The sequence below is a fragment of the Prunus mume genome, linkage group LG6, assembly GCF_029339155.1.
Source record: "Prunus mume cultivar Tortuosa linkage group LG6, ASM2933915v1, whole genome shotgun sequence".
Taxonomy (NCBI): domain Eukaryota; kingdom Viridiplantae; phylum Streptophyta; class Magnoliopsida; order Rosales; family Rosaceae; genus Prunus; species Prunus mume.
In genome coordinates this window covers 10319448-10387977 of record NC_142703.1, presented here as the reverse complement: position 1 = coordinate 10387977, position 68530 = coordinate 10319448, and the positions used below count along the sequence as shown (strand labels likewise).

Below are 68530 nucleotides of genomic sequence, written 5' to 3'. Positions count from 1 at the left end.
TTCGTCTTCCACCACAAACTCGTGAATCACTCCATCAAGCTCAATCGAACTGCCTCCCGGGTCTTTCCTAATGTCCATATCCTTCATCTGCAATCTAACCTTTGCAACCGCCTCCCAATTTCCCGAAGAGGCATACATGTTTGAGAGAGCAACGTATGATCCACTGTCATGAGGAGCCAAGTCCATCAAAACCTCTGCCACGCGTTTGCCCATGTCGATGTTCCCTTGCTTCTTGCAAGCTCCGAGCAAAGCCTTCCATGTAACATCATCCGGCTGAATTGGCATGTTTAGTATAAGCTCTTCACCTTCTTCTAACAGTCCAGCACGACCTAACAGATCAACCATACACCCATAATGCTCAATTCTAGGTTCTAAGCTAATTACATTAACCATGTGGTTGAAGAATTATCTGCCCTGCTCCACCAAACCTGCATGGCTACAAGCACTCAAGATACCAATATATGTTACATCACTAGGCACCACACCAGTCGGTTCCATCTTTTTAAAATAATCTAGAGCATCTTCCACTCGACCATGCATAGCAAGTCCACTAATTATGGCATTCCAAGTAATCACATTCTTTTTAGGCAGTTTCTCAAAAACTAGAAGTGCCTTCTCAATGCTCCCACACTTAGAATACATATCAACCAATGCAGAACCAAGCACATCATCAATCTCGATTCTGTTCTTACCGGCATACAAATGTATCCATTTCCCTAGTTCAAGTGCACCTAGCCGTGATATTGCAGGTAAGACACTAACCAAAGTCACATAATTTGGATATACATTCTCAATCTGCATATCACGGAACAAATCTATGGCCTCCTTAAAAAACCCAGTTTGCGCATAACCAGATATCATCACATTCCATGACACTACACTTCTCTGAGGCATTTTATCAAACAGCGCCCTAGCAGCTCTAATATCCCCAACTCTCACATACCCATCAATTATCACATTCCACAAAACCACATTACCCTCTTGCTTCCTCTCATTCAAATGACCACAAACAACAACACTCCTAGAAAACAATAAATGTGCATCCTCCATAACCTTACACATAACATACATCCTCACAAGATTGCTAAAAACAAACTCATCGGTATCCATTCCAAACTTCACAACCATCCCATGAACACACTTGCCCACTCCAAGATTCCCCATTTTAGCACAGGCTTTCAACACAGAAGGGAAGGTGAACCTATTGGGGCCCACAAAACCATAAGAAACCATTTGAGAAAACAAAAGCAGAGCCTCAAGTGGGTGCTCATCAACAGAGCTCTCAGCAAGAGCTCTGATGATGGTGTTCCAAGAAAAACAATTGGGTGTTTGCATATGGTTGAAAACAGAGCGAGCCCATTTGATATTGCGGTGAGCTGAAAGCGCATAGAACCGGAGGATTTCGGCGGGGGCAAGAGGGTCGTGGATTTGGCGGGTTTTGATGAAGAGGGCGTGGACTAGATGCAAGTCTCTGATGGTTTTGCATGCTGTGATTTGTGGGAAGAGTGAAGATGGGTGGGACGGTGGTGGAGTTGTGGGCTTGAAGATGGTGGAGTTCATGGGATTTTGGTCAATGAGAAAATTTGAGCTCAACTCTCTGGCTAGATTGCAATTTTCATGAAGCTCATATCATCCAGTTGAGCTTTATTAGTTTTCAGATAATTCATATGAACGATCTTAAAATTTTGGAATATTTTAAGGTTTCTAAGAGAAAGGCTCGAGCTTTTTAAAGTTGGTAAAATTCTATTCATAATTTCATATCCAATTCTTATCATATACACAAAAATACGAGTATTTCATTTTCAAAATATCTTCTAAGGCTACAGAAGTAATAAGCTTTGATGGGTAAGATTTTTCCATTGGACTCTTCTGTTTTTCTGTCTTAAGAGAAACGGACAAATGAGTTGTCCTGTGTACTGATTACAAGTATATAGAGAACCACACCAGACTGAGAACTTTACCTTGTATACAGTGCGTTCGTTTCTAAACCAAACTGGGAAACTTTTGCTTCGTTAACCCCCGTATTATACAAAATGTCGTCTACTGCTGGCCTTGTGATCCACTGCAAAGGTACCAACAAAAAAGTTTCTTAATTTTTAAGCCATTTCAGTTTATTGATCATCTTTTTGGTTCGCATCTTGAATTGGGTAGGTAGCAAAATTGGTTCTTTTTCTTACTATCGTTTTTGCTTCCTTTGGGTTTCTCAATTTCATAGCAATTTATGATTTTGTTAAAAGATGGGAGGCTTTTTGTCCTTTGCTTTTGTAGCTGCGGTTGCATGGGAAGCAGGGAAGCCATTGGTGATAGAGATGGTGGAGGTTGCTCCACCCCAGGCCATGGAAGTTAGGGTCAAGATAAAGTATACCTCACTTTGTCACACTGATCTCTACTTCTGGGAAGCCAAGGTCAGTAATTCAACCAAGCATGTATATATGATTCTATGGATTAATATTTTCATTTACTTTATTATAATTAGAAAACAATTGCTAGGTTTTGAAAACTTCATATGATTTCATTTTAGTGTTGGAGTGAGGTGCTCGTGGTTTAGTCATTTTTCGTGGTGAAATGTCATGAAATCGAAAATGGAATTGGGATGCCGTTCTAGAACAGTTACAGGATAATTTTTTCTTAGCCCCTGTGAACTTTGCCAACAAAATCGAAAGCATATGTGAACTCTGACAACAAAATGCACTTTTCTTCTTTCCTTCTCTGGCATGTGGCTGATCATCTTCCTCCTTTATAAGTTTAAATTTATTTATTTGTTTCATCTTTCTCTTCTGGTATTTCAGGGTCAGACGCCACTGTTCCCGCGAATCTTCGGCCATGAAGCATCTGGGTATGTTGTTTAATGTTAAGTTTACCTTATGCTCTAACTTAGGGACTTCATGTTTTTAACCGAATATTATGATCCAAAACAGTTTGAGAGGTGTTTAATTGCTTTCTAGTCTTGATTCTCTTTGTTTCTTTGTTTTTCCTTGCTTGCAAGTCTGACTTAGTCCAAATTAAGAATCCAAATGCTTATTTTTTAAACAGAATTGTTGAGAGTGTTGGGGAAGAAGTTGAACACCTCCAGGTTGGTGATCATGTGCTACCAGTTTTCACGGGAGAATGCGGGGACTGTGCGCATTGCAAGTCTGAGGAAAGCAATATGTGTAACCTGTTAAGAATTAATACAGACAGAGGGGTCATGCTTAGTGATGGGAAACCAAGGTTTTCTATCAAAGGGACTCCCATTAATCACTTTCTTGGCACATCCACCTTCAGTGAATATACTGTTGTTCATTCAGGCTGTCTTGCCAAGATCAATCGCCTGGCACCTTTGGATAAAGTTTGCATCCTTAGTTGTGGCATCTCAACAGGTTTGGTGTCATTCTCAAAGCATTATGGTCATGATTTATGTATCCAAACATCCCATAATTAATCGTTTGTGTGATACGGATTTTTCTTTATAAATCTCAGGCTTGGGTGCCACCCTGAATGTAGCAAAACCGAAGAAGGGATCTTCAGTTGCTGTCTTTGGACTTGGGGCTGTTGGCCTGGCTGTAAGTTTTGGGAAAATTTTGTTCATCAAATCCTTAATTCCAATAGTTGCATTTATTTCCTTTTCCGTATTTTTACTGATATATTTTTGTCTAGGCTGCTGAAGGTGCAAGAATATCTGGGGCATCACGGATAATTGGGATCGACCGAAATCCCAAGAGATTTGAGGAAGGTATTTACAATGTTGTCCATTGTCATTTACCATGGTTTTAACAGGTAGTTTCATGGAAAAACGTAGAAACAAATTCTTGCTTAAAACCTTTTCTTTTTCCTGGTTTAGCCAAGAAATTTGGAGTAAATGAGTTTGTGAATCCAAAGGACCATGACAAACCAGTGCAAGAGGTGAAAATCAATTCTTTATTTGTATCAGATGTTGCTACATCAATCCACATAGATAGTTAAGTTACATCCAACCTTCAAATTGATCTTTGAAATCAACAGGTTATTGCTGAGATGACAAACGGTGGAGTTGATAGGAGCTTAGAGTGCACAGGCAATATTAACGCCATGATATCGGCTTTTGAATGTGTTCATGATGTATGTTTTCTGGATTACAGCACCTACTTTTTGATTGCTGATATTGGAGATACAATTTGGCCTAGTTGTGTTGGTTCCATGATGAAAATTTGAATCATTGTGTTTTGGGTTAGGCTTCAGACTTTGGTGGCTCCAATTCAGAATTCATGAAACTCTAGGTTGAATTGATTGTACCAATCATTGATGACCTGTGTGTGCTAGTTCATCTTTAACACTTGTCTATCTACATTCTACCCTCAGCTGCATCTGCAGTCATGAGCTTATATGTTTTGATTGGTATCACAGGGATGGGGTGTGGCTGTGCTTGTTGGAGTTCCGAACAAGGATGCAGTCTTCATGACTAAGCCGATTAATGTGCTGAATGAAAGGACGCTTAAAGGAACATTTTTTGGGAACTATAAACCTAGGACAGACCTTCCCTCTGTTGTGGACATGTACATGAACAAGGTAACATCATTTTCTTCTAAGATTTTCGTTTACTTTATCATGCGTTCAATTTGTCTGTCATGGATTCTAATGAACAAAGCATTTTTCCTTTTCACTTTCCAACAGGAACTGGAGGTAGAGAAGTTCATAACTCATCGAGTTCCTTTCTCCGAGATCAACAAAGCCTTTGATTACATGGTGAAGGGGGAGGGATTGCGATGCATCATTAGCATGGAAGAGTAGCTGCTATCAGTTCATAATTAAACTTCAATTAGTTTCGTTGATGAACAGCTTTAAGTATTCAACGAAGTACGCAGTTTCACACTGCTTAAGCAATATTTTGTGTAACCTGACATGGAAACTATCAGCCTCCATTCAAAGTCAAATTGGGTTCAATAAGTAAATTGTAGAATGCATTTTGAATAAGACGAGTTCAAGTACAATCTCCAATTTTCCATATTTGATAAAACAAACATATAAACCAACAGACTTTTGGAAAAAACAAAACAGGGTCTCTCTCTCTCTCTCTCTCTCTCTCTCTCTCTCTCTCTCCAAAGTTTAAGTTATATCTTAGCTAAAAATTTGAAGATGTTACTAGAAAGTTTAAAATTTCCTAATCAAAATCAAAACAAACTCATCAAATTTGTGCCGAGTGCAATCCATCACATTTCGGAGTGTTAGTAGAGAGCCTCATTTTCTCTCCCGTCCTAGCCACATGTGGGTGTGGCCAGTCCATCTTTGCCTTCCTTGCTCCACCCCGGGCTAATGAAGTGAGGGTCAAAATCAAATATACCGCACTTTATCACACTGATGTCTACTTTTGGGAAGCCAAGGTCGGTTCTATTTTTATCAGAATGCTTTCCATTTCTTTGGGGTCTTATTTTTTTTCTTTCCCATTTAGCATAAGTTTGAATCTTTTTTTTTTTTTTTTTGATTAAGATAAGTTTGAATCTTTTACTTATTTGTTATATGTTTCTTTATGAAACTTCAGGGCCAGACACCACTCTTCCCCCGAATATTCGGTCATGAAGCGGCTAAGTACGTTGTTGCTTTTACGTGAATCTTACTTCCTCTGGCTTCAGAATGGACTATTTTTCCCAGTATTGGTTCCTTTTCTTTCTTCCTTTCCCGCCCCCTTGGCTTCCATAACCTGGTTTAGTTCACATTATGAATGTCAATGCTGATTTTCATAACAGAGTTGTTGAGAGTGTTGGGGACGGCGTTAAAAACCTCAAGCCCGGGGATCATGTGCTTCCAGTTTTCACGGGTGAGTGTGGGGATTGCATGCATTGCAAGTATGAGGGAAGCAATATGTGTGACCTGCTGAGAATCAATACAGATAGAGGAGTTATGATTGGTGATGGGAAACAAAGGTTTTCCAAGAATGGGACTCCTATTAATCACTTTCTTGGCACATCCACCTTCAGTGAATATACAGTCATCCATGAAGGCTGCCTTGCCAAGATCGATCCGTCAACACCTTTAGACAAAGTCTGCATCCTCAGTTGTGGTGTCTCAACAGGTTTAGTGTTACACTCTCAGAGCATAATGTTAGTGCACATTTCATGATATGTGTAATGGTAAATGTTTTCTCACCAAAAAATGGAAATAAAAATTCAGGATTAGGTGCTACTCTGAATGTGGTAAAACCAAAGAAGGGATCTTCAGTTGCTGTCTTTGGACTTGGGGCGGTTGGCCTGGCAGTAAGTTTTGGATAAATTTTGTTGACATGTCCTGAATTGTAGTAGTTTGCCATTTATTTCCCATGTGGTATTCATAATTATTTATATGTTTCTTTAGGCTGCTGAAGGTGCAAGAATTTCTGGGGCATCAAGGATTATTGGGGTTGACTTGAATCCCAAGAGGTTTGAGGAAGGTACTTGTAATTTTGTACATCTTCATTAGTTTGTCATGGTTTAACATTTACTTGGAAAACATAAGAAACAAATTCTTGCTTGATACTTTTATTTCCCATGGTTTTAAGCCACGAACTTCGGAGTAAATGAGTTCATGAACCCAAGGGACCATATCAAGCCAGTGCAAGAGGTGAAAAATTGTTCTTTATAGAAAAATCCCTTAAAGATAGCAATTATAACCACTAGTAAATCACATTTGTCACCAACAGATTATTGCTGAGATGACGAATGGTGGAGTCGACAGAAGCGTAGAGTGCTCCGGCAACATTAATTCAATTATCTCCGCTTTCGAATGTGTTCATGATGTATGTTTTTCAGATTACAGCAGTTACATTTTCATATTTGGTAATAACTTAAGGCTCAAGTTACAGGGCAGGGCTGGTTCTGTTTTGAATAACTCTTTTCTGGGTTTTGGATTGAGACAGGGTTGGGGTGTGGCCGTGCTTGTGGGAGTGCCAAGCCCAGATGCAATCTTCAAGACTACCCCCTTCAATTTTCTTGATGAAAGAACCCTTAAGGGAACCTCTTTCGGGAACTACAAACCTCAGACTGACCTTCCCTCTGTTGTGGACATGTACATGAACAAAGTAACCGAATTTTCTTCTAAATATTCAGATACATTTTCAGGTATTCAAATCTTCTGTAGGCCTTTTGATCACTTTCCGACAGAAACTTGAAGTAGAGAAGTTTATAACTCATCGAGTTTCTTTCTCAGAGATCAACAAAGCCTTTGACTACATGCTGAAGGGGGGAAGGCTTGCGGTGCATCATTAGCATGGAAGAGTAGGATTAATATCAGTTAGAAATAAATAAAAAACTTCAATTATTTTTCTTTGCTGACTAAGTTTAAAAATTCAACAAGAAGTGATTAAAATAAAAATAAATAATAAAAACTTCACTCTTTATGGAATTTTTTTTTTTAATTGCTTGTTTCTTGAGGGGAAATGCGAGAAAATGGAGGGGTGGAGAGGGGGGAAGTTGAAGCTCCATTTTGTTTTAATTTGTCATCATTACAATTTTCTGTGGAAGCTTGCTAAATAGTCGAACCAAGGCAAGCTAAATCCAAGGATGTACAGAAGGGTCAGTAAGCAAGCAGATCATATTCTTCCAAAAATGAGGCAATGGGTAAATTCTCCATGCACACTACAAGATTACAAGTAACTTAAGATCCACTTTCTGAAATGGATGCCTCACACAGTCAGGTTTGCTAGACCTTTCCTAACAGCTTAATTCGGCAAAGCATAGAAATTGGTACTGAAAAGTGAATTGACATTCATTTGAAGATTCTAAGCATCAAGACACCAGATATATTTCTTCTATTAATCAGAATCCTTTGTTCCACCTTCTCTGTGTGTGACCACAAATGATATGAAAATGAGTGAATGAGCCCTACCAGTGAGGATGTTACTTATACTTCTCCATGATTCTTCTGGCTTCTTCTAGACTGTCCTCCATCCCCTCCTCCTTTGGTGTAGAGGTGGTGCCTCCGCCCCCCTTTGGTCCTTCATCCTTATTCAAAGCTATAAATGTAAAGTATACAAGTCCCATCGTAGCCTGTTATCATGAAATGCTTAGTTCATTACAATTACATAATATTTATGTACTTCAAAAATAAGGACTGTCTATACAAGAATAATGCTCTCTTACTGATGAGGAAATTTACTTGTCTACATTGCATCTCATTTCCTTATAGAAATTAATAACGCAGAAAAAGGAGTTGATTTTAGAACACAAACACACAAATGACATGCATACTTCATATACATTTTGGAAAAAGCGAAGTCAAAATAACATCATTGATCTACTGTTCTTGCAGGAGGAGAGAAATAGAAACATACCAGCACAAAGAAAACTGTAGACAGTAAAGACTTGAGTACAAAGAGTGAAAGAGCCAATGCAACTACTGTCACAGAAACCCTTGCTATTGATCTTGGCACAGAATCCTAGTACCCAAATGCAAAACGCAAACAGAATATCAAAAATCTTCAATTTGTACTAAAAGCAAGAAAAACACCCTGCTTTGAAATTGCACAATCGATAAAAGTTTGAAAGGGTAGACTAAACATAACTTACCGGCACAAGATTGGTTCCTGCCTCAATTCCATCTCTCCCAACCTTCCAAACTGTTTGTACAACTATTTTACACAATTCAAACCAGTAGTCAACACAAATGTAAACATAAAACTCAAGGGTAACTATTTGCTCTTTTGTATGAGCAGGACAGCAGCAAAAGTAATTCATGTGAAGCAGAAAGGTAGAAATACTGTGAATTGGATGTAAACAACCAATGTCGTCCACATTATAATGTAACTCAAAATCTCAACCAGAAAATTAAAATCTTGTCCTAACACTTCAAAATTCTGACTCAAAATAAGCCTGCATGAAAAGGTCGTACTTGAAACGACTTCTTGACCTACTTTTCATGCATAAGAAAGACAAATTTAAAATAACAAAAATTGCCCTGAGAAAATCACACTTGCTGCACATGGCAGCACGTCAGCTAGGTTTCACCCACCAAATGGTAAGTTCCCATCCCATGGATTATGGTATGGATGATTAGCCAGTTCTCTCAACTATCCGATTAACGGGTGATCACTCTTTAACGAAAGAAGATTCAAGCTTTTCTAAACGGTTCCATTCTAGTTACAGCATCACTGCTTCTACAAAAGCGCCTTTACCTTTCATGCCTGATTGAAATCTTTACAATAGCTTTTTTATTTTTAGAGGCCAATCATTTACAATTTCATGCTACTAGCTACTAATCACCTTAGTTCCAAAGCACTGAATTGAAATCCACAATCAATGTTAAAAATCGGTAGGCGGTAGTCGGGCGCCTAGGCCATTTTTTTTAATTTATAATTATTTTGTATTAATCGCGGCCTGGTGGTGGTCGTCGCGGGTGGTGGTCTGTCGTGAGAGAGAGAGAGAGAGAGACAGGAAAAAATATATATATATTTTTAAAAGGAACCGACCCGCCCAGGCCGCTAACTCCCGCCTAGCCCCGCCTAGGCGGATTTTCCGAGCACTCGACAATTTAACGTTAAAAATTGTCATAATCTAACAGAAATTAACATGCTTTCGACAGATATTTACCAATACAATGCTATTCAGTTGCAAAAATACCTTTTATCAAAATCCAAAAACCAAAAATATAAAGACACGATTCATAAAATAGCAAATTCGACGAACCCACTAAACAACAATGTTCAGGGATCATAAATACTAAGAAGAAGAAGAAGAAGAAGAAGAAGAAACGCAGGGAAGTGCAGCTAGCTAACCTTTTAAGAAATTGGACTGTGCAGCGAACACAACAGGAACAGAGCGATACCTCCGAGTCCTCTGCCTCTTATTAATTTGAAGAGCTGAGACCAAAGACTGCTTCTTTAACCTTAAAAATGAATTAGAAGAGAAGAATTGAGAGTGAGAGAAAGCTAGGGTTTGATTCTTGTAACATCTTGGAGAGTGTGGAATTAAGCAGCAGAGGCTCTGCAACATAACTGAGCCAGCCATCAATATCTTTCTCCAATTTGATTACTTCACGCAGACTAATTGAGAGCTTGAACCGCCATTTTAGCTTTTACACAGAAAAAAACAAGAGAGACTCTCTCTCTCTCCCAGCCTCACAAGCAGCTATCGCTAAATGCTAAGCCCAAATTTAATTTGGATCCTCTCGACTGTAAATACGAAGAGCCCCATAGAGTTATGGACCGCGAGTTTTCGATCTTCTGGTTTTTGATGGTCTAGTAATTGGGCTTGAGTTTTTAGGGCCTCCTGGGCTATTTTCATGGAGTCCAATCCTCGGAAGGGGTTATTCATGTATAGTTAATCATAATTTGAAGCCATGGAGATTGATTTATTTTTTGTGTGTACAAGTTTAGTGCGAGGAAGGGGACTCGAACTTAGAGACAGCGGAACAAGCTCATTGTCTTGGCCACCATTTACGAAGATTTATTGATCCATTGATGAGAAGAAGCTTGTTGCATAGGTTTGGGGAGGTTTTGTCAACACTGAAACGTGGATAGATTCCTTAGTGGGAGTTTCCCAAAACCATGCCTTGGAACTCTGGCCCCATGGCCAACATTGTTCTCTGGCCTGTGCTATATATAATTATAACTTTTCTTTCTTGTTTCCACGTTAGTAAGTTGTAGTATTTATTTTATTTTTAAATTGACTTGTTAGAACATTTAAAAAAAATTTAATATATTTTTTAAAAATTTAAACTATCACAGCGTGAATTATGTCAGTTGGACAAGACAGTGTGTTGTCTTTTGTAGGCAACAATACTTTATATTCTTATTCGTTAAAATGTATTGACTCACTAACCAGTTAGCGCTTGAGCTAAATTAAAATACTTTATATTATTATAAGTTACCAACGAAGCTTCAGCTCTAGGTTATCAACATATGAAGAGCTTCTGTCTTTAGTAGTCGACATAGTTTCCCACTCTATGGTTTTCTTAATTTAATAATGGTGTACTAAATTATAAATTAATAAGCCTGCAAACAAAAAAGGGAAAAAAGAAGTGCAATAATATGCCTTGCATTCTGAGATGAATTTGTCATAAAACTTAGAAAGAGTAAATGATGCCTATCTTGTTAACTGTGTCACATGGAATTCCTTTGTGTTATATTACATATAATAGTAATTCTGGCCATTGCTGCTTGTTTTTGGCTTTGGGAAGGGACAAATCAGAAATGAGAAGAATATGGCATGGCTAGATAGACAGTTGACAAGACACATAATTAACAAATGCCTCTCCTTATTTTAACACTCAATTACACCACCTTCCTCTTCACTCTATAGCCAACAACAGCTAGCTATAATGAAAATTTTGAAACCAATTCTGTGGCTCTCTCTCTCTCTCTCTCTCTCTCTAGTTAAAAAAAGCAAATTAAGAGAGAATCAAAGATAATGTGGCAAATGGCCTTCATAAGAGGGGCTCTTTTATCAAAACCAAAAACAGCCCATTTCACTGAACCTATTGAGGAAAACAATGCAGGACACATGGTGTAGCAAACAGCCCTATTCAATTCAAAAATATGTAGCAAATAAACGGAACCCCGAGGTGAAGGTGGTGGAGCTGGTGTGCTTTTTTTATTCTTTTAAAACCTCTCTTTCTTCATCTCTCTATCCTTTTCTTGCTTGACTGCAAAGGATGTATTAATTATAGAAAACCAGTAGAGTTCAAGAAAAGAATCAAGAAAAGAGAGGGAGAGAGAGACCCAATGCAAAACCAAGTAGAGTGTGGTTAGGGTTTTGAGGCAGTTTGGCAATGCCAATGCTGCTGAACAGGAAGCCTTGTATCTCCCACAACCACCACCAAATGCCGAGGAAACTCTTCCCAACTCACCTCCACCACCACCACTTCCTCTCTCACTATTCTCTCCTGCTCTTCTTCCTCCTCACACTTCTAACTTGTTCTGCTTCTGCTGCAAATGTTGAGGTTCTTACTCTACATTCATGGCTTCAAAGCTCTGCCTCCCCCTCACCCTCTTCTTCATCAGATTTCTCCAACTGGAACCCTTTAGACCAAAACCCTTGCAGCTGGTCCTACATAACTTGCTCTCCCCAAAACTTTGTCACTGAAATAAATATCCACTCTGTTGAGCTAGCCCTTCCCTTCCCTTCCAATCTCTCCTCCCTTGCCTTCCTCCAAAGGCTCATCATTTCTGGTGCCAACCTCACTGGAACAGTGTCACCTGATATTGGTCATTGTAATGCACTTACTGTGATTGATGTTAGCTCAAACAGTCTTGTGGGTTCTATTCCTTCAAGCATTGGAAAGCTCCAAAATCTTCAGGACTTGATTTTGAACTCTAACCAGCTCACGGGGCAGATACCAAAAGAGCTTGGTGGTTGCATCAGCCTGAAGAATCTCCTTGTATTTGATAACTGTCTCAGTGGGAGTGTTCCTGCTGAGCTTGGCAAACTATTAAACTTGGAAGTTATTCGTGCCGGTGGCAACAAAGACATTTCAGGAAAAATCCCGGATGAGCTTGGAAACTGCAAGAATTTGCAGGTGCTTGGTCTTGCTGATACTAAAATTTCTGGTTCCATCCCTTCATCATTGGGTAAACTAAGCATGCTCCAGACGCTTTCGGTTTATACTACCATGATATCCGGTGAGATTCCACCGGATATTGGCAACTGTTCTGAGCTTGTCAATCTATTTCTGTATGAGAATGACCTCTCTGGTTCACTGCCACCAGAGTTGGGTAAGCTTCAGAAGCTGGAGAAGATATTGCTGTGGCAGAACAATCTTGTTGGGAACATTCCTGAGGAAATTGGGAACTGCAGAAGCTTGAAGACTATAGATCTCTCTTTGAATTCTGTCTCTGGAAGCATACCCCAATCTTTTGGAAACCTCTCAAATCTTGAAGATCTTATGCTTAGTAACAATAACATTTCTGGTTCAATCCCATCAGTTCTTTCCAAAGCTACAAAACTCTTGCAGTTGCAGCTTGATACTAATCAGATATCAGGCTTAATCCCAACTGAGCTGGGAATGTTGACAGAGCTAACAGTCTTTTTTGCTTGGCAGAACAAACTTGAAGGTAGCATTCCATCAGAATTGGCTGGTTGTAAGAGCCTCCAAGCTATTGATCTCTCACACAATGCTCTCACTGGTAGCTTACCTCCTGGCCTGTTTCAGCTGCAAAATTTAACGAAGCTTCTCTTGATTTCGAATGAAATTTCGGGGTCCATACCTGCGGTGATTGGAAACTGTAGTTCTCTTATCCGGCTCCGCCTCGTAAACAATAGAATCAGTGGAGAGATTCCAAAAGAAATTGGGCTCCTTGACAATCTTAGTTTCCTTGACCTGTCCGAAAACAATCTTGTTGGTCTAGTGCCAGATGAAATTGGAAAATGCAGTGCATTACAGCTGCTGAACTTAAGTAACAACAGCCTTGGAGGTACTTTGCCTAGCCTTTTTTCTTCTCTCACTAGGCTTGAGGTATTGGATGCCTCTGTGAATCGATTTGTGGGTCAGATTCCTGAGAGTTATGGTAGGCTTGCTTCACTTAACAGGCTCATCCTCAGCAAGAACTCACTCTCGGGACCAATCCCCTCTTCGCTTGGTCGCTGTTCTAGCCTTCAACTACTTGATCTTAGCAGCAACAAGCTCACTGGCACAATCCCGGAGGACCTGTTTGAAATTGAAGCTCTTGACATTGCTCTAAACCTGAGTTTCAATGCCTTGTCTGGGATAATCCCACCACAGGTTTCTGCTCTTAATAAGCTATCCATACTAGACCTCTCACACAACAAGCTTGAAGGCGACTTGTTGGCACTATCCGGGCTCGAAAATCTTGTTTCTTTGAACATTTCATACAACAATTTCACCGGCTATCTTCCTGATGAAAAGCTGTTTCGGCAGTTGTCAGCAACGGACCTGGCAGGAAACGAAGGACTGTGCTCTAGAGGTCATGACTTTTGCTTCCTCAGCAATGGTACAACAATGAGCATGCCAAAAAGTGGCGGTTTTAGGAGGTCATGGAGGCTTAAGTTGGCCATTGGCTTGCTGACAACCTTGACCATTGCCTTGACAATTTTTGGGGCTCTTGCAGTGTATCGAACACGAAAGATGATGGGAGAGGACAATGATTCCGAGATGGGAGGAGACTCATGGCCATGGCAGTTTACTCCATTCCAGAAGGTAAATTTCTCGGTTGACCAAGTCCTGAAATGTCTGGTGGAAACCAATGTGATAGGAAAGGGATGTTCAGGAATTGTTTACCGGGCAGAAATGGAAACCGAAGACATTGCCGTAAAGAAGCTATGGCCAACAACAATAGCTACACGGTACGATTGTCAAAATGACAGGTTCGGGATCAATGCAGGAGTTCGTGATTCCTTTTCAGCTGAGGTGAAGACCCTTGGCTCGATTCGCCACAAGAACATTGTTAGGTTCTTGGGTTGCTGTTGGAATCGAAACACAAGGTTGCTAATGTATGAGTACATGCCAAATGGGAGCTTGGGTGGCCTACTTCATGAAAGAAGTGGTAACTGCTTGGAATGGGACCTGAGATACCGGATAGTACTGGGAGCAGCACAGGGCCTGGCTTATTTGCACCATGACTGTGTTCCTCCAATTGTTCACAGGGACATCAAGGCCAACAACATCCTCATTGGTCCAGACTTTGAGCCCTGCATTGCTGATTTCGGGCTTGCCAAGCTTGTCGATGAAGGAGACTTCGCTCGATCCTCCAACACTGTTGCTGGTTCTTATGGCTACATTGCTCCTGGTTAGTACAAATTCTTATGGCGACGTTATAAATTTCAAGTAGTATATAAACAAAAAGTGGTCATAAACTGCATCACGAATAACTAAACAATTGAACATTATTCTCCCTTGCTTTTTCTGCTTCATCCACAGCAGCAACAAACACAATATTAATGCTCCACATTTTCTTGGATTTGATTTACAGAATATGGATACATGATGAAGATAACAGAGAAAAGTGATGTGTACAGCTATGGTGTAGTTGTGCTAGAAGTGCTAACAGGGAAGCAACCAATTGATCCAACCATACCAGATGGCCTGCACATTGTGGATTGGGTAAGGCAGAGGAGAGGGGGAGTTGAAGTCCTGGATGCAAGCCTACGTGCCCGGCCCGAATCCGAAATCGAAGAAATGTTGCAGACACTAGGTGTGGCTTTGCTCTGCATAAACTCAACCCCAGATGACAGGCCAAACATGAAAGATGTAGCAGCCATGCTCAAAGAAATAAGGCAGGAGAGAGAAGAGTGCATGAAAGCTAACATGCTTCTCAATGGCTCTGCTGAAAATGAAGGGCGAGAAAATATCAGTTGCAGTGTAGGAACCTCATCAGCCATGGTGGTGCAGCATTCTTCTTACCCTTCAAGTCACAGCACAAGCTTCTCTGCATCCTCATTGATATACACTTCTCCCCCTAATGTCAAAAACAACAGTTAACTGATCAAATAAGAAGTTATTTCAGACTTCAGCTTAGAAATTTGTTTTCTGCTTGAGTTTTTGTTTCAAATTAGGCTCAGGTTTTTCTGTGTGTAAAATTGAGGAGAAGTTTTAATAATCAGAAGCAGCGAAAGTCACTTCTTGGTGTTTATGTAGAGGTGATCCTTGTCTTGGTTGACATTTGACTTAGTTTGACTACTGGTTATGAAGTTTGACCACTTCAAACGACGTTCCAGTGTATGTCGTTTGGGCAAGTAATGTCATATGGATTATGGGCCGTATCAAACAAGAAATATGTGTGGATTGGCATATAGGGAATGTAGCGAAATTCTATGGTAGAGCGACATATATAGACCGTTCATGTGGATATTTATATTAATCACAAGATTATTCATGTGGACATTTATATTAATCACAAGATCATTTCATTAAACTTAAATAATTTGTTCATGTAGACCTTTATGTTAGCAACAAGATCATTTCATTAAACTTAAGTGAAGTTACTATTCGGATGAATTCTGAAAGCAGACCGTAAGTAGAACTTTCTAAATTTCCAAAAGAAAAAAAGGAAACTTTAAAGTTACAAGATGGTCAATTAAATGGTTTACAAGCGATTGGGGAGGGGAAATTTCACAAATATTGATTAGGTGTCTGGGAAGGGAGGTGGAAGAGCTCAACGACCTAAGCTATACTCCATAGACGTCAATTAAATGGTTTTCAATTTTAAAGAAAAGATTGAAAATTTTCCCATTACATATTCTAAAAGACCTTTCGAAAACTTTAAAAAATGACAAATATAATACAATAATTGCATGTAACACAAATATTTCAATATGATCAAATATCAGACCAATAATTTATAATTAATTTAACCAACATGCATCAATGCTAACATGATTTTGAAATTTTTTTAGTACATACATGCATACATATATATATATATATATATATATATATAATGAATGAGCGAGCATTATACATCCCTCCTCATATACATCATTTACGAATTAAGTTCTACAAAATACAACATCAATAATTAACAAGACAAAACAGACACTAATTAACACTTAATTGGGGTCATATTTTGACACTGCAACCCCAAAACATCTATATAATCATACACTATTTTGAACCCTCTATACGTCAGATGGTTTTTTTTTCATCTCTAAAACCAAAAGCCCTGCCATACCGACTGAACCAACCTGCGCAAAAAAGCTTGAATATTTTCAAAACGCAGTGTGATCGCTTTTGGAGACAGTAATCTACATTGACTTTGACTGGAGAGAAAATCGACCAATTAACGATGAGGAGGAGCTTCAACAACCCCCCAGGCTAATCTTCACCGTCCATCTGTCCATCCATTTTCATGCATGAAAGAGAGAGAAAAAAAAGTAAGAAAAACAAAGAAGGAAGATGTGGCCTTCTGTTTCGATTTCGTTTGCTTGCTTGCTTGTCTCTCACTTTACTGTTTCCTGTGTGTGGCTGAGGCTGAGACTGAGGAAGGTGACGAACCATTAGTGCCAGCTGGAGTGTTCGCATGCTGGTTCCTTTGCGACTTTCCCGGCCTTTTGTTGCCCTCTGATTTTGGCCCGGCTTGCCGTACCTTCACTCCTCGTATCATCTGTATATCAATGTATAAATACACATAAAAAATTAACACTATACGAAAAATTAGTCACTAATTACTTCGTAGATTAGGATAATACTAATAAACATACATATTTGTTACATTTCACGTCTGAGTAGATGACTATGAAGTCCCCTTCTTGGAGTCCATTGGCTCTCACAAAATCTCCTTCAACCACATAATAATAAATCCATGACAAGTTCAGAAAACAAAACAACAATTCATGACAAATTAAGAGCAAGAAAATTGCGCTATGTGCACCTGTGTTTTCTAGGAGATACATCCTGCTTTTATTGTTGGGCCAGTACCTGAAACTCCACATATAGATAGAAAAAGAGGAGCAAAATAATTACTTACAATTTCTCGGGCGGTATCGAAAACAATTAATTAACATTGATAAACAAAAAAGTTGTACTGAAAAATGAACATGGCATGAACATTAATAGACTCAATATTTGTAGAATACCTGTAGCGCATGTTCCACACGTGAGAAGTCCCAATGTCTTCCATTGGGATGGAAATCCCGTCTCTTGCCTCCAGTTCTGGAAGATGGGTTTCTGCTTCCTTCTAATTAATCATTAATTAATAACACCACCAACAATTGCAATTAACAAAATGAGTATAACCAATTTCAATTAAGTAAGTGAAGAGTCAGTTCAAATGATGATTAGGGAAATTAATGACGTACTTTTGGTAACACAATCCTTCCAAGACTACCCACATCGCTCTGCTTCAACACCTTCTGCAGAAGAAACTTCAAATTCTTCTCAGATTTCCATCCCTAAAAAAGAAAAAAACACAATGGCAGGCAAGTATTAATTAGTTGATCAAAATTGTTTTCTATATCATCCATCCCCAATCAATTAATATTGTACCACTTAAGAATGTTGAGCATAACTGCACCAAATTACACAACCCACCTGGCGCCTCTCCTGCCTTTCCTGTGCAGCACTACGCCCCTGATTGTAATTCTGTGCTTGAGTACTAGCCGGCCGATCCATCTGCTGCACTGGAGGAGGCGGTGCCTCTTGTGTAATGCTAGGCATCATGGCCGGGGCCGCAGTAGCAGTGGGCCAGTAAAACCAGTTGCCCGGATTGGCTTGTAGCGGCACAGAATTAGCGCAAATCAGATCGCCTGCGTTCCCAACAAGCCTTGTGTGCTGCTGATGAAGAAGATGATCCGGCATTTGAACATTAAGGTGGTGCTGCTGCTGATGTCCATGCCTATGGTGTGACACAAGTCGTCTCTGCCTCGCCATCCTCTTCTTCCTCGCCTCTTTCGTAGCTGAAGACCCTAACCTCATCAATTGATGCTCACCATTCAATGGAAAATACTGGTAAGGCTGGTATTGACTTCCATACCCAAAAGCCTGGGGATGATGCTGTGGAGGAGGGGCTAGGTGAATGTTATTGTCCGGGAACGACCCGTAATGGGCCGTTCCCATGCCAAACGGAGACGACGGCCAGGTAGATTGCCCAGAGTCAATCATGTGATGATATTCCGGTGATGGTTGGTATGGACCTGGCCCGTTAACATACTGGTCAGGCGCTATGTACCCCATCATTGAAGGGTAAGCTGCCGGAGGGGGCGGCGGAGGCGGAGTGGGGACAAGGATTCCCCCGGCGTGATCATAGGCTGCATGTGGCGGAGGTGCCATCCAAGGAGTTTGGGTGAAACTACAAGAAGGGTTTGATTCAAGAACTCTAGGGCTTGTGTTAGGGTTAGGGTTTTGAAAAGGGTCTTGGTACTGTTGTTGGGCAACAATATCGGCGTCTTTGGTGGTAAGACTATTACTGCGCCTCTTTTGGAGATGGTTGGTCTGAACCCACTCAAGCACAAGTTTAAGCAACTGCTTCATGGCCTCTTTACCTCCGCCCAACCGCCTGGCCGCGCACTCGATTGTCGACTTCTTGATCTTCACACTTCTCAAGTCTTCAGCGGAGACCGTCTCTCTGTTTGACCTCAGCCACTCCAAGAACACCATGGCCATGTCGTCCGGCTCCTTGTTCTCTTTCTGATCATCCTTCTTGTTATTCTCGTCATCACGAACTGCAACTTCTTGTTCTTGTTGTTGTTGAGGAATAATTGCAGTGGCTTCATTAGGGTCTTGTAATTGGTGGGGCGCTAGTAATTGCTGGTGGTCGTCATCTTGTTGAAACTGCTCCATTAAAAGGCTGTCACTTTGGAAAATGGAGGAGGGGTCAAAAAACTCATTGGACTCGAACAGATCCATGTACCCAAAAGTCTCCATCGCACCCATGCAATCCATGGCTCCGCCTTCCCTGCCGAGATCCGACGGCTGAGAGATCTCCATCGAGGCGGTGGAGGCCAAGGCATGCACATCAACCGCCTGATCATCAGCCTGTGAGTACTGGTGGCGGTGGTTGTAACTGTTATGGTGGTGCTGCTGCCTTCTCTCCCCATCTTCCTCCGCGTCCGATCTCAAGATGGCCCAGGAGGCCGCGGAGGAGGACGAGGAGACTGAGGACGAGGTGGACGATGAAGTGACCGACTTGACCGGTGCAGGGGTTGAAGATGAGGAGGAAGAAGATGACATGCATGGGAAATCAGGGAGAGGAGGGAAGTGGTCATTGTAGAAGATGGAAGGGTCATTGACATCAGCAAGGAGAGCAGTTTCTTGGTCATTGTCATCAAGCCACATCTCACTTGGGTCCACACCCAAATTATCCTCCTGATCTTCCAGTTCCTCCATGGCACCACCACCACCAAACCCATCTGAGATTGGAATATTTACATCTTTCATGTGGTGATGATGAAGATCTCCTGCATGCAGATCTTGATGATGATGAACTTGAACTTGCTTCCCCTTCATTTTTTTCCTCAAATAACTGATTTTTTTTCCTCAAATAACTGAATTTTTTTTCCCTTTCTGTTGGTATCAGATATTTTTGTGAAAGAGATAGTGGAGAGAGAGAGAGAGAGAAGGGTTTAAGTTTTTTTTCTGCTTCTGTGTACGGATAAGTGCAAAGAGATAGAGAGAAAGAAGATTGTATTAGATTAAGGAAGCAAAAGAGTGAAAGGGCCCGCTTTTGGTATCAAACCCTCACACAGAAGCAACATAAAGCATCTGATACTCTCTGCGCTATCAACAACACCATCAAAGATAACCACACAAATAAAAATATCAAAACAACAATTTTATTATTTTAAAAAACCTATTTTAAGTCATCTCACCACCACAGAAGGCGACGTCAGTGCTCTCTAACCCATGAATCTGTTGATATTTAACTGGGTCATTATCTCAGAACATCGACCTCACCAAACACTAAATCTCTGTGCTAAGACCGAGATTAACAGAAAACCAGAGAGGAGATTACCAAAACCACCGGCTCTTTCTGCAAAAGTCCAGCGAGGGCAAGACAAACAGAGCAGGAGCCTCTCCAAGAATGAGAGCACGCACGCTTAAATGGAGTGAAAAAGCTCAACAGCCCCCATGTGTGTTCTGGTTTGTTCTGGGAGGTTTCATTGTATTTGCACCAACTTCTGTTTATTTCTTTTTCTCTCTTTTTATTTTTTTGGGTTTTTTTTTATAGATAAGTTCAAATGGTTTTTTCCTCGGGTTTTATTTTATTTTTCTGAGAGTAGTGGGGTTTTAATCCGAATCTCATCCCTCATTAAGTAGGAGAGAGAGAGAGAGAGAAAGAGAAAAGAATCCAAAGAGATGGAGAGGCAGTTTTAGAGAGAGTGCAATAAAGGAGACGGATTAAAAGAAACAAGAAAACAAAACCGCGTGCCGCTACTTTCTTAGCCCTCACTCCGGATTTTGTGCCACCCGCCATACGTTCCCACCTGAATGGTACCACCATGCGGTGCCTCAGCCTTTACCATTACAATTTACAACTTCATCATTAACCCACATTTCACATTAACAGCCTCTAATTAGGGTTTTCTTCAACATACTTTTGCTAATTAAAAAAGAGTAATGCTACACTTACTACATTTACATCCCACATTTTTCATACCACCTTATGTGGCAGATGAAGTGGACAATCACATCAATTAAAAAGTGTCAATAAATCATAAAAGATAAGAAAACTTTAAATTAATTTTAATTGATGTGTTGTCCACCTCATCTGCCACATAAGGTGGTATGAGAATGTGATATACAAATATGGTAAGAGTAGCATTATTCATTAAAAAAAGAAAAAAATTAACCGATCCAAGCGATAGTCCAAATTACCCTAATAGCACATTTACTAATCCGTAATCGGGTTATGATGAATTGAACTGAGGAGTTGGAATCTTAATTCTCATTAAAATTGTTTACTAAATTATCATGAATTGGAAATGAAAGTAGTTTTATTGCTAAAATAAATTATTAGGTTAAAGTGAATGGTAAATTTGGAATTTAAAAATTTTTGTGAGGATATAATAAGTAAAAAAGATGGATTCTGGGCTAATTCTCCATGAATTAGAATATCATCTCCTCCCAAGAGTTCAATTCCTTCTAAATTTGTTGTGTGGGCCCTGCTTGCTTATGCATTCCTTTATGTGAAGTACACAGGAATAATCAGTAATATGAATTCAACTACTTATTTTGATTCCCATTAATGATTTGTAAACATGCCATAATTTGATCTAATTTATGGTGAGAGGATTCAAACTTTTTTGTTGTTGTTGAGAAAAAATGATAGTAATTATTGATGAAACATATCATAGTACAAAGTCATAAAAGAGCCAAAATGGGTACAAGTGACCAAACACAATAATATGTTGATTTGATATTGAGAGAATTACGCCTAAACTAACAAATATTCAAACCCTTGATTCAGCATCTCGAAGGACTCGTACTCAAAATAACAATACATCACTACCGCGCAACGGCAAAAACGACATATGTGGATTGCAACCGAAAACTAGAATACAAAACATAGCAAACTCCTAAAGAGTTCTTGAGAATTAAAATAAAAATGATAGCAAAGTCCTAATACTTAAAACAAGAAACAGGAACATCGCTCCACATCCTCTTCGGCAACCGAAGAAATCCATAATACCATACCGGCGAAACCCTTAGTGCCGCACCGGCTAAATCCCAACCCACACAAACAGGTAACTTTTATTGAATTGGAGTCAAAACCCTGTATATGTGAGCCAAAAGTAGCAACTAAATCATGGCGATAATGGTGTTTCGCTGTGTCTGCTTCCACATCACATACGAATCAACATAACAACTGTTACTACCTCACTCCCGTCTTCATATCACCAAAGTGATCAAAACAGTTGCATAATGCACGTAATAAGTTCATTTTATGGAAAGTGGAATGGTTATAATTCTTTGATTTTTTTTTTTCTCTATGTTTCCTCTATAAACTGTAGAGAGAGAGAGAGAGAGAGAGAGAGAGAGAGAGAACGGATCCAATGGGTTTGTAATTTTTGATAGAGAGAGAGAGAGTGGATCCAATGGGTTTGTAATTTTTGATTTTTGATTTTGTAATTTCTATTGGTTAGAGTTAGACGGATAATTGATGTTGAGTTTAAGAAATTTAAACAACATTAAAAAATAAAAAAATAAAAAGTTAATAATTGACATAACAAGGTTTGTCTTGATTCGTGAGTGAAGCGGCAGGGAATTACCATTTGCTACTACGCGTCCATGCACTTCTGACGTAATCACGCTCGTTCGTTCAACAGTTCAACTCACTATGTCCTTAACCTATATCTAATGTCATTCTCTGGCTCCAGTTAGATTCACACCTAAACAACCCAAGCAATCATGACAGACCAATCGAGTATCACCACGTATTCCTAATAAACCGTAGCGGTCACATGACCTGTTTTAGTTTTCGTATATGGCTGCTTCTTATTAGTTTTTAGGATGAGAGAGTTGATGACATTCGTCACAACATTAATGGGCTTTCTTGTTTCCGTACATCACAGTCGCTTTGGATTTGCTCCATTACGACTTTTTGTTTGTGGGCACTCATATGGATCTCGGTGAAGTTACCCAATAACGAACTGCCACATTTGAGCCTTTTTTTTTTCCATATTAAAAAAGAAATTTATCCTAAAAATTTAAGACTCAATTAACACGATGGTTTAATAAATTTAAGATATGTTTCTCTTTTAATTGTTCACAATTTTCTTATTATATTGTCAAATAAAGCACTTTACCAACAAAAACACAGAGAGAGAGAGAGAGAGAGAGAGAGAGAGAGAGAGAGAGAGAGAGAGAGAGAACAATTAAGGACAAAATAGTGTGCATAATTGGCTTAACTGTTCTTTTGTGGTATCACTTGCTCGATTTTTAGAAAAGTCATTTTTTTGGCAAAAGGGCAATTTAGTCTTAATCACACGCTTAAATGACAAATGATAATCATGTCGCGATGATGTTGTAATTCAATGAATAGATAATATATATCATCTTGTACTCTTACAATAATTACAAATGATACTTTTGGCAACCAAAAAAAACATAATTTTCACTAAAAAAAAAGACAATTGAAAATGATACTTACGTTTAAAATGAAACATTAAGTATGCTAAAAAAACGAAAATTTTATCTTTCATCTTTTACCTTTATGACAGGTGACATATAATCACGAGGAAAATCAAATATTAAGGGCAAATTAATCAGAAGAAAAATCAGTAAAATTGTATCTTTCATTTTTTTTACTTTTACAACAATGATAGGTTGCACTCATGTAGCAAGGAAACCAAATCTCGATGGAAAATTAATTATGATCAAAATTTGTAAACTTTTATCTTGTGAGAATGTGAAGGTAAAGAGTCTCACATTGGAAACTTGAGAAATCTAGCAAGGGCTTATAAGAAGTTAGGCTACTCCCCCCATTGCCAATTGATTTTGAGGTGGAACCTCAACTTCTTTCGTGATATCGAGCAAGTAGCACATGAAAGCCCAATGGCCACAAGTGGGCCACCTGACAAATAATAATAATAATAATAATAATATCAAAATAACAAATGTTTTATAATCAAAAAACCTATTTTAAGTCAGTTGATTTTTTCGTCGGTTTGTAAAAGACGCTCATTATCCTTATCGACGGACCTAACTCGCACTTGCATATAACCGAAGTAATAAATTGCATAATGCATGTAACAAGTTCATTTTAGTGAAAATTATGAAATGGTTAAATCTCTCTTTAATATTTTATTCTCCCTATTTCTTTATGTTTTCTCTATAAAATGTAGACAGAGAAAATGAACTGACTGGTTTGTAATTTGTTATTTTGGATTTGATAATTGACTTTGAGTCCAAGAAATTTAAACAATAAAAAAAAAGGGAAAAAAAAGGGGTTGATAATTGACATAACAAGGTTTGTCTGGATTCGTGGGTGAAGCGGCGGGCATCACCATTTGCTACAATGCATCCATGTACTGGCGTAACCCTAGTCCATCTTTCTCTCTCCTTCTGCATCTGCCAATCAAGCTGGTCCGTTTCAACTCACTTGGCCGTTTCAACTCACTTGGTCTTTTCCAATATATGACGTCGTTCTCTAACACCAGTTACATTCACACCTAAACAGCTCAACCATTCACGACAGACCAATCGAGCACCACCACGTATTTGTAATAAGTCGTAGTTGGTCATGGACCCGTTTCAGTTTTGGTAGATGGCTGTTTCCTATTGGGTTTCGGGATGGGAGTGTTCATGCCATTTGTCACTGCTTAACATGGGATTTCTTGCTTCCGTACATCACAGTCGCTTTGAAATCACGACTTTTTGCTTGTGAACTCTCATGTGCATATGGGTGATGTTATCCAACATTTGAACCTTTTTTTCCTTTTTAATTTCTTTTAAAGGTTAATCTGGAAAATTTAAAACTCAGTTGGTGTTATCCACCCTCAATGACACATTAAATATGATCAAAATTCATAAATTTATCTTCCATATTTTACTTTTACAATAATGTCTAATGACTCTTATATCGCGAGAAAACTAAATCTGAATGGAACAATAATTATGATCAAAATCCGTAAACTTTTATCTTTCATCTTTTACTTTTACAACAATAACACGTGACACTCATGCCACGAGGAAACCAAACCTCAATGACACATTAGTTATGATCGAAAGCCATAATATTGTATCTTTTATCTTTTACCTTTACGACAACTACAAATGACGTTCATACCTTGAAGAAACCAAAATACAATGAAACATTAGCTGTGATAAAATTTCATAAAATTTACCTTTTATCTCTTACTTTTACAACAATGACATATGACAATCATCTCTTACTTTTATAACACATTAGTTGTTATAAAACCCGTTAATCGAATATGAATACTACACCATATGTGTTGGCAACACTGAAAACCATACATAAAACTATATAAAAAAAACCCCAAAAAGATCGTGAATCCAAATTAAAATAAAATAGTACCATTTTTGTAATTTCCTTCTTCCTTATAATCTTGTCATCCATTCATTTTATATCTGGTCCTTTTTTGTCACCGCCGCCGCTGACTACGAAAACCAAGCTATTATTTTATATCGGAAACCCACATGAGACGAATGTTATCCTCTGCAACTGTGATGTCAAACATCGCGTCCCCATCTATGAAATCAACTCTTATCGGTCAAAGATTCAATTGCAAAGACTTTCATGCCCCTCGAAGAATCACACATACGTACGTTTCACAAGCACCCAGCTGCTGCCAGCTGAAAAGCATAACCAATGATGGTTCATTCTTCTCAGGCTGACTGAGAGGACACACGAGACGACCCCAGATTTGAAGCAACATGTGTGAGCTGAGCTTTCAAATTTTAATGTTATCTTTAATTTGGTTATATAATTTGTGCAACTAATTAAATTGTGTACCCGTCAATAGAACATTGACGGTGATTGAGTCCCATATCCCATACACAGGCCCCCCTTGGGAAATTTTTTGGATATAGGCAAATCCCACGGCAGTCTGGGAAATCAGAACATGGACCCTGGCAAATTTCTGTTATTCTTAGCGCCCCTGCTGGCCCTGCCACTATTAATCCATTCAAATTTAAATTCATAATTACAACATTAATTTTAAGCAGAAGAATTAATGAGAGGTTGAGGGTCTAATTACCTGAAGCCAAAAGCAAAGCAATGCAGAGAAACCCTACAAACGGAGAGACCTTACCAGCACCCATCTCTCTCTGATTCTTTTATTTGTTGATGAAATGACTTTTTTTTCTTTTCTTTTTGGGTTGATGGTAACTTGCATGCTCTTCCTAGCCCCCTGTTTGATTTTCATTTTTTATTTTCTTTTGGTGACTAGTTTCTCTCTTTCTGTTGCTTTTTTGAGGATGTATAGTATTAATAGTTCGACCTACTTATTGCAGCAGCAATTCTGATACATAGGTCCCCCATGGGATGATCTCTGTGGCAGTCTATTCTCTGTAATGTGAACATGTCCTACTTTCTTTACTGCCAAGGCCCTTGTCTCTCAATATATAATTTAGGGATAATGAACGGTGATAAGTATGATGCGTGGTAATAGAGATAATTGATGGCATTTAACAATAGCTGATCACAAAGAGCTCTACTTTTTTTGAGTTTGGGTTTTTCCAAATTAATAAATGAACAGTGATGAGTATGAGGCATGGTAATGGAGATAATTGAGGGCATTTGACAATAACTTTTTAGTGCTGTTATTTTCATCCTTCTGTCCTATATTTTCCCATTTACCTTATCTTCAAAATTTTGAAGATAAATTTATCCCTTTGTCAGATGACTTCTAAAAACTTAGGAAAACATTTATCTTACAGGTTAGACAATCTACATGCAACTTCACTCTCGACATAACCCAACCAATTACCCAAACTCCCAATCCCCCTACAAAATTCATACCTCTTAAGTTTTCTTCTATCTTCAATTCTTGCAAATTACAAATAGAAGACTCGTAAGAGAATTAAAAAAGATAATGGGTAAGTAGTTGTTTTTCCTTTTTGCAAATTACAAATAAAGATGATGAGTAATTGTGTTTCATAAAAAAACTATAGAAAAGGAATCAGAAAATACCTATTATCTATTTTAATTCTAACATAAAATAAAAAATTTATTAAAAAAAAACAAATTGGCACACGCTCACGCTAGTATATATATAGAGTAAGGATTTGCCGTTTATCTTGCTCAGCATTTTTATCGTGCAATTGATTTTTCAGTCATACAAAAGGTACGTTGCTGTGGAATTTGGATTACTTGGTGGGAACAAATTAGCATTTTTAGGATTAATTGGTGGAAACAAATTAACATTTTATGAATGGCTCATTCCGTAAGTATATATAATGGATTAGGAGGTGGTGGAGTCGTTGTCAGAGTGTGTTGGAATTTTGATTATGCTTAGCACTCAAATGAACAAGTACAAAGTACAAATAAAGGAGAAGAAAACTATAAGGAGAGACTTGTTATTTTCTCCAAACTTCTCACATAGGCTTGCTCGGTTCACACTTTCTTTAATTGAAACATCCTTGTGGTACCGTATGGGGACCCTTATCTCTGATGTTTTAGTTCCAGCGTAGTTTGCTTTGACATCAAACATATGATCGCTTGTTCTACATTAAAAAAAGAGGTGTAATCGGGCTTCTCTGTATGGAACTTAGTTTTATTTTTAAAAGATGGAACAAATTCAAGTGTTTTAAGGCCCGAAAGAGGCCATCGGGTCGTGATCCAGTCAAGAAAACAGGGAGAAACTCAACCCCTAATTGAACCCGCGTTTGAATTACTTGAACCCCAAGTAAGACAATCCTAAACGCGTCGGGATCAAAACACCTGCTATATAAAGAGAGATGGAGATAGAGAGGCCTTAGGTCTTCGTTTTCTTTGACTTCTCTTAGCTTTGCGCGGTACCGGAGCAGAGCATCCATCGGGTGAGTTACTCCTCCCCTCTTCTTAGTCATATTTTCTTTAGTTTTGAGGTTTTTCCTTCCCTTTTTTTTTTGGGGTGTCAACTAGGTATCTCAAACTGCCAATCCAAAACTTAACCCATCATAATGACAAGTTCCACATAGAAGGTTAGCGAATCCTTACTTAGTTAGGTTTTTGGTTCTTTACTATGTTATGGTTTTTGGTTACTTACCTGTTTGTTTAGACTGTAGTCCTATTATAATTGAGATTTATTTCCTATTGTAATTTAGGGTTGTTTTCTATTGTAATTTAGATTTATTTCCTATTTTGTTTAGGGTTGTACTTCCTTATAAATACCTCCATATTAGAGAAGAATACATATCTGAAAATTTGCCCTTACTTTGTTTGACTTTCATTCTTATTGTTAACATTCTCAACTGTTATTGTTTTGCCTTGAAGTTGTTATATATTTGCAGGACAGGCTGCTCAACCGTTGTTTCTGTTGTTGATGTAATTGATCCTCATAATGGAAGATCGTCATGAGACTCCGGATAAGAACATTGAGTTGTGGAAAATTAAGAAGCTCATCAAGGGGCTTGAAGCTGCAAGGGGCAATGGCACCAGCATGATTTCTCTCATCGTACCTCCCTGCGATAAAATACCTCAAGTTGCGAAGATGCTCAGTGAAGAATTAGGATCCGCTTCCAACATCAAAAGCAGGGTGAATCGTCAATCTGTTCAAGGAGCAATTGCATCTGCTCAGCAGCGGCTCAAGCTTTACAACAAGGTTCCTCCTAATGGGCTTGTTCTGTATACGGGAACAATTGTTACGGAAGATGGCAAGGAAAAGAAGGTCACGATTGATTTTGAGCCTTCCAAGCCCATCAATGTGTCTCTTTACCTCTGTGACAACAAGTTCCATACTGAAGCTCTGACTGTTCTCTTAGAATCTGATGAGAAATTTGGTTTCATTATCATGGATGGTAAGGAGTCTCTGTTTGGAACATTGAGTGGTAATGTGAGGGAGGTGCTTCACAGATATCTTGTTCACCTCCCAAAGAAACATGCAAGAGGAGGGCAATCAGCTGCTCGATTTGCTCGTATTGGACAAGAGGCCTGCGACAACCATGTTACCAAGACAGCAGAGCTTGCCACAAACCTTTTTATTGATCCAGTCACCAATCAGCCTAATGTTAAAGGATTAATACTGGCAGGATCAGCTGACTTCAAAACTAAGCTTAGTGAGTCAGGTAGGTTTGATCCTCGTCTGCAGGCCAAAATACTGAAAGTTGTGGATATTTCTTATGGAGGAGAGGAAGGTTTTAATCAGGCTATTAAGATGTCTCAAGAGATTCTGTCCAATGTGAAATTTATACAGGAGCAGCACTTGTTAGGCAAATACTTTGAGGAAGTTAACCAGGATACAGGAAAGTATGTTGTTGGTGTAGATGACACACTAAAAGCTTTGGAGATGGGTGCTATTAAGATACTCATTGTGTATGAAAATCTGGAGATTAATAGGTATGTGTTAAAGAACTCCAAGACTGATGAGATTTTTGTTAAACAGTTGAACGAGGAGGAGGAAAACAATCAAAGCAACTTTCGAGATCCTGTCACCTCCGACCAACTAGAGATTCAGGAGAAGATGTCACTGCTAGAGTGGCTTGCTGATGAGTACAAGAACTTTGGTTGTACTCTTGAGTTTGTCACCAACAAATCACAAGAGGGGTCACAGTTCTGTCGAGGTTTCGGGGGGATTGGAGGAATTCTGGGGTACCAGCTTGATATGAGGTCATTCGATGAGTTTGCTGATGATGAAGTTGAGGAAGACGGGGAAGTTTACGATGTTGGAGAAGCTGAAGAGGATTCTGAATAGGAATTAATGAAGTATTCCCCAATGCTGGTGCAAGAAGGCAGAGGTGAAAAGGCCTGCACCAGTGCGCATGGGGCTGTGGCGGCTGCTGCTACTGCTCCTGAGTGGTGTTCAAAAAATTTATCAGGCTCGACCAAGGTTTCTATATATTTATTCTCTGCTAGCTACTTCAAATTGCATCCTTTTATTTATTTGTATTGACTATCCTTCATCATTTATTTCTTGAAGGACATTGCATCTGTTGAGAGTGTTTGTCCCACATTGAAATGTTAAGGGACCTAGCCTGGGTTTATAAGAAGTTGGGCTACTCCCCTCATTGCCAATTGGTTTTGGGGTGGGACCTCAACTTCCTTCATGGTATCAGAGCAAGGCTTCACGTGTTGGGCCCAACGGCCACACGTGCTCCCACGTCACCCAATATGTGTTGTCCACGTGTTAGGCTTGAAAGTTCGCCACACGTGCGGGGGCGTGTTGAGAGTGTTTGTCCCACATTGAAATGTTAAGGGACCTAGCCTGGGTTTATAAGGAGTTGGGCTACTCCCCTCATTGCCAATTGGTTTTGGGGTGGAACCTCAACTTCCTTCAGCATCTTCATCTGGTCCTAGAAAGCTTGATATGGTGATTGGATATGAATCACAAAAAGGTGGGGTTGGAAAAGCCTGCACCAAAGTTGTTGCTGCTCCTCCTGAGAGCTGCTCAAAAGATTTCTCAGGCTTGATCAAGGTTTATATTTCTACTCTCTCTACATCATATGACATTATTTTCTTTTTCAATGACTGGTTGCTTAATCATAGTTTATTTCTTGAAGGGCACTGCACCGTTATCTGATCCTGAAAAGCTTGATGTGGTGATTTCTTCTGGATCACAAAAGGGGCTGGACAGAACAATCATCCAGAATGAGGACATTATGCAGAGAGCTGCCTCTTTTGGATGATCAAGACTTGGCAGTGGTTTTCTTACAACTTAATTAGTGTTTAGCCAAACAAATTATGCAGTGTTTAACTATTTGGTAGTGCTTTTCTTTTTTTAAATGGATTTCTGTCAAACAATTAATTTCATACTCTGAGATGCTATATAATTATCTGATGACTTTTGTTGGTTATGGTTTGCAAATAAAATTTTCCGTGCGATTTAAACTGAATCAGAGCTCCCCATATATAATGTATCCTTCAATCGAGGAATCCCTCAAATATCAAATGTCTTGTAAATAAATAAAAAGCAGAAAATTAAAAGAAACCTTCTAGAATAGTGGACATGGTACTAGTCCAGTTGTAGAAAGGTTCCCAAAGTTTATTAGTTCTAAATTTTGAAGGTCACAACTTACAGAGCTGCATGCAATTGGGTAAATTTGATGAACCTAATAATTTATTTGTAAATTAAAACCTAAACATTAGTATTACAGCAGCAAGTCGGAGGTTCAGTCCCAAATCCCATACAGGCGCCCCCCTTGGGATGCTGCTTGGCTATGCAAGCCCCATTGCAGTCTTTGAATTCTGAACATGGTCCCAAAAAAACAACTGGTGCTCTTATTGCCCCTACTGGCCCTGCCACTATTAATCCATTCAAAATTAAATCAAAAACAGCATTAATTATAGGTCGCCTAGAAAATTAGTGTGCATTAGATACATGAGTAGCATTCATTAAGTAGTTCATAAGAGATTTGAGGAGCCTAATTACCTGAAGCCAAAAGCAAAGCAATGCAGAGCAAGCCAACCAAGTTCTGAACCGCAGGAGAAAGCTTGCCAGCGGCCATCTCTAATTCCTTTGTTGATGAAAAATGAAATAATTTGTATGTTTTATTTATACAAGCGATAGTCTAAAAGGGCGATATGTATAGACTTTCCTACATTGATATCAGGATTTGTTGCTTTTGGAGCGTTTCTTTTCCTATATTATATGGTAAGGTTTCAAAAGTCCATAGACAATATCCAAACTTGCCTAAATATCAAATTAAAATATCAATAGGGTATGAGTTGGATTGGCTCATGCCTTTTGTATACTCCTAAGTCGTTTCAGGCTCAAGCCCCTACGATATCCGTGTGTGTGAATTTTCCCCCCTCTCCCTTCTTAATTTGGAAAAAAAGATCAAAAAAATAAATATTAATTTAGAATGTGGAGGTTGGTTTAGAATGTATGGTTAATGGTTGAAATTCAAAGAATACAAAAACAGTTAGGAAGATAAAGTAAAAATTGACAGAAAATCTGCACTCTGACTCTGAGTTCTGGCGATGCATTCTTCTAACTTCAAACCCAAGCCATATTTATATGATGAATGTGGTGGTCAATGAATTGTTTATTTATTTATAGCAGTCGGTCCACACTTGGCCCTTGTCAGTCAGCTAGCTGTCTCTGTATCAGATATATACGTGTCATCATCTGATTGAATCTGAACAAGCAATATTATATATCCACGGGCACAAGCTGGAGTACAAGCAGCTACTCTGGTTGCTCTGTTTTGATGAAAATTCAAACAGCTAGAGCTAGTCTTCAATGCATGTCATTTAGAGGTGGCCCATAGGGTGTGCGAGGTGTGCGACCGCATAGGGCCCCCAAAATTTAGGAGCCTCTAAATTTTTCCAAGTCAACCTATTAAATTAACTAAAACATGAAAATAAAAATGAAATATTAAATATCATCCCACAACACCACAAGCAAGGAATCAAAACAAAAATTGAATTGAATATTAATTATCAACAAATTCTACTATTTAGAGAGTAGAGGCCCTAATTTAATTCATTTTCCTCTTCTCAACTCTCACATTGCAACTCTTCTTTTTATTTATTTATTATGGTTTGAAACCTGTGTTTTCCTCTTCCCGACTCTCAAGCTGCAAAACCATTCTAATATTCTTTTCTCTTTCAGCAAGTCTTTCTCACTCTTCTCCATCAAAATAAAGTCATTTCTCTTCAGTACCAGTGTACCACCCTCTTCCATCAAATTTTGGATTGTAAAAACCCAAACTTTAGCTATTTCCCCAAAATCACAGTTATTTTCTCCCTCCCTTATTCACATGAGAATTCACCAAGCATTTAAATTGGAAAATCAATTTATCAGCTCTGTGATTTGGAATGGTGACTACAGAAATTTTTCTGGGAAGCTCTTTCCGAATATGTTCTTCCCGTGTTAGAAATTTTTGTTTCTATATGGATTTTTTTTTTTTCTACTTGTATATATAAGGCCTCGACATCCATATTTGCACAGGGCTTCCAAAATCAATAGACCGGCTCTGATGCCCTTAGTCTTGCTGGCAACAATTGCAACTGATTTTTGTTCGAAATATATTGTGGTTTGTTGATTTTCTTGTGAACTTTTTAAAAAAGCACTTTTAGGCTTAAGCTAATGAAGGCTCTAGCTAAAGTTAATCATAAACAGTGATGAGCCTGGGAAATATTAGGTAGCTTTAGAAAGCTAGCTACCAAAGCCAGCATTTAACCTTATTTACTACACCCAACTGCCCCCCACCGCTGTTTTTGCCTTTATAAGCAAACCCTCAAACCCTTCTCCACAAACCAAGTGACCTAAAGAGAACACAAGTACTGAAAAAACAGAGAGAGAGAGAGAGAGAGAGAGAAGAAACAGAGATATGGCAAGGTGGTGCATTTTGCTGGTTCTTGCTCTAGTTGTAGCTCACACTACAGCCAGAAACGTGCCTACAGCCAATGACGCTGGTTTCAAAGACCAAAAGAACTTCCTCGGTGGCGTTGGTGGCTTCTCTGGTATTGGCAGCAATGGGCTTCCATTTGCGGGAGCAGGGGCTGGTGTTGGTGGTAATCTTGGCGGCGGACTTGGTGGCGGCGCTGGGATAGGCGGAGTTGCCGGGCTTGGTGGTGGTACTGGTGGAATCGGTGACTTGGGCGGTGCAGGCGGCTTGGGTGGTCTAGGCGGCTTAGGAGGCGGCACCGGAGGCTTGGGTGGTCTAGGCGGCTTAGGAGGCGGCACCGGAGGCTTGGGCGGTCTAGGCGGCTTAGGAGGCGGCACCGGAGGCTTGGGGGGTCTTGGTGGAGTAGGCGGTGCTGGCGGCATTGGTGGTGGTGTTGGTGGCGGAGTTGGTGGCGGTGTTGGTGGTGGAAGTGGTGTTCTTCCCTACCCTTGAAGATGTAGTTCAAATATGGGATTGATTGTGTTGTGTGTTTACCTCTTTATGAGATTAATTTGTTAAAGTTTAGCTGTTTTAGTGTTTGGCAGTTAAGTTAGTTGTGTGAGATCATCACTCATGAGCTAAGGGTATTTTCTTAAATATTTCGCTTGTGTCTTCCTAATCCTAGTTACTAGTCAGTCAAACAATTTTATATCAAGAAAATGTTTCCTTGTGCCTTATTAATATTATATCAAGAAAATGTTTGATCTTTATCTTTAGTATTAAACCAGTAAATGTTTCTGTTCTAACAAAAGTTCTCCCAGAAAGAAAAGAAAGAAAAAACATTCCGAGAATTCATCTGCATAAATATTTCATAATGGAAGCAATCGTAGTCGTGAAGGTCATGATCATCAGAACCATCACCAAAAAGGTCATTTACCAGAGTCCAGATAGAACACCATTAACGATGACCTCCTAGGAAGTTCTTGTGTTGCGTCCTTTTTTTTCCTCATAAAAAAAAAAAAATAGAACATCATTAACTTGACCAAGAAATGGACATTGTTTTTTTTTTTTTTTTCTTGCTACAATAAATGAACGATAAATTGTTCCAGAAAAATGCAGCATTTCTCGTACGTCTACTTTTGATTGTGGCAATCTTGCCTACCATCAAGTCATCAAAGCAAAATCACCCACTTGACCAACCTAGCATTAACTTGGTCGATTGAAAGAGCTCTAGGCCATGAATGAGTTCATGTTGCAATGCTGGGTTTGAGTCTGGAGCACCAGTGAGAAATAACTCTCCATCTCTGTCACTGACAAAAATGTGTGGAACCCAGTAAAGATCGAGACTGAACACATAATGTGTGAAAAATTTAATACGTCTGGTAAATTTTTTTTATTTATAAAAAAAAAAAAAAAAACCATAAATGAGGTGACCCCCGTGTTAGCTTGGATGGCAACTCAATTATTGAGTGAATTGAATTAGTAACCAGAAAAGCATCCACCCTCTACAGAAAACAACAACCACCTTCTGCTTCTACTATAATGCATAGCCATAGTTAGGAGAAAGACTAACATCAAACGGGGATATCACTATTTTACTATTCGGGCCAATAACATTATGACACGCGTGATAACACTTTCACTTGGCACATTGACCGGAGATAACAAAACAATGATATCCCCACTGCAAAGTTTTTCTCCATACAAGGGCGGAACCATAAATTTTTCAACGGGTGGGCTAGCTAAAGTTATTAGCTTTAAAATTTAGTGATTATTTTTTTTGGTACTTACAATCTCTATAGTCTTTCTAGAAATAAAAGTAAACATTAAATCATATAAACCAAGCTAGTTCATAGCTCCATAGACTAATTTTCAATAAGTTTTAACATAAACCAAATAGGGTTTAACACCATAGTGGATTGAACATCTAAGATTTTTTTACCTAGATTGATCTTAGGTTCTTTCATGCATTCATATTATAGATGAAAAGTTATTTTATGTAAAAATATTGACTAAGTATGAAAAATGGGTTTTCGAAATAATCATTTTCTTAAGATAATTTTTGGCGGCTTTTATTCCTTACACATCAAATAAGAAAACTTGATTTTATGGGATTTTAGTATGAAGTATATATTGACTTAATGAACCATTATTTTTAGCCTAAATCGTATTTTGCACTAAAACCGATTTTTCATATTTTGATTTAGTGGGAATTTGATTTTCTAGTATTTTTATTTGAATCCAAATGGGGGGTACTTCCTTATTTACATTGTAAACTTAAGTAAATGGAGTAATATAAAAATAAATAAAAGTAAAATGACAAAGACATTTACTTAAATGTTGAAAATGGAAATAAGGTAATCTGTACAGCGCCACTAACTAGGCTAATACTGAAAATAAGTTAAATATATATATAAGTTTTATATTTTTTTCTTAAGAAACCACATTGGGCTACAGCCTACTGTAGCCCTTAGTGTGGTTCCGCCCCTGTCTCCATAGGTAGCCAGGTCGATCTCCCAAGTGTTTTGGTTGTGATTTTTTTCTTCTTTTCTTTTTTTAGTTGAGAAGCTATGTGCAGTAAAAGAACATGAGCACGTATATAATATATACATGTTTCCTTCATGATAGCACAAAAAGCATTCCATGGGCCCATATGTTTTTGGTTTCCTTAAATCTGTCTTCATTTAATCAAGGATAAGGTACAAGTGATTCAATTATCAACAACATTAGTGTAATAAATAAATACTAATCTTGTAACACCCCGACTCCGTTTATTTTCCTATTTAATTTAATTAAGGGAAAATATTAAATTACTCCTGGGTTAAGGGTGATCTTGGTCACTTTCGCATCCAGGAAGATTTTGGGACCGTGAGTGGTGTGGTTGCGTAGGTGGTACTGAGACGAAACCGTAGAGGCGGTAGGCCTGAATCGGAGATTTAATGAAGTTTTGGCGATCAAAACTTGTTCGGTGGCAGAACCGTAATTATTTCGAAGTAAGTTGGGGTAAAAATCTGATTTTTCACATTTACCCTCACTTTCTCTCTCTTCCTCCCGCGTCTTCTTCTTCTCTTTGCGATTTTCTCCTTCCCGTCACTGTTCACCGATCGGAAAACCACCACACAGCCGCCACCTCCGACCACCCCGTCCGACGAGACCGGTCCGTTCGAACCGCAGCCTCTCCCTCTCTCTTCCCGGCCAGACAACCTCGAAACCCTCGGGACTCGCCGGAAAATGCAGAATCGTGGCGGGACTGGAATTTCCAGCCGCTCGATCTCTCACCTCCAGCCACCATTTCCGACGGGTAAGGTGAGGTTTCTCATCCTTTTTACGTGTTCTAGCTGACTTTGGGTTAGGATTAGATCGAAATTGAAGTTTGGAACCGAATTGGAAACCTAGGTTTTGGCCGGATTTCAATTTGAAATTCCGGCCACTTGCCGTCCGAATTGGATGTTGCCGTAGTTGAAAAAGTTGCTCCATTCTTCGAGTAGTATCTAGGATGGGAAGGGTGAGCGTTGGTTTGGAGATTTTCCGTCGCCGGAAACTTCTCTACACACCCGCGCGCTGCCGGCGCGTGTGGCGGCGCGTGGGCAAGGTGGGTGAAGTTGTTTTTCGTCCTGTTGAGATCCTTAGGTTGTCACGAGTGCGTAGGATTTCGCGGATCTCAATTTGGATATCGTTTGACTATCGAACGGATTTCGCATATTGTGCGTTATCCGGGTTCGATAAGTTCTGACCGTTGGATCGTTTCCAAATTGAAGTATGTTGATTTAGGTACTCTTAGAAACCTGTAGGAATTCGCGGATCGTGAATTGGAGCCCCGGATGTTCCGATTCAATAATGTGAAGTTTAGGGAAATCGCGATCACCGTGCGATTGGGAAGCGAATTCCAATCTGTAACCGGACCTTAGGATGTTCCTTTGGACGTGAGCGCACCGGGAACTTGGGGATTTAAGTATTTCCTTTCGAGAATTTCCGTTTTGGAAGTACGTGATGTTAATCAAGGATCTGTATCTTGGAATAGGTACTTCGGTTGATCACTCGCAGCAGGCGGGACCCTCACGGGGCCGGGCAGCTTGGGATTACTTGTGAGTGGACTTTGTTTTAAGCATATGCATGGTTTTTATTTATGAAAGTTTTGTGCATATATTTTAAATGATGGTGACTTTGATTTAATAAGCCTTTGGTTGATGATTTGAATATGTTTATGTGTCTTGGTTACATATTTTGAGTATGAACATATATATTTGAGTATGATGATTATGTTGATAAGGATTTTGGGTTGGCTATCTATATTGTCTATATATAGAGTATGAGAGGTTGTTGTGGTGAGATTGTGGAAAGTTAGGGGTTTGATGGATGGTTGTGAGATATATGAGTAGGGTAGGTGAGTACCATTCCCTAGTTACTAGGCTTCCCACACACGTCGTTGGCAGTGCCGGTGGGGTGGGAAGGCCATGAGATTACGGGTCTCACACATGGCGTTAGCGTGCGGTGTGTGAGACACTTTCCATACGTGTCGTTGGCGTGCCGGCGTATGGGGAGAGTATATATATTGCTTGAGTATCATCACACACGTCGTTGGCGGTGCGGTGGGGTGATGATACTGTCTGCGCGCGTAGGACTTGATATGAGATTTGTGAGCTACACGTGTCGTTGGCAGTGCCGGCGTGTGAGCTATGGAGTTCCGTCCCCCGGTTGGACTACTCATCCCTGGACGCGGGTTACGGTTCGAAAATCCTGCGTACCAGCCAACAATCCCCTGGTTGGATTGTCTCCCCGGTACATTAGTTTGGAGTGAAGTATATATACTATACTAGAGTCCTAGCTATACTTATATTTATATATGGGTATTTACGGGTTGTTGAGAGTTGCATATATTTTGGGAAATGAGTTGTGAGCTTGAGATGTGGAGATGTTTTGGACTTTGGGATTTTTGTACTTGAGTTTTGGTTTCTGAATTGTGAAACTGCATGCTAGAGCATCATTATTTTTACATGGTGGGGTTACTATGTTGTTTTTAAAGTGAAACTTTATTTCTGTCCACTCACATCTTTCTGTTTTGCGCCCCCCAGACATGTAGTTGCTCCTGAAGGCATTCGAGCAAGTCACGAGCTCCGAACTTGTCGTCTGTTAATAGGGTCTGTATAAATTCTTTCTACTCCCCTGTTTGTTGTAAACAAATTCTGTAGATGCTCTGTTATTGCCCATGTTAGGCTACTACTTGAGGCCGGAGGCCATTTTATGTTGGATTGTAGTATGTTAAAAGCATGCTGGCAGTTGGGTTGTGTATTGATGTAAATGATTGCAGGTTGTTTATTGTTGGTTTGAGCATTTTACAGGGGAGACTCTGCCAAAATTTTGGTAGAATGTCTTGGGTTTTAGTAAGTGGGCCCGGCATCAGTATGATGTCGGCACAAGACGGGTCCGCCGGTTTGAGAAATTCGGGCGGGTCCTGTCAAATCTCCCTTTCTCTTGAAACTTTTAATTTAAGAGATGCGTGACCACATAAGGATAAGGTCATGAATATTTTGTTTAATCATAGGCTTAAAAGCACTTTTTGTTGGGCAATTGATCTGGGACAAGCACTTGAAGATAGGTTTCTTTCTACGGGCTTCATCAGTATGAGCATATCCACAAGGGAAATAATTGAAGGGCAAATTGGGTCAAATTTATAAGTCCATGTCCAACTTTCCTCAATACGTTTGTGATTGACAAAAAGTTTATTACTTACTGTTACTACTTATAATTACCTGACTAATTATGTCACAAACTGCACACAATAAGTTTAATTTCCGTATGTTACACTAATCTCTTACTGAACGTATATATAAACACTCATCATCCGCCTATAAAAGCTATAGTAAGAAAGAATAGGCCTAATCAAATCAAACCAAACCATGAGCACCATGTCAAGCAACACGGTTTTCTTACTTGTAACGACGCTGTTAGCCATGGCTGCTCAATGCAACGCTAACTTTCCTTATTATTTTGGTGACTTCAAAGTAAGCATTCGAAACGGATTTAGCGGGAACATCAAGTTGGAGGTGAATTGCACATCATTTGACGATGATTTGGGCAGGCATTGGCTCCGAAAGGGAGAGACTTACAGCTTTAGTTTCCACACAGACATTTTGGGCACAACAACATGGGATTGCCGTTTAGCAACACAAGATGCTCCTCTTGGCACCTCCCAATTGTTCAAGTGTGACTATGATTTTCTCAAAAAGTGCGATTTCAGAGAGTGCAAATGGGATGTCAGGGACGACACAGAATATTTGCTAGACATTCCCCAAAACAAATATGTACGCTGGGCTCATACTTAGTTTAGTTGATGCTTTTCAATAGCTAGCCCTGTGCCAATTACAAGTACAAGAAGATTTCGTTTGACCTATATCCCTATAATATGAGATTTATATTTATGTTTATAGATTTAAGAATTGTTTATTAATCTTGCCATGCTACTTGTCACTCAAATTTATTAATCTTGCAACAATAATGTCAAATATAATATATTCTTTTTGTTTCTTATCATATGATGAGAACTTAGGATATCACATTCACACTCATCTAAATGAGACTTAAGTTAGATCTCACCAGACGGCGACGTACAAGATATCAAATATCACGCACCCTATGTTCTTATTGAATGACTTGCGATATTAAAGAAAAAAAATTGTTTTTTTTTAAAGGAATCTTGACTGTACGAAGCTTTATATTAAATACTGAAAATCGAAAGAAAAGATGTAATACTTGACAACAATTACATTATTCTGTCTCTCCATGAATATCAGAAAACTTGGACTATGACGATGATTTTGTTGATATTGCAATATTCATTGATACTCTAGTATTACTCATCAACTATTAGGTTCTGATTATAACTTCTCAACACTCATCAACTCTTATTTTCTGATTATATAAAATGCCTCCCCATTAGATTTATTTTTAGCGTTATTATTTCTCAATATTGTGCATGCAATCAATTTCACAAGATCTTTCGTATGAATTAACATCTCATTAAATCTCAAGTCAAATGTGCTTTTGGATCGTCACAATATTCATATTGTTAAAATTCCAAGTACATAATGAATGTAAAAAGAGCAAAAACTTGGAGCAAAAGGGAAAGCATTATTGAATACTAGAAATCGAAAGGGAAGACGTAATATACCTGACTCCAATTACATTATTCGTCTCTCCATGCATATCATAAAACTTGGACTACGATGATGATTGTGTTGATATTGCAATATTCATTGATAAACACTCATTAGATTCTGATAATAACTTATCAACACTAATAATTCTTATTTTCTTATTATATAAACACGCCTCCCATTAGATTTATTTTTAGCGTTATTATTTCTCAATATTTGTGCATGCAATCGATTTCACAAGGCCTTTCTTATGAATTAATATATTTCATTAAATCTCAAGTCAAATATGCTTTAATTTTCATGTTGTGCGTGCCAAAGCATAAATACCAATCTTCCCACGCCATCATATATTAGTCAAAATTCCAAGTACATAATGAACCGAAAGGAGCCAAAAACTTGGAGCAAAAGGGAAAGAAAAATAGCCACGACAATGAGCCCAATCAGCAAAACCCACCTACTTGTTCTTGGTTTTGCAATAGCAATAAGCCCCATCTGGTGCTCTCCTTCATCCAAAAGCGAAGTGTTTCCAGAATTCACAAAATGGCATGTCTACGTCGTCAATGGATTGAACGACAACCAGACTATGTCGGTCCACTGTAAATCCAAAGACGATGATTTGGGCATTCAAAATCTGCCACAAGGGGCAAATACGACATGGAGTTTCAGAACAAACTTCGTCCACTCAACTCTTTTTTGGTGCTACATGAGCAAGGCCAACGTCCATGCTGCCCTAAAAGTCTTTTGGCAAGACATCTATCTCTTTCAGAAATGCAATTGGAAGAACTGTATTTATATAGCAAAAGATGATGGGGTTTACATAAAAGATTTCCCAAACGATTGTGATGTGTTTGCCAAGAAATGGGAAGATGGATGGCGATGATAATAATCAAGATTTCAATATACTAGTCCAGTTTATTCAAAATTTTAATGTTTATTAATATTGAGGTTGTATACGCATCTTCTTTAAAATAAAATTTTAATTGTTTTTTAATTTATTTTTATCTTTGTTAATTATTCTTTCGTGCTTATCCTCTTTTGTTGTATTTAATTTGTATCCAAAAAGCAATAAGGACCACATCATCGATACAATGAATTGAATTTTATTCAATTAAATAAGATGCCACCAAATATAATTTTGAAACTTTTTTGAGATAAAAATGATAGAGTGTACTTATAATTCAGGCACAAAAGTCGTCAGTGAGCCAGTACGAATACATATAACTGCACAAGGTTATTACAAATACTGAAGTGCAGTAACTACTAAGGTGTAAAACAAATACTAAGGATTCCACCAACAACATCAGGTGCACAAGTGTACCTCCACGCATAGTCATAAATTGAATCGTCTTTATGCTTCAAAATATTTCATAATTTTAGAAAACGGGAAAAATAAGGATGGCAAAAAAAAACTTATGGATAGGAAAGAGAGGCAGATAATTCCTTAGTTAATTCAATGAATCTATAGTCGAACGTCATTAATATGCTTCCTTTTATGAAAATATGCAAACTTGGAAAAGAGTTATATGGATAATCCAAAGTTCCATAACGAGATCAATTTGGCAATATAAAACAAGAAAATGACCCTAACGTTACATACAGAACACAAAACAATGACAGCTTTCAAAGGATATGTGGTTTTCTTCGTCTGTGTAGCAATGTTAGCCCTCAGTGCCCCATGTCTTGGAAGCCCTGTGGGAATTCGTTATAATAGATGGCATGTGCACGTGGTTAACAACTTGAGCGCCGGACAACCATTGTTTGCGCATTGTAAATCCAAAGACGACGATCTAGGCGAGCGAAACCTTGCACCGGGGACTGAGTTCAATTGGAGTTTCAAAGAGAATTTCTCAGGAACGACGTTGTATTGGTGCTACATGAGCACGGGCCAGAAGCATGCAGCATTGGATGTGTTTTGGGTGGAGGGTGAACATAGTTGGCTTCAGTATAGATGCAATTGGAAAGATTGCATTTGGATTGCGAAAGATGATGGGATTTACATAAAGATTATTCCCGAAAATCGTGATGAGTTTTCTCATAAATGGGAGGTGTAGGTGACGCTTGATGATCATGGCAACAACTATGTGATTGTAAAAGGAATTGGGGTGTCCAATTTCCAGTATTGATGAAATAAAGAATACAGCCCAGAAAATTATGTGAAAGTGTTACATGTATTATGGTAGCATTTTCCTGAGTTTCGGTGACAATTTTCCTCATTTTCGGTTATTCACGTGACAATTTTCCTCATTTTTCCTATTAAACACATCTTTAATAACCAAATAATTCTCATACGCGAAACATAAGAGACTTTTGTTGATAAGAAAGAAATAGTCAAGAATTGTCTGAGCATTAGCAAAAATAGTCAAGATGGCTCTTGGGATTTCCTTCCAAACAAAATTTATTTTCATGTGGTCTAACATGCACCCGGACATGAATTTCTCGTTTTATAATTAATTTCTTGAAAACTTCTTAATCACCCTTCTAGTGCTTTCCCTTTTTTGAAACACAAGGGCGATAGTGTTTTATTAATGAGGAAAAAAGGTAACAAGTACAAAAATCGGGCAAAAGTCCTAGAGGATTAGGCGAGTACTCTACACCAAACGAAGTGTAGTGGTAGCCTACCTCCTCAACCGCAAGTGTGAGAAGGAACCTTGCCTCAAATAGAGTTTACTCCCCGACGCCCCCCCCTCCCGGCGGGGCCTCCTAGTAGCATGGCCGTAAAAAACTACAAGTTACACTCCTCATACAGGACATCAACTAGAAGATCTGGCGGTTCTTCAAACCAAGTAGTCGTAGTTCCAAGATGAGAAGCATAGCGTGCTAGACGATGAGCTGCTTCATTTGCAACCCGGCGGATATGTGTAAAACCATCCCCAGTGATCTGGGTTAGCAGTGCCTTAGTGCTTTCCCTTAAATCAAGATTAGTATTTGCACTAAGAATTCTCAATTTAAAAAATAAAATAAAATAAAATCTTTCTCTTCCTCTTTTGTTCAACATTGGGATTTATGAACATTTTTTGTATTTCTTTTGAGTTTGATTAGTGTAGATGATGAGATTAATCTTCGACCATTTAAAAATTTGAATTCATAAGAACTATGATTGTAATGAATGTATATATTATCAATCAATATGAAATGATAGTATGAAGTGGGCCAAAACAAGTAGTTAATCTAGTATTAACTGATTAACTGATTAGCGCTTGAGTCCAAATAAAATGTATAATTATTTTTTAAAATTTTGTGAAGGGCTCTTTCTAATGTGAAATCCTGATTCTGCCACTAAAAGTAGGTGTGCCCATCTTAAACAAAGGTTCATCCATTGCTACTAAGACCAAATAAGGATTTATGGATATCCATCAACAAAGCATTCCATAAATCCTTTTTTTATGCAAACGTTTTTCATAGACGAAGCTACTTGCATGTGAACTCGGCGCGAAGAGTTGTATAATGGGGTTGGTGTTCATAGTGATTTGGATTTGAAAGGAGAAGAAGACGAAGGTTCATGCTTCCCTGGATTTTATAAAATGGTAATTTTGTCTTTAAAATTTTGAAGATAAGATGAGTGAGAAAATAATACAAGGATGGAAATAACAACACTTGCATTTTATCACTACTTAGCCATCTTACATTTGATTTTAGATTAATTTATTCCTTCATTTGCATTTACAGCCATATATTTAATTTCACTAAAAAAGAAAATTTGAGTTAATAGAAGAGTGAGAAAAGTGGTCACCAAATTTGAAGAATGAAAAATGGAGTGCAACAAGAAGTTTATGGGAGTTGCCAATGTAGCTCCTTGTTTTCTCTACATGCATGTGTGACAACTCACAAAAGAGGCAAATAATTTGCAAATTACTCACTAATGTAGTGGTTTGGAGTAATTACTCTCCAGATAAAATTCTGGGTTCGAGTCCTAACATCCGTATCGTGTGTGTGAGTTTAGGAAAGGTCTTTTAAAAAAATTAAAAAAAGAAAGAAGAAAGAGGCAGATAACTCCTCAAATAATTAAATGAATAGTACAAAGTTCCGTTGATGATTAATATATACCCAAGTTTGGCTACCTATATATAAACCAACAAGAAAACTGAGTTTGTGGATCAAAACCCGAGATAAAACAATGACTATATTTGCTTTCAGCTTCAAACCCAATTATGTGGTTTTCTTTGCGTTTGCTGCAATATTTTTAGCAGCCTTGGCTCTCCCATGTCATGCAAACTCAGCAAATCAGACCAACTTGGGTTATCCGATAAATAAATGGGTTGTTCATGTTGTTAATCAAATGGGGGCTTCAAAAACATTGGTAGCTCATTGTAAATCCAAGGACGACGATCTGGGAATCCGTGACGTTCAGCCTGGGAATGAGTTCAACTGGAGTTTCAAAGAGAACTTCGGTGGAACAACGCTTTTCTGGTGCAACATCCACAACAGCCACCAACACGCTAATTTTCAGGTGTTTTGGCACGAGGATGAGACTAAGAGCAGTTGGCTTCACTACAGATGCAACTGGAAACAGTGCTTTTGGGTTGCTAAAGATGATGGGATTTACATCAGAAACACTCCTGAAAGCCGTGACGAGCTTCAGCATCAATGGGAACCAGGGTGGTAATTAATTAATTAATTAAGATGATGATTAGCCATAAACAAGTTCTGATTTGCACTTCCTATATGTAGTTATGATCCCAGGAGTTGTAAAGGAAGATGTCAAATCACTACCCTTATGCAATAAAGAATTTGAGACCAATAAATTATGTGAAATTTTGTCACAAATTGGTTTGCAATTTTAACAAGCTCACGCTGACCCAATTCGAATCTAAATTGAAATTTGGACGAGTTTAAATTGGTTATTGGAGAAGAAATTGAAGTTGGGATATGGTTTGATAATTTCTTAAACTGATCAATAAGGCCCTTTTTTATTGAGTTAGTCTTGTTGCCTTATTATTATTATTATTATTATTATTATTATTTGAATATCAATCTTATTAAGATGGACAATAATATACTAAACTCATATACATTGCTAGAACTTGAACTCAGAACCTTTCCTGCGATAGCAATTGCTCCAACCCACTACATTAATGGGTCGTTTGCCTCATTTTTAATTTTAAGATGGAAACAATTGAAGAAGAAAAAATGTTGGAGAGTCGGTATAATTTATGGCAGATAGAGAGAGAAAGAGGGACATAGAGGATAGACATGTCGCATTCAATCTGAAATTTCCATTTTCTGAGGTACCTTATTAATAACCTGATAATTCTTATCCAGAAACATAAATAAATATGACAAAATAATAACAAAATTCCCCTATATATTTTGATAATTCAAAAACAAATTCCCCTATCCTCATTTGGAGCTACTCGACTTATGTAACATATAACATCTACTGCAAAATATATATATATATATATAATTTTATCCTTCGAGATTAAAAAATAAATACAATTGGTGTCTCAAATATTATTGTAAATAGAAATTTTATTAATTTCAAGGAAGAACCAAACTCATTTTTTACTATAACGCTTAGCAATAATGCAGTCTCTGAATTTCTGTTGCATGGCATCCATTAGCACCCTTTGGACCTTGCATGCCCTTCAAGTGTAAGAGATACTATTTTTCCATAACTCATGCATTAATTTCCATTATTTGGAACCAAGCAATGCATTGAATTTTCTGTGTTAAATTTGTACATATCTTCTTTCGCCCAATTCTGCTTGCATGAACTAATACAATCAACATGAACTTTTTTTTTTTGGTTATAAGTAAGCAAGTTTGACTATTTTAACAATAAGGTGTTAGCTGGATTGGTCTAGGCCTCTGGTATGCTTCCAAGTAGTCCTAAATTCAAGTTCCTACGATACAAGTGTCTCCCACAGTGCCTATGTGTGTGAGTTCATTCTTCTTCCTCCTAACTTTCCCGGAAAAAAGAAAAGGAAAAAAAAAAAAGGTTGAACTATGTCTAGTAATTGATGGCTATTTAAACCCCTGGACATGTAATCAGAAATATTCAACCAATTTACAGCAATCAAGTACAGAAACAATGCGTCCAATGAAACCATCTCTATCCTTTATTTCTATGCTCTTACTTGCCCTACTTATCTTCCTGAGCCAAACCCAAGTCACCTATTCACTTTTCAACAAGTACCGGGTGCATATTATCAACGGATTGACAAATGAGACTCTTACAGCTCATTGTAAATCCAAGGACGACGATCTTGGAGTTCATGAACTTGCAGTGGACCAGGAATTTTCATGGGAATTTCGCATCAACTTTTTTGATAGAACACTTTACTTTTGCAATCTGGTGTGGAAGGGTGGACATAAAACTTTTGATGCGTTTCTAGTCGATGAGAAAGCCTTGCTGAATTCTTGTAGTTCTTCTGACTGTATGTGGAGAGCAAGAGATGATGGAGTTTACTTGTTTAATTATCCGCACAAACAATATAGACTAAAATATCAATGGGAAAAATGAAATTCTTGATGTAAAAGAGGATCACATGTTCTCTAGGAAAATAATCTTGTGAGTTGCTGTGCTCAACATCCAATCAATGAAATTATTATAGCATTTTCTCACAACTTGTTTCATTTGATGCTATATCTTACATTTTATTTTCGCTAATTTGTTAATTTCCAACTTGTGTAAGACCAAATGAATCTCTGCACCCAATGTTAGAGTTCGGATTTTTTTTTCTTTTCTTTTCACAAGTGATATTCTAACTAATATATGGAGGGGAGATCTAATTGGGATGCAAAGGAGCAAGAACATTACGGAGAACTCAAATTTCTCAAATCGATAGAAAGCGAAAAGTAGAAGGAGAAATTGTAGAAAGCAAGAATTATGTGTTGCAAATTTAACTGTGCAATTGGGCAACCTGTTACTAATTAAGATGTCAATCATACAAGTCTAGCAGTACAATTTTTAAATTTGTTGTGAAGGCAAATCACTCAACAAGCAAAGGCCAAAAGAGTGGTACCAAAATATGGCACACAAAAATGTCCTGCTTAGCTCACACAAAGCTCAATCCCCTGCATAGTAATCATCCAAAACTGATATGGAAGAGATTCATCTACATATTGACTTCATCTTTTTTTTCTTTTTAATACAAGTCATAGTATAATGTATAATAGTATAACGGGGATGGGTGTTTCTCACACACACAAATTGTTGGTGAGTCCTTACTTAGTTAGGATTTTGGTTACTTACCCATTTTCTATTATAATTGAGATTTATTTCCTATTTTAATTTACATTTATTTCCTATTTATTTAATGTTGTACTTCCTTATAAATACCTCCATATCGGAGAAAAATATATAATTGAATATTTGCCCTACTTTGTTTGACATGAATTTTTTTTTCATCAAGGTGACATGTGGTTCAAACTTGAGACCATTCATTTGCAAATCAATGCTCCTTTTCACTACGCTAAACCACATTGGAAAATTGACTTCATCTTAATATTGGTAAAATAAGGAATTAATTCTTAACAAAATTACCAAATGGCATTATTCTTATTCTTTGGCACGAAGCGAATACATTAAATTTTCTGTTTCAGTTGCATATCTTCTTTCACCCAATAATAGGTATGAACTAATACAGTGAACATTGACCCAAAAAAAAAAAAAAAAACTAATGCAATGAACGTAAACCTTTTTTATTTGGTAAGTAAATGAATTGAAATGAATTTGACCTTATCCACAGGTTGGACTAATCAGTAAATGATAGCTATTTAAACCCACATACATAATTAAAAAAAATTAAACTAAATTTACAGCAACCAAGTACAGAAACAATGAAGCCAATGAGGGCGCCATGCGTATCCTACATTTCCATGCTCTTACTTGCCCTACTTGTCTTCCTGAGCCAAACCCAAGTCACCTATTCACTTTTCAACAAGTACCGGGTGCATGTTATCAACGGGTTGTCAAAAGACACTCTTACAATTCATTGTCAATCCAAAGACACCGATCTGGGAATCCATGAACTTGCAGTGAACCAGGAATTTGAATGGAAGTTTCGCACCAACTTTTTCGAAACAACACTTTTCTTTTGCAACCTGCAGTGGAACGGTGGGCATAAATCTTTTGATGCGTTCATAGTCGATGAAAAAGGTCTGTTGAATGATTGTAGTGCTAATGACTGTATGTGGTTAGCAAGAGATGATGGAATTAACTTGTTTAATTATCCCCACAAAGAATATCGACAAAAATATAAATGGGATAAATGAAATTGATGTGGAAAAGTACCCAATCGTTCGCAAGATGATCTTGTGAGTGGCTATGTTCAACATCCAATATATAATGTTATAAGTATTTTCTTACTACTCGTTTAAATTTCTTTTTTAATGTCTCGCAATTTGTTTTTGGATTAATTTGTTAATTTCTTACCAGCCATATGTGGAACCAAAGAACGAAAAAAAAGAGAAAGAAAAGAAGTGGGGGGAGTGGAAGAGGAAGAAGGGGCTGGTTATAGAGGGAACGACAAGTTAAAGAGAGAGAGAGAGAGAGAGAGAGAGAGAGAGAGAGAGAGAGAGAGACGTGCAAAACAAGAAAATATATAGAACAAATGGAAACCGGTTTTGAACTGCTTTTTTGGGGGGTCAATGTTCTAATTTTCTTGCTTGTAATGATACACTTTGGACCCACTGGCCCCATGCACAACACTTTTGAGAAGCTGGGTCCAACCTGCTTTGAAAAACTCAGTTGGCAAAACGCTTGCTTTCTAAACACGCACTCCGAAACTCAGTTGGCAAAACGCTAGCACCCCACCAACACATAGGATAGGACTTATCCTAGACAATTCTTATTAACGGCGCCTAAAAAGATCTCTATTTAAGAAAACAATTTTGAGAAGCTAAACTCAGTTGGCAAAACGCATGCTTTTTAAACACCGCACTCCGAAACGCTACCTTTTAGTCCCTCTATTTAAGCACACTAACACAGAAGGAAGGAACCACACATTCAGAGAGAGATGGCAATGAAGGAAACTGCAGATGCAGAGAAGGCGTTGAAGCACTTGAACTCAGATGGGGAAGAAGACCTCCTTTGCTCCAAAACAGAGCACCACCCAAAGGAGCCCATGAAGCTGAACTCGATCCCATCTGAAGATCAAAGCAAGGCTAAGCCATGGCAGTCGTTCAAACCAAAACCTGGAAGTGTCCTCCCGGCAAAGAAGAGGTCCGTGCTGAGGATGATGTTTGATAAAATTGTCCAATGCTTTTGCTCTGTTTCAGATGATACTAATAGTCCTTCAGCTTCTGCTGGAGCCTCTGAAACCACATCAAACGCCAACAAGGTCATCAGCAACCACGTTTACCCGAGCCCTTAGCCCACCGCCATAGATATGGATACAGGAGCCGATTTAGTCTGTTTCTTTCTGGTAATTTCAATGGTGTTGTTGCTGTAGTTTTTTCCTGGCTTTCATAAATGCTACTGGGTTTTCTTTGATCTCTTTCTTTCTGGTAATTTCAATGGTGTTGTTGCTGTATTGTTTTTATGGCTTTCATAAAATGTTGGGTTTTCTTTGATCTCTCTCTCTCTCTCTCTCTCTCTCTCTCTCTCTCTCTGAGCTTAACAAACAGAGTTTTGTTCTATTGGACATATCTGAATATGTGAATCTGTGTTATTGCTGTGTGTATGTATGTGTGGGCTTTCATGGTTGCTTTTTCATATTTAATTTTGAACCGGCCAAAAAGATATGGTGAGCTGTGCTGCTGCTGCTGCTGCTGGGTACTGAATCCATCGTTATGGCTGCAGAGTAATTAGGATCTGCAAGCCCACAAAGAATATCTGCTATATATTCATGTCATTTCAGTACTCTTTCTTCTTCCCCACTCCGTTATGCAAAATGTCTTCCTCTTCTCTGTCACATGGTCCTCTACAGCCGTAGAGAGATAGCCACCATTTTACAACTATATAGTAAGAGGCTTCAAGCCTTCACGCCGTCTAGACAACCCAGAAAAGCTTAACCCCATAAATAGTTAGAGATGTTTAGCCAAATTAAGATATGATCATATGATATGTTGTTGAAAGAAAACCATGACTTTCCATCCATCAAATTATAATGGAGGACCGTCAGAAGAAAAACATTACTTTTAAATTTACCATCTCCGGGCGTTTCATGATATTGTTTATTATTATTATTCAAAATCCCATCATCACCAAATCAGTGTCACCAATGAGTGACTAGGAGACTATTTTTTCTTTATTTTTTTAATTTTTTACAGCTTAATTTCCATCTTCTTTCTTTCCCTAGAAAAATGATGTTTGGGGTTCCACGCCCAATGTGCATGCCCTGCGTGCTTGGATATTCTTCTCAGTGGTTTAAGAGTTAAAATTACTTTATCCCCTTCTTCTTCTTCCGCTCCTCCTCCTCATTATTTTGTCTCATTTTCTTTTCTTTGATAAGTATATTGATAAATGAACGATGATTTTAATATAATGCCTCTCCACAACTATAAACATTACTTTAAATATTTCCAGGCGTTCCAATCTTCCTTGTAACTATAATCAATTGGTCAATAGTACAATTGAAGAAGACTTTGTGCCCAAGCTTTGGAAAATTGGAATGGCATGACAGAATAATACAAGATAAAGTTGTAATAAAGATATGGTCAAATTGCATGCTTGTAGATTGGAATGGTTCATGTGTGAAGTGACACTAGGGAATTTTGCTCTGGCTTTTCAGTGTCGTGTGGCAGTGCGGCACTGGCAGACAACACACACACACACACACACTTGTCTCTCTCTCTCTCTCTCTCTCTCTCTCTCTCTCTCTCTCTCTCTCTCTCTTCCTTTTTATTTGCAAGTTTGCAAAATCTACCACAAAGGTCAGCTTCTAGGTTAAAAATGACTAGTACAAGTCTTTGACTTCAGATCCGGACCATAAACAAACGCATTTTTACCATAAACAATCAAATAAAGAGAATTGACATGCATGCAGAAAAAAGTAGTATTTATCATATATATATATATATATATGTAAATATATGAGTGATCTCCTTTGCCTCTAAACATTACTTAATAATAAGCAGACCTTATCTTCTACAGAACAGACTCATATTTATTTACATTCTTTGTTTTACACATAATCTTCAGCATCAATTGAAAAACATTCATGCTTCTACCAAAAAAAAGGGTTACCAGCACTAATTCTGAATTAGCAATTTATTTTTCTAACTTAAGTCATTCCACCAAATCAAGTGAATTCCTTGTGATTTTTTTGACTGGCCTTGTTTGCTTCTCAGTTGTTTTCTAGCACAGGTCATGTACAATCTTTCAAGCCATCAGCTCACATGTTACTATTATAAAACCCCATAAAATAATTAAAAAATCTTCCTGTCAATGGGGATATTAAATGACTTTTTCTCATTTTATTCAATTTGATCACTGTGGAAGTTGGAGGAAGAAAGAAAAGTGAAAAAGAAGACAATGAATTTGAGAGAGAGAGAGAGAGAGAGAGAGAGAGAGAGAGAGAGAGAGCAGATAATGCTTGTCACTAGGGAAGTTTGAGGAAAAGAAGGGTGAAAACAAGACCTAGATTGGTGTCCTCCTCATTTCTAACAATAATAATGGCACTCTATATATTTAAATATTGAACTTTTTCTTTCTAATAATCCAATGAAAAAGTTGATCCTTCACCCCTGTCATAGTGTTGAGAGAAAGCTCCTGGAAGGTGCAAGGAAAGCTCCTGTGGAAGGTTGAAAAGCTTACCTCCTCAATGCAGAGGGAGAGAGAGAGAGAGAGAGAGAGAGCAGATAATGCGTATCACTATGGAAGTTTGAGGAAAAGAAGAGTGAAAACAAGACTTGGCATCCAAATAACGGGTGTCCTCCTCATTTCTCAAGCTCATGTAAGTCACTATGGCAGTCTATATCTTTAAATATTGAACTTTCTTTTTCTTTTTCTTTCTCATAATCCAATGAAAAAGTTGATCCTTCACCCTTATGGGAAATTGCCTATGAAGCTCTCTTTCATCAAAAGAGTGGTTCTAATTCAATTGAAAGTTAGTTCTCTGTAATCATAACATTTTTCGTAAATGTAAATAGTGTTTCTAAAGCAATTTTAAATCACTCTTCTTTTCCTCAAACTTTACTTCGAAAAAAAATTTATTAAAAAAGTTACTAGATATGTAAATTTTTATAAATTGTTAGGCACAAAATGGTTTTTGTGTATGGTATGTCACATCAGTCAGATAAAAGACACAATCTTTTTTGTGTCTGTCTAAATAATCACTTACTTTTCCTTTAAAAAAGTATCAGATAATAAATATATAATATTTGTGCCACGATTTTTTGTGCCCAATGTAAAATCGTGTCCTATGTGCATGAATTTAGCACCATTATTCGTGTTTTATAAGAAATAAGTACAAATATAATTTATTTGTGTCAAATATTAAAAAAACAATATTTTATTTGTGCCCTTATTCCTTTGGTCTTTGACCAGTTACGCCAAAAGAATATCAACTCAAATATAAATGGTGAGTATGAAATTGATGTAAAAAAAAAACTCATTGTATGGTTGACATTAGGGCTTCGTTTGTTCAACCTCGGAAAAATTAATATAATAAGAATTTTGTGGCTACTTTGTTAATTTTTAATTTTAGTTTTTTTTAATTAATTTGTTGATAGTCTGTTGCAAATCGGAAGATGATGAATTTGGTGGAAATTGGGTTGGTAATTATTTAGGAATTTATCCTATTCGGTTCCACACAAACATTTGGGCCTGCACTAAATTAATTAATTTATCGGAATTCAAATTTAGGTGTAAGGGAGTTTTTATTTTATTTTTATCGAAATGTAAGGGAGTTTAGACATGTCGTTTATATTATCATCAATATCAAAAAATGGCTCATAGAGAATGCGAAGGTCTAACTCCTTATCAACCCATTCTAGCCACCATTGAATTTTCAGAAATTTCAATAGATTAATGTTCTTTCACTACTAATAGCGGGCTTTAGGCACAAATATTTTTTGTGCTCTTTAGTGCAAAAGGCATAATTATTCGTGCTCTATGTTAATAGTCACAGTGCAACCACAACAAATTTGTCGGTTACCTCTATTGAGTACATTAATTGGATAAATGAATTCGTCACCTTCCTAATCCTATCATTCTTCTCCACTTCCCCTTCACCAACCAAGTCAGCCCCAAAGGCTTGTTCATTTATTCTTTTCATTGCTTAATTTGTTGTGTCTTTGATTCCATCATTCTTATTCTTGTTAATAGCCCAAAGTCACGAGAGCCTTCTTCAGCTACTCGGTTTCCTTACTTGCAATAGCATTCACTATGAGTTGATCTCAATGCAATTTTTCAACTTTCACCTACTCCTTCATCTATTTCAGTATTTCTTCTCGTACTGCAATAGCATTTCATGTTAAACCATGCTACCACCCTAATTGACCAGATTAATCATGGCATAAATTCTCTAAACCCGTCTCTCTGTCTCTGTCTGTCTGTCTCTCTCTCTCTCTCTCTCTCTCCCTGTGTGCCTATAAAAATGAAAAAAACAAGTTCATAATATTCACATTTTGAAGCATAAGAAAGTCCATCTATCTAGCTAGCAAAATCCCAAACCATGAAACCCTTCTTTAGCCACTTCATTTTGCTGCTTGCAATTTCAACTCTTGTCATGTCTCAAGATTCCTGTACTGTTGGTCTTGGTCCTCAGTCTGGCAACTACCATGTGGAAATTCGAAACCATTTGAGCCATGACACCATTTTGAAGGTGCGCTGCAAGTCTGGTGGTGGAGATCTGGGTGACCATTGGATTGTAAATGGGCAGCGTTTCACTGTTGGTTTCCACAATGACAAATGTGTCTCGACCGAATACTGGTGCAAGCTAAGTTGGAGTTCCAAATCCAGCCATGGTGGCAACTATCGCTTCTTCAGCTGTGAAGAATCGTTTCTCAAGTTCTGTAATTTCCAGGACTGCAGTTGGAAGGTTAGGGATGATGGGATATATTTGCATGACATGCATGGACTAAAAGATGTGAAATATTATGACTGGGAGAGCTAAATTGATCTTTATATCAAGGTCAGAGTCTCAGATTGGCCCGTGGTACAAGAGGACTTATGGAATAAATAAAAAACCATGGATTTTATATTTATGGTTGTAAGAACTTTTTTTTTTTTTTTCCTTTTAAATGGCACTTGAGATATAGCTCATGGGCCTTTTTTTAATCTATATATAATAAATTGACTGTTGTCTGATGGATTTAAAACACCCGAGCCTTCATTTTGGTGGGTTAAGCACCATGGTTTACTTAGTGGGTTTCATACCAAGGTTTTGTTTTTTGTTTTTTGTTTTTTTTATAGATTTAAAACCCAGACGATCCATGGATATATTTCATCCAAATAATGTTTTCCACCCAAAATGAATTCATGATCAAGTGAAAAAATTTATAGGTTTTATATCAAATAATGAATTTCTCATTCAAGTAAAATTTGTGAGTTTCTCGCCCAATGATAGGTTTATCACACGAAGGATTTGATTGAGAATTAAGTACCCATTTAAGTGAGGCTTAAACACCCGTGACTTTGATTAAGGGTTCAACACAGATATTTGAAAAGAGACAACAGCAGCTAGCTCGTAGGCTGTCTTTTGGCTTCTTCATTCTCGGACCCTTGTTACCTGCTGTCATGCTATTTATAAACTGGGGTTTGGGAGACTGAGGATGAGGATCACTTCAAATTTGAAAAGCCCAACAACATGATCTGATTATCCTCTTCCGTCAAAAGCCTGATCCCTTCCTTTTCTTTAGGTATAAGATCAGAGGCGATTTGATTGTAACAACCAAAGATATAGTGCACGTGAGGATCAGACTCACTAGTCCAACCCCACTTTTTCTTTTTGAATTTTGAATTTTTTTGGATTCAAAAAATTAATCATATATCAGTTAGTCTTGGATAATATCTTGAGCAGTAAATGCATTGCATGCTATTCCAAGTATAGATATATATGCAGAGGCTATACAATGCTGCATGCATGGCTTAACTCGTGTCAAGCTGCTAATTCTACCTTCTTCTTTTTTTATATATCATCTTTGACCACCCAATACCGTAAGACTATATAAAGCTAGAGAATCAGAAACATTCAGCCAAATTAGCAGCAACCAAAATGAAGATCAAGCCATGCCAATCCTACGTTTCCATGTTCTTGCTTATCTTTCTAGTCTGTCTGATGAGCCAAACACTAGTCACTGATTCGCTATTCGACAAGATACGGGTGCATGTTGTCAACAGCTTCCAAAACGACACTCTCGAAGTTCATTGTAAATCCAAGGACGATGATCTCGGGCTTCACCATATCCCCCCGAATCAGGAATTCAATTGGCATTTTCGGATTGCCATTTTTAAGAAAACTCTCTTCTTCTGCGATACGTGGTGGAGGGGTGGAAAAGCCAGTTTCCATGCCTTTTCTGCCGAAGAAGGTTTTCTCAAGTTTTGTGGTGATGGAAATTGCATGTGGAGAGCAAATGACGATGGGATGTCCTTGCTTGATTATCACCACCGACAATATCATCTCATGCATAGATGGGAATCATCCTAACTTCAAAGATCATGTATAAAGTGATCATCTTGCTTATAGGTGGTGATGATATAGATAATAAAAAACATATTCTCATTACTTGATCATGTTTAATTTCTAGCGATAAATGAAAGGTCTTTCCACATGGCTCACAATATTATGTGCTTCAACCCTATATCACCAGTATGGGAAAGTTGAGAAAAGAGTTGGATCCTAAATACTTGTGTAACTCCTTTCTTATTATAATCCCATTCAATAAATTTAAATGCTTATAAATTGTGGATCTTTCTTCAATATGACAAAAAACAAAATATTTTTTAATTTTTTATTTTTCGAAAGTTAACTTTTATTTATTTAGCACAAACTAAATTACAAGGAAATGGAAGTTTCTCACATATATGTGTAATAAGGGTTCGAACCTGAAATAACAAGTCTGTAAGTCAAGACTTTTTTTTCCACTTGACCAGACCTCATTGACTCCAAAGCCAACTTTAAGACCAAGAAGCAAGTAAACGATGACAAGCAATTATAATAAGGCCACCTCCACCACAGCCCAATTTGCCAGGGCAAGTGGCCCCCCCAACGGGGTTTGGACCTCCAGTGCAGGAAAGAGAGCCTTGGGTCCTATAAGACCAAGAGCATATCTTGCTTGGGCTTCAGCCAGAAGACTTTGACGTCAGCGAGCGAACAAAATCCAAAAAAATTGATAAAAATTCAATTTTTTATTATTAAAAAATACCAACAAATTATGGACATTTTCCCTACAAATACATAACAATTTTATTCAATTTCCACACCAAATCCTCATACAAACTCTTCTCCTTCCAATATTTGTAAATTGTAATCATTTTTGTTCTTGCATTTGTAAATTGTTTATATTTTCTTCCATATTTATTTTTTTCTTGCATAATCATTTTATTTCTTACATTTCTAAATTGTTTATATTTTGTTGCATATTCTTTTTTTTTTTCTTGCACTTGCAAGGCAAGGGCTGCCACTATTCACGTGAATAGTTGATGCCCTTGCAAAAGGTTGTGGTGTTTCCACCAATTGTCATGACAACAACTATTCACATGAGATATGATGAGAGAAATTTGTATAGAGTTTTGGTGTGGGAAGTGAAAACTACAACTAAGTATGTGTTTAAAAAAGATCTGAAAGTTTTTGTATTTTTTTTTTAAAAAAATTATGTTGCTGACGTCAGCAAATTCGGGCTGGAACTAAGGTAGATCTTGCCTGAAGGTTAGCTTGGGTTCATGGGCCCCATCTCCTGCCAGGGCTAGCCCTTGCTGCTGGAAACAGTTTTTGGGCCTAAACCTCCCCTGCCCTTGTTGCTGGAACTGCTCTTAGCCTTTTGAGGTGGACATGCTCTAAGGGGTCCTTAATAGTTGTCTGGTCAATTGCAGAGCTATTATTGGACACCTGGTTAATGTAGACCCAAAAGAACTCACAAAACAACTAGGCCTTGGGCTCACTTAAAACTCAAATTGAATTTGGTTGTTACCTAATTAAGAGGCCTCAATAGTCTTATTTTAATAGTGAAGGCCCAATTAAAATCCCGAATAGAAACACAGCCTTTTGTCTATGATATATAGCCGCATCGCATAAACAGACTCAGTGACTTGTTTCTAAAGACAACTTCGCACCCTTCAAAACTTTTACACTCTCTCTCTCGAAACCAAGAAATGGGTCAGGGAACTCCGGGCGGGTTGAACCGGCAAGGCCTACCGGGCGACCGAAAGCCCGACGGGAACGATAAGAAGGAGAAGAAGTTCGAGCCGGCGGCTCCGCCGGCCCGAGTCGGTCGAAAGCAGCGCAAGCAGAAGGGTCCCGAGGCTGCGGCTCGGCTCCCGACCGTGACGCCGCTGACCAAGTGCAAGCTTCGGCTGCTGAAGCTGGACAGAATCAAGGACTATCTGCTTATGGAGGAAGAGTTCGTGACAAACCAGGAGCGGCTCAAGCCGCAGGAAGAGAAAGCCGAGGAGGATAGATCTAAGGTCGACGATCTCCGAGGCTCGCCGATGAGCGTTGGGAATCTGGAGGAGCTAATTGACGAGAACCATGCGATTGTTTCGTCTTCGGTTGGGCCTGAGTACTATGTTGGGATTTTGTCCTTTGTAGATAAGGACCAGCTCGAGCCTGGTTGTGCCATTTTGATGCATAATAAGGTAATTGGGGTATTGGGTTTTTAGGGTTTTTGATTGGGCTATCGTTATTTGGTTGTTGATGCTGGTTTTGTTAATTTTAGCTTTTGTTGATTGGAAATTGGAATTTAGCTTGTTTGGGTTTCTGATAAATAGTTAGGGAAATGTGGGCAATTTAGTTTGTGATTTTGTTGTACTCGAAACCTAATCAGACTGTGATACTTAGTTGCATAGACAGTCTCCATTCGGCTGCTAAAGATGATACTTAGTCATCTGGTCTATATGAAATAGCTACATTTATGGTTCTACCCGTGTTTAGAAACCAAACTATATACGTTTGCTGTGGGTATAACTTCAGTTGTTTTTTTTCATTCATCTATTTGTGTGGGTTTTGATTGGTAGTGTGTTAAATGTTGTTCCTTGTCAGGTGCTTTCTGTTGTCGGGCTTCTTCAAGATGAAGTTGATCCAATGGTGTCTGTCATGAAAGTTGAGAAAGCTCCACTGGAGTCTTATGCTGACATCGGCGGATTGGATGCCCAAATACAGGAGATTAAAGAAGCAGTTGAGCTCCCACTGACGCATCCTGAACTGTATGAAGACATTGGTATCAGGCCTCCTAAGGGAGTCATATTGTATGGAGAGCCTGGAACTGGCAAGACCTTGCTTGCAAAGGTGGGTCCAATTTTTTATTTTTCCACTTAGCCACAGCATGCCAATTCACCTTTTGCTTGTATTTATTTGTTCTTTGTGTATCCTTGTTCTGTCTTGTTCACTAGAATATCCTCCCCACTTGCACATGTTACAAAAAAAAATCAGGGTGCAGTCACCTGCTTCACTGTTTCAATTAAGTTGCAAGATTTCTGATGTTTCCCATGTTGTTTTCCAATTTGTATCATATTCTGTATGCAACATGCCATAGGGATGCGGTTGTCATTAGTTGGGTGTCAAATATCATCAAACTGATATTTTCCTTCCTACAGGTCGCTGCATCTATTCTCATTCTGTGATATTATAGTTTGCTTTCTATTTCTGTCACCATTTTTGTGTATTTTGCAATGCTGACACCTGTAGCAATTGCTTTTGCTTGTTTTCCTGTTTGTTTGTATGTATGTTTGTGGGTGCACCTCTCTCTCATGCACCCACCGATGGCATACTCACAATAGACGTTTGGGTCAGAGCAGGAACCAACAAAATTTGTTGCAAAGACCTGTCTAGTTTCAAAGTTTTACTGTCACAGTTAACGAAAATTATGAGTGCACCAGAGAGTTCCTTTCAATGATGTTTGCTTATGGCATATTTGTTGTATCTGCACTCTTCTTGTCAAATTATCTTCTCAGCTTGTAAGATATTTTCACTTTTTTCAGGCAGTGGCAAACTCAACATCAGCAACTTTCTTACGTGTTGTTGGTAGTGAGTTGATTCAGAAGTACTTGGGAGATGGTCCGAAATTAGTGAGGGAACTCTTTAGGGTTGCTGATGACCTCTCACCCTCCATTGTCTTCATCGATGAAATTGATGCAGTTGGTACAAAGAGGTGAGCTGCAAGCCCCTGAACATTGATGAAAAGATTGTAAATTACTGTTAATCAAATGTTCCTGATGATCTTTTGTATGCAGGTATGATGCCCATTCAGGTGGTGAACGTGAAATTCAGAGGACCATGTTGGAGTTACTGAACCAGTTAGATGGTTTTGATTCAAGAGGAGATGTCAAGGTGATCTTGGCAACAAATAGAATTGAGAGTCTTGACCCAGCCTTGCTTCGTCCTGGCCGAATAGATAGGAAGATTGAATTCCCTCTTCCTGATATCAAAACAAGGAGGCGCATCTTCCAGGTAAATTGACACGACTGTTTATAAGAAAAAAACAAATTCAACGTCAAACGTGCTAAGTTTTTATGGTTGTGACTAACGATGATTGGATCTATTGATTGCAGATTCACACATCAAGGATGACGTTGGCTGATGATGTCAACTTAGAAGAATTTGTTATGACTAAGGATGAGTTCTCTGGGGCTGATATAAAGGCAATATGTACTGAAGCTGGTTTGCTTGCTTTAAGAGAGCGCCGTATGAAGGTGAGAAACACACTTTGATCTTCCAACCTCCCTTCCCCATCTTGAATCTCTGAAATTTGTTTATCATTTCTTACTGTGTTTGATTCAACCGGTTGCTTAATCATTGTAATTAACGTGGGTGTTACATTTAAATTGTGTGCATCAGGTGACACATATAGACTTCAAGAAGGCAAAGGAAAAGGTGATGTTCAAGAAGAAAGAAGGGGTTCCAGAAGGGCTCTATATGTGATGAAATCACCCCGCATGTACTTTTGAAGACACAGCCGTTCTGTTTGTGTTCTGTATTACAACTTAAATTCTATTTCAAGTTTCTTGTGTTTTGGTTGGATTCAATATAAGTGATGATTAGCATCCTTAATTGAAAGATGGAGGTTGTAATACTTCAACTATAGAATCACGAGTGCCTTCCCTTCGGAAACCAACTAAGGCAACTCCGATTATTTACGTTTATCCATATGCTTCATTTCAAAGCTTGACGTGTTTCTTGATGATGCCTGTGAAAAATTGCACAAAATATCAAATCTGCTCTTTAAAAAAATGTGGGATGTGTTTAAGCTTGGGTTGCTGCGCGATTTGAAACACGACATTTCTGGTTGTTTGCAACTCATTACGTTAGCCTTTGTGTGCTTGTCAACATGTTTACTAAGGGAATTTTACGTTCTTGGATTCATTAAAGCAACTAAATTCTCCAAAAGAGGGATGACAATTCAGAAAATTGGGAAAAATAAAAGAAAAATGGATCGTAATAACTTGACATTGTGTTTTATTTATGGACACTCCTATGGAAGGAGGCATTCCTACTACCTATAAATCACCGTTTGACACATGTAAAAATAATTTATCAAAAACACCAAGAGAAAAATCTTTACACACACGTCAATCTGTGATTAGCAGGAAAGTAGGTGCTCCTACTTTCAAGGAATGAGGCAAGTATTTTTCTTTATTTATAGAACACCCTATGGTGAAATTAATGAAATTTATAGGAAATCCTGATGACTAAGAGAATTTATAATTTCATGCATTATCTTGCTTCCAGTGTTTTATTTTCTCCATAAATTTGAAGTGGGAAAATAAATCAGGATTAGTCTTGAACCCTTCCAATTTAATGAAAGAATTTTTCTCAAGAATTTAGTGAAGAGTTACAAAGAAAATTGAACTTTTTTAAGGGAATAATTTAAAGTTGAAGTTTTTAGGGCTTACTCAAATGTCATAATTCATTCTGTGATATTCTTTCCTTTGAAAACCATTTAATTTAATTTTCGTAGCAAAAAAAATCTATTTAATTTAATTTTCCTTTTACCTTTACAAACAAAACGGTGCCTGGGCTCTCATTCATCGCCTTAGCTTCTGTTTGTTTTCCTGGAAAATCTTTTCTCGAAAACTTTCCGTCTCAATCCTCGAAAGCTTTTAGAAGCAGGACTGAGTGTCCAAATGGGTCCTCGACTGTGCCAAGTCTGCAACGAAGCACAATCCAAGTACAAGTGCCCCTCATGCCTTGCGCCTTAGTAAGCTCATCGCAGCTCACCAATATCCTCAGTTTTATCTATTTTGAAAACCCTTTTGATTCTTGCTGGTATCTGATTCGTTAACGAAAAAGATAAAATTCTTTTGCTTGCAGTTGTTCTGTAGCCTGTTTCAAGAAACACAAGGGTGTGGGGCGCTTACACACTTCAACTTTGCTTTGTTATTAGTTATTATCATTAATTATGAATTTCAAAAGCTAGTTAATTGCTTATTCTGTTGTTAATCTGGGACTAATTTGAGCTTATATACGAATTTTTCAGAAAACCCATGTGCTTTGCCAGTTTCTTCGTTGGAAAAACCACCAAGTAAGAATCTGGCACTCTAATTTCATTAAATTAATCTGCTTTCATATGCCTAAATGCTAATTTGTAGTTTTTTGTTGATACGCATTAGAGAAAGGATTGTATGGGATTCAGTTTATGTCTGTGATACTACCTCAATAAACACACAGCTTATTAAAAGTAAATGTTGTTATGTTTGTGTTGATGATTATATTTTCTTCATGTTGCATTGCCTTTTGGGATATTTTCATCAGACATTTGTCCTCTCTGAGGATTCTGAGAATTCTAGTGTCGATGATTTCTTATTCTTCAGCCACAGGTCCGGAATCACGGGTAGATAGGCCATTAACTGTTGAGGAACCGAGTGAAGTGCTGCAAAGGCTGCAACTAGAGGCTGTAGGTAAGGATTTTATAACTAAGCTTGGAAATGCATTAGAGTTTTTTAAACTTAGCTACACAAGATGGCCGTTGGGAAAATTTGAAAGTGGAGGGTTATCCCTTCACCTTTTGAAAAAAATTGACCCTTCTATGGGGCATACTAAGACCTAGGTTCCAAAATATTTAGAAGTATAAATGATGTTCATGCCAGATTTAATCTTACGCCTTTAAGGTAAAACGAGAGAATGAAAGAGGCTGTTGTCATCTAGGCTGAAACCAAAAAGAGGTTATTTTATTGGTTGAAACCAAAACGAGGATAACCAAACCTGTTAGAACTAAGGAGGTTTCTGCAAGTAGGCTGAACAGAAGACAAGCCAAGGTTTATGGTGTTGTTTATTCTGAACCTTTTTCACCGTGTTATCGTTTCTTGTTTCTTTCCATCATTTGGCCATCATCATTCCCCGAAACTCTTAGAAGGCTCCTTTGAGCATTTGAGGTAATCCCCAATGTGGTGACTTATAGTCATTTACGATATTTCCAATTATGTTAACTGCTGGTATTTTTAGGGAATCTATATGTTCAGTAGTCTAGATTAGGCAACAATTTATCTATATACACCAAAGCTGTTTTGCTGCATGGTTTGGCTCCTGAGAACTGTCCCACATCCTACATGTTTGATGGTAATTATCCCGCTTAGAATCTCTGGTTGAAGGAAATTGTTGGACTAGGCAACTAATAAGAACATAAAAGTTTTCAATCTGCCACTGATATGATTGCTCCCCCTGATTATCAACCCTCGTTTTTTTTCCCCTTTTGTAGCTTCTTCCAGTGAAATTTGCAGTGCTTTGAAAGATGAAAACCTTCAGAAGCTCATTCTAAATATAGACTGTTCACCAGATGCAGAGAAGGTGAGTGGGGACATTTACTACAATCAAGACCAAAGTATTTCCTTTATCAAATGTTTTTCATTTAGGCATGATACTTGCTCTGAAATCAAACTGTCTAGACTAAAATGGAGAATAATGTTTGGTAATCATGTTCTATACTATCATCAGGAACTTGAGAAAGCTATGGGTGTGGATGTGTTTCGGATATTTACGGACAAGGTGATGCCCTCTGTTACTACTATTAGAGAATACTCTCTGCTTATACATCTATAAATTGTTTTTTTTGCCATATGATCATCATCGGTTCACTTTTGAATAAAAGCCTGAGCTCTATATACTGTTTGGATTTCTGTCTTCAGATCCTGTCTACCCTTGGCTCATAACTACAAGCACTTCGTGAAGGACAATTTACACAGGGAAGAAATCTGATTTAAAGCTCGAAGTACCGTTCGACTCCTGTAAGGGAGTCTCACTTCCCATTCTGTTTGTTTTTCACACCATCGAGACATCTTCAACTTCACGAAACGCATTAAGAATGTTGTGCTTCCATCTTGGACATGGTCAAGAATTTTGTAATCGGGTTCCAAGTTTGAACTATGGAAATTTTAATGTGCAACAGCTGATGCAAGTTGAGGAAAATCTCGTCAAACAATTTATAGTTAGAATATAAATGTCTCTCGAGTTTCCTGCGGGCATCTTTTACCCTTTTATGGTTAACCAGTAAAATAAAGCGAAGAAAATAGGATTTCTGGTTAAAGATATTCTCGCATCTTTGGTGGAGGATGTGATCAATATGCCTTTGCCAGATATTGAGCAAGAAGTTGTCCGAGGTAGACTTTTGCCTTCGACTTATATAGGTTGTCCTCCAGTATTATTGGGGATTTTGATCATATCTTCTTCACCAAGAAAAAGACAACTCAAGAAATGAATTGATGGGCAGACACCTTTATTTTTATCTTGGGCTGCTTTTGCAAATCACATGAAAGCAGAAAACGATACCAGAAGGATCCATCAGCATCTTCCATCTTTAGATCAGGTCCCATCAACTTTGTGATCACTCATTTTAAACTTGATACCCTTCACAGCTTCTGAGAGCGACAAAATCAAAATAGGAAAATGGTAAATATATTGCTATGGAGTTGTAATAATTACATGTTAGCTTTGTTATATGGCATTTTAGCCTCACAAGAACCCAAAAAGGAGAAAAAACTACTCTCAGAGCTTAGACTACAAAACTTAGCAGGCAAAGAGCCTTCTGTTATCCATCCACTTCCAACTTCAACCTGCAACGCACAAAAGTTTCACCATCAGTTCTTCCACTTCCCATACGAGTGCGACCCTCGATAATTAAGAATGACATTAAAACCACAATGCACTACCATGCTTATGGCAGTGGACAGTTGACTCTACCTACTGATGGGTCATATCTCTTTTACAAACCATCAAGTAAATTTAAAGATGAAAGTATTTACTTTTGTAAGATTGTAAGAATTCACTGGGGTCAAGGGGAGAACCAAACTAATCTTGAAAGTTACACAAGGTAAAACAACAGTTAAAAAGTATTTTTACCTGATTGATGATTTTCATGAGTTTCAGGTCCCTTACTGGAACTTGGCTTGCTACTAGGCTGAGCCATTGCTTGATTCTGTAACAGGAAATGGAGCCATGAATACAGGTAATTTTATGTGAAGAAAAATTTGTAAGTAATAATTTTATCTTTGAACCAACACCATACCTGCTGTAGTGGCAACTGCATCTGCTGGGGATTGAAAAACTGCTGATAAGGATCTGCAAAATTTGGCATACGTGATTGGTTCGGATTTTGAGCAGCAAGCGCGTTTAGCATTTGATCTGACTGATTTGTTGCTTGAACTCTGGCAGGATCATTTGCAGGAATAGGCTGCATATGAAATGGTGGCACAGGGAACCTGGGTCCCAAATGTGCAGCCGCTGTTGGCATGGATGAACCAGCTAGCACATTCGGAAATGGCATCATAGGCCGGGTCATGCCCGCCATTTCCATTCCCATGCCCATTCCCATTCCCATTCCCATCCCCATCGGCATATACTGCTGAACACCAGGAAACATCATAGGTACCATGCCGCATCCCATGGACATCATCTGCAGAAATTGGTTACAATCTAATTGGTATCATAAATAATGCATGAACTCGTTATTGATCTTTTCTCTTCTCATTATTTCTTTCTCGGATATTTTTCACAAGAGTGACAAAAGATTGATTCTCCATTAATTTATGACTGTCTTCGGCTTGAGATTATATATAGCAGTGGAAAACAAGACAAGAGCATACCTGTACTTGTAACTGAAGTGATTTCAAGTACTCAATTGCTTCATCCAGCATTGACGCTTTGTCTGACTGATGATACAGAATACACAAAAAAAGAAGAGTATTTTTAGAATGTGAAAAAAGAAACCGCATTTGGATCTAATGGATAAAGCAATTCAAAATGCTTGTGAAATTCCATAAAAGATTTAATTAGTATGAAAACCTTGTTGCAACGAGGTATTAGTTCTTGTAAAGCCTTCATCTTTTCATTTATCCTATCTCGACGTCTCTGCACATAGATTCAATACTTAGCCGTTTTCAAGAGAAATAACATCACTTGAGAAGGAAAGTGAACAACTTGCTTTATCAGCGAAGCTATAGTTCAAGCTAAAGTACAGACCCTCTCGGAGAGATTGTGGACCTCGGCAGCACGGGATCTCTTTGTAGACGTTGATCCTCGGGCTCGTTTTTTTCCATTGGCAGATTCAAACTCAACATCCTGTTTAAAATCATCAGAGAGAAGAAAAATTACTTCTAATATCCAATAGTAAATTGCAATGAGTATAGGAAATATCATCATCTGAAAGGTACAATACAAACATGAATGCCCTGACCAATCCCACCAACTGAATTATACATGGCATTATAAACTTAACATCTTTACATTTTTGTATTGGTTTCACAATTAACAAAGGCATCAACCTATCTAACCAAACAAAACCAATTAAACATATTTTCTGTCAATGCATGCATACGCACCAAGTACCAATTTGGCTACTCTTTCTACTGTCTTAGACTACCATGAACCTGATTTTGAATACTGATAAATAAATAAACCCCCCATTTCCAAGGCCCTATCAAAAGTAGTAGAACTATCATTTTTCTTGTTGAATATAAATAAATAAATAATCCCACATCAATAGTATTTCCAGATAATTTACCAAATACATAAATAAAGTTTCCAGATGATGAGGGAAGGCTACTTTATTTTTATTTTTTTATTTTATCAGAAGGAAGGCTAATATGGGACGAAGAAACAAACAAGTCCTGTGAAAAGCCACGTGTAGCCCATGATGATTAATAAATCATTTTTGGAGGGTATATGCAGTTGCACTAGAAATTCACTGCCACCTACACCATCTACCAATCATCTTCCATTCAATTTTATTGTCAGAAAAATTTATGCTCCTCCTTCCTACTGTACTGTACACGTGCGAAACATTAATCATAAGCCCAGAACTGCCACGTGTACGGCGCACAACTGAAGTGACGGGGCCCCAAAAACACTAACGCACATATTGGATGTAGAGTTTCTATAGGGTTATAGCCTAGGGCACTGAGGGACGCAGTGCGCACGATCACCGACGTTACCCTCACCACCTGCGCACGTTCGCCGAGACCAGGCAACAAACAACACCTTGGGTAAGAGAACAATGGATTTTTATTTATTTTTTTTATTTTTTTTCCATTTCTGGAAACTAGTTAATTTCAATTTTCACAGAAAATGTTATCGTTATCATCACTAATTAGTAAAAAAACAAATTTGTGCTGACTCAGACTCACTCACTCACCTCGCTCTGAAACTCGCCGTCGTCCTCGGCTTCTCTCCCTTTCCGCTTCCGATCCTCGTCCGCCCGCGGCTTCTGAGACGATATCGGCTCGGCGCTCGCGCTGGCACTCGCACTGGAGCCGCCGGGCGACGAAGTCAGCGACATCTCACACGTCATAATCTCTTTCCCAGGAAACGACGTCGCAGCATTAGCAGTAGCGACAGTAACAAACGACGTCGCAGCACCGGCAGTCACTCCGCCGCCGCCGCCGCCGTCGAGCCCGGAATCCAAAGCCCTAGAGCTGTGTCCCACCAGCGGAGTATCGCAGGAGTCCACCACCGTCGTCGACTCCCTCACCACGCTCTTGGAGCTGGACGGCGCCGCTTCCGAAACCCTATCCTTGTTGTTGTTGGTCCTGGAGAAGTGGAGAAAGTTCTGGAGCTCGGTCCTCCTCGGTGGATGAATCGGCGGCTTGGACGGCGGAGCAGAAATAGGATTAGGCCGGAGTTCGGCGGCGGCGGTGGTGTTGGTGTTGACTTGATGAACGGTGGAGGAATCGGGGTAGAGGAGGTCGGCACAAAAGGGGTCGTCGACGAGAGGGTACTGAAGCCAAGAGGCCATTTCTTCTTCGTGCATAAACAGCTGGTGGTTTTGAGCTGTGGGATGGGGTTGGGGTCTGGGGATGTCTCTGTCTTCGGGCAAGACGGCGTCGTATTTGGATGGGGCCTGTGACGACTTTTTGTTGTTAGGCAAAGGCCTTTGGTTCTGACTCTGCATCACAACTTGACCGTTTTGCCATAGCAGCTCCATGATCTCATCATCTGGCCTGCAACATGTCATGTATGTCATAAATAAATTGCGATTAATAAATTTGAAAAAAAATTGAAAAAAAAAAGATAAATTTTTACAGGGATGATTTTCTGAGGCGGTTCGGGGCAGAGGAAGTGGGAATTGAATAATCATCCTCCATTTCAAAATCGGGGACGCACCGATTCATCTTTTCTTTTATTGAATCACTAAATTAGTCCTGAACCCAGTCAAAAATTAAACTTGGAACCAAATTTAAGAAGAAAAGCAAAAATTACTATAAAAAGGGGATGAAGATGAAGCTGCTTACGGATTCAAATTATACAAAGGAAGAGGAAGTACTTCTTCTTCCCCATATCTGGACCGACCAGAGACGCAGAGATTGAGGAAGTACTTTGACGGAATAATTGGGTGGCTGGGAATTTCCAAGTGTGGAAACCGCAGATGTGGGTCGTGATTGGGAAATTAATGGAGCAAAATCTAAGAGAAGATTTGGTGTTGGGGGGGTCTCTGTCTCGGTGTGTCGCGGGGCTAAGCAGCCTAACACTAACACAACTAGCTAGCTACTTCCACAAAGATAAGGTCCTCTCTCTCTCTCTCTCTCTCTCCGAATAATAATAATAATAATAGCAAGGAAAGAGACGAAATGAAATTTTGACGCTATGCAAGACTCTGTGTTT

General features: G+C 38.4%; 10 protein-coding genes and 2 pseudogenes across 14 annotated transcripts in view; 8 read left to right on the top strand and 4 right to left on the bottom strand.

Annotated features, from left to right (window-relative positions):
* The window catches only part of LPA66 (Pentatricopeptide repeat (PPR) superfamily protein), a 2077-nt gene extending 517 nt beyond the window's left edge, over positions 1 to 1560 (bottom strand). Inside the window, 1 exon segment of the mRNA XM_008237300.3 lies at positions 1 to 1560. This exon segment is cut by the window's left edge and continues 211 nt beyond it. Coding sequence (XP_008235522.2) covers positions 1 to 1560 — 1560 coding nt within the window.
* A 177-nt stretch (positions 1561 to 1737) lies between these two features.
* Positions 1738 to 4946, top strand: LOC103334349 (alcohol dehydrogenase-like). The gene is made up of 10 exons (XM_008237301.3): positions 1738 to 2070; positions 2269 to 2405; positions 2790 to 2836; positions 3034 to 3359; positions 3460 to 3542; positions 3637 to 3712; positions 3821 to 3882; positions 3982 to 4077; positions 4363 to 4524; positions 4630 to 4946. Exons 1-10 carry the CDS (start codon positions 2034 to 2036, stop codon positions 4744 to 4746), a joined length of 1143 nt encoding a protein of 380 aa, XP_008235523.1. The 5' UTR covers positions 1738 to 2033; the 3' UTR covers positions 4747 to 4946.
* A 195-nt stretch (positions 4947 to 5141) lies between these two features.
* On the top strand, positions 5142 to 7282 carry LOC103334541 (alcohol dehydrogenase 1-like; annotated as a pseudogene).
* A 218-nt stretch (positions 7283 to 7500) lies between these two features.
* Positions 7501 to 10025, bottom strand: LOC103334350 (uncharacterized). Of its 2 annotated transcripts, XM_008237303.3 has the most exons (4): positions 9698 to 10012; positions 8493 to 8554; positions 8258 to 8362; positions 7501 to 7973 (listed from the first exon to the last, which is right to left on the bottom strand). In XM_008237303.3, exons 1-4 carry the CDS (start codon positions 9927 to 9929, stop codon positions 7824 to 7826), a joined length of 549 nt encoding a protein of 182 aa, XP_008235525.2. In that variant the 5' UTR covers positions 9930 to 10012; the 3' UTR covers positions 7501 to 7823. The 2 variants fall into 2 exon arrangements, with proteins under 2 accessions (XP_008235525.2, XP_088911681.1); XM_089055555.1 differs by lacking the exon at positions 8258 to 8362 and having other exon boundaries at positions 7668 to 7973; positions 9698 to 10025.
* Positions 10026 to 11596: 1571 nt separating this feature from the next.
* Positions 11597 to 15607, top strand: LOC103334542 (uncharacterized). The gene is made up of 2 exons (XM_089054634.1): positions 11597 to 14665; positions 14849 to 15607. Exons 1-2 carry the CDS (start codon positions 11692 to 11694, stop codon positions 15355 to 15357), a joined length of 3483 nt encoding a protein of 1160 aa, XP_088910760.1. The 5' UTR covers positions 11597 to 11691; the 3' UTR covers positions 15358 to 15607.
* Positions 15608 to 16361: 754 nt separating this feature from the next.
* On the bottom strand, positions 16362 to 20024 carry ABI3 (AP2/B3-like transcriptional factor family protein). The gene is made up of 6 exons (XM_008237304.3): positions 17905 to 20024; positions 17673 to 17765; positions 17451 to 17551; positions 17246 to 17292; positions 17076 to 17152; positions 16362 to 16978 (listed from the first exon to the last, which is right to left on the bottom strand). Exons 1-6 carry the CDS (start codon positions 19816 to 19818, stop codon positions 16820 to 16822), a joined length of 2391 nt encoding a protein of 796 aa, XP_008235526.2. The 5' UTR covers positions 19819 to 20024; the 3' UTR covers positions 16362 to 16819.
* Positions 20025 to 28218: 8194 nt separating this feature from the next.
* LOC103334543 (eukaryotic peptide chain release factor subunit 1-3 pseudogene) lies at positions 28219 to 30719 on the top strand (annotated as a pseudogene). Its single transcript, XR_016127929.1, has 3 exons — positions 28219 to 29804; positions 30276 to 30389; positions 30475 to 30719. The product of XR_016127929.1 is annotated as a eukaryotic peptide chain release factor subunit 1-3 pseudogene (transcript).
* A 2448-nt stretch (positions 30720 to 33167) lies between these two features.
* On the top strand, positions 33168 to 34016 carry LOC103334353 (uncharacterized). Its single transcript, XM_089054100.1, has one exon. It carries the CDS (start codon positions 33250 to 33252, stop codon positions 33757 to 33759), a length of 510 nt encoding a protein of 169 aa, XP_088910226.1. The 5' UTR covers positions 33168 to 33249; the 3' UTR covers positions 33760 to 34016.
* Positions 34017 to 53962: 19946 nt separating this feature from the next.
* LOC103334354 (S-protein homolog 24) lies at positions 53963 to 54403 on the top strand. The gene has a single exon (XM_008237310.3). It carries the CDS (start codon positions 53963 to 53965, stop codon positions 54401 to 54403), a length of 441 nt encoding a protein of 146 aa, XP_008235532.2.
* A 3122-nt stretch (positions 54404 to 57525) lies between these two features.
* RPT2B (AAA-type ATPase family protein) lies at positions 57526 to 60605 on the top strand. Its single transcript, XM_089054022.1, has 6 exons — positions 57526 to 58083; positions 58487 to 58732; positions 59425 to 59594; positions 59677 to 59893; positions 59995 to 60135; positions 60281 to 60605. Exons 1-6 carry the CDS (start codon positions 57601 to 57603, stop codon positions 60362 to 60364), a joined length of 1341 nt encoding a protein of 446 aa, XP_088910148.1. The 5' UTR covers positions 57526 to 57600; the 3' UTR covers positions 60365 to 60605.
* A 504-nt stretch (positions 60606 to 61109) lies between these two features.
* Positions 61110 to 63900, top strand: LOC103334356 (HIT-type Zinc finger family protein). Its single transcript, XM_008237312.3, has 7 exons — positions 61110 to 61640; positions 61754 to 61785; positions 61920 to 61964; positions 62254 to 62340; positions 63138 to 63226; positions 63374 to 63424; positions 63565 to 63900. Exons 1-7 carry the CDS (start codon positions 61567 to 61569, stop codon positions 63586 to 63588), a joined length of 402 nt encoding a protein of 133 aa, XP_008235534.1. The 5' UTR covers positions 61110 to 61566; the 3' UTR covers positions 63589 to 63900.
* Positions 63901 to 64130: 230 nt separating this feature from the next.
* Positions 64131 to 68219, bottom strand: PIL5 (phytochrome interacting factor 3-like 5). 3 transcript variants are annotated; one of them, XM_089054019.1, is made up of 10 exons: positions 68161 to 68219; positions 67952 to 68070; positions 67065 to 67869; positions 65894 to 65992; positions 65717 to 65782; positions 65518 to 65583; positions 64941 to 65327; positions 64775 to 64850; positions 64442 to 64488; positions 64131 to 64293 (listed from the first exon to the last, which is right to left on the bottom strand). In XM_089054019.1, the coding sequence occupies exons 2-9, from the start codon at positions 68038 to 68040 to the stop codon at positions 64484 to 64486; spliced, it is 1593 nt and encodes a 530-aa protein (XP_088910145.1). In that variant the 5' UTR covers positions 68041 to 68070; positions 68161 to 68219; the 3' UTR covers positions 64131 to 64293; positions 64442 to 64483. The 3 variants fall into 3 exon arrangements, with proteins under 3 accessions (XP_088910145.1, XP_016650919.2, XP_088910146.1); XM_016795433.2 differs by lacking the exon at positions 64131 to 64293 and having other exon boundaries at positions 64315 to 64488; XM_089054020.1 differs by lacking the exon at positions 64131 to 64293 and having other exon boundaries at positions 64315 to 64488; positions 67952 to 68059.
* Positions 68220 to 68530: the final 311 nt, after the last annotated feature.

Bases quoted from the DNA above. Each gene is read 5' to 3' on its own strand.
- LOC103334350 (XM_008237303.3), bottom strand. From the start codon at position 9,929: ATGGCTGGCTCAGTTATGTTGCAGAGCCTCTGCTGCTTAATTCCACAC. The intron at 8,555-9,697 runs GTTAGCTAGCTG...TGTGTAAAATAG, and splicing joins ACAGTCCAATTTCTTAAAAG to TTGTACAAACAGTTTGGAAG. The intron at 7,974-8,257 runs GTATGTTTCTAT...TCATGATAACAG, and splicing joins CTACAGTTTTCTTTGTGCTG to GCTACGATGGGACTTGTATA.
- LOC103334542 (XM_089054634.1), top strand. From the start codon at position 11,692: ATGCCAATGCTGCTGAACAGGAAGCCTTGTATCTCCCACAACCACCAC. The intron at 14,666-14,848 runs GTTAGTACAAAT...TTTGATTTACAG, and splicing joins TTATGGCTACATTGCTCCTG to AATATGGATACATGATGAAG.
- PIL5 (XM_089054019.1), bottom strand. From the start codon at position 68,040: ATGAATCGGTGCGTCCCCGATTTTGAAATGGAGGATGATTATTCAATT. The intron at 67,870-67,951 runs GTAAAAATTTAT...GACATGTTGCAG, and splicing joins CGCCTCAGAAAATCATCCCT to GCCAGATGATGAGATCATGG. The intron at 65,993-67,064 runs GTGAGTGAGTGA...GATTTTAAACAG, and splicing joins ACGGCGAGTTTCAGAGCGAG to GATGTTGAGTTTGAATCTGC.
- LOC103334356 (XM_008237312.3), top strand. From the start codon at position 61,567: ATGGGTCCTCGACTGTGCCAAGTCTGCAACGAAGCACAATCCAAGTAC. The intron at 61,641-61,753 runs GTAAGCTCATCG...TTTTGCTTGCAG, and splicing joins CCCTCATGCCTTGCGCCTTA to TTGTTCTGTAGCCTGTTTCA. The intron at 62,341-63,137 runs GTAAGGATTTTA...CCCCTTTTGTAG, and splicing joins GCTGCAACTAGAGGCTGTAG to CTTCTTCCAGTGAAATTTGC.
- LOC103334354 (XM_008237310.3), top strand. From the start codon at position 53,963: ATGAAACCCTTCTTTAGCCACTTCATTTTGCTGCTTGCAATTTCAACT.
- ABI3 (XM_008237304.3), bottom strand. From the start codon at position 19,818: ATGAAGGGGAAGCAAGTTCAAGTTCATCATCATCAAGATCTGCATGCA. The intron at 17,552-17,672 runs GTACGTCATTAA...ATGATTAATTAG, and splicing joins GAAGGATTGTGTTACCAAAA to AAGGAAGCAGAAACCCATCT. The intron at 17,293-17,450 runs GTATTCTACAAA...GTGGAGTTTCAG, and splicing joins GTGTGGAACATGCGCTACAG to GTACTGGCCCAACAATAAAA.
- LOC103334349 (XM_008237301.3), top strand. From the start codon at position 2,034: ATGTCGTCTACTGCTGGCCTTGTGATCCACTGCAAAG. The intron at 3,713-3,820 runs GTATTTACAATG...TTCCTGGTTTAG, and splicing joins TCCCAAGAGATTTGAGGAAG to CCAAGAAATTTGGAGTAAAT. The intron at 4,078-4,362 runs GTATGTTTTCTG...TTGGTATCACAG, and splicing joins CTTTTGAATGTGTTCATGAT to GGATGGGGTGTGGCTGTGCT.
- RPT2B (XM_089054022.1), top strand. From the start codon at position 57,601: ATGGGTCAGGGAACTCCGGGCGGGTTGAACCGGCAAGGCCTACCGGGC. The intron at 58,733-59,424 runs GTGGGTCCAATT...CACTTTTTTCAG, and splicing joins GCAAGACCTTGCTTGCAAAG to GCAGTGGCAAACTCAACATC. The intron at 60,136-60,280 runs GTGAGAAACACA...TGTGTGCATCAG, and splicing joins TAAGAGAGCGCCGTATGAAG to GTGACACATATAGACTTCAA.
- LOC103334353 (XM_089054100.1), top strand. From the start codon at position 33,250: ATGGCAAGGTGGTGCATTTTGCTGGTTCTTGCTCTAGTTGTAGCTCAC.